The sequence below is a fragment of the Mauremys mutica genome, chromosome 1 (genome assembly GCF_020497125.1).
Source record: "Mauremys mutica isolate MM-2020 ecotype Southern chromosome 1, ASM2049712v1, whole genome shotgun sequence".
Taxonomy (NCBI): Eukaryota; Metazoa; Chordata; order Testudines; family Geoemydidae; genus Mauremys; species Mauremys mutica.
The window spans coordinates 146,474,557-146,546,645 of record NC_059072.1 but is presented as its reverse complement, the minus strand read 5'-3'; the positions used below and the strand labels follow the sequence as shown (position 1 = coordinate 146,546,645).

At 45.9% G+C, this 72,089-nt stretch overlaps 1 protein-coding gene across 1 annotated transcript; it reads right to left on the bottom strand.

The window, feature by feature from the left end:
* Window positions 1-22,437: 22,437 nt before the first annotated feature.
* LOC123355264 (killer cell lectin-like receptor subfamily F member 1) lies at window positions 22,438-68,519 on the bottom strand. Its single transcript, XM_044997551.1, has 7 exons — window positions 68,480-68,519; window positions 39,531-39,602; window positions 36,062-36,151; window positions 30,004-30,138; window positions 26,477-26,631; window positions 25,654-25,772; window positions 22,438-23,251 (listed from the first exon to the last, which is right to left on the bottom strand). Exons 4-7 carry the CDS (start codon window positions 30,107-30,109, stop codon window positions 23,083-23,085), a joined length of 549 nt encoding a protein of 182 aa, XP_044853486.1. The 5' UTR covers window positions 30,110-30,138; window positions 36,062-36,151; window positions 39,531-39,602; window positions 68,480-68,519; the 3' UTR covers window positions 22,438-23,082.
* Between the last annotated feature and the right edge of the window lie 3,570 nt (window positions 68,520-72,089).

Genomic DNA, 72,089 nt, shown 5'->3' with positions numbered 1-72,089 from the left:
CCTCCTCCTCTCTCTCTTCCCACTGGTCACTCTAGAGTTTACACTGCATTCAAATCCACATGAAGTCCTAAAAGGCACTCAGCACAGGGGTTAGATTTTGCTTGAAATTGCAGTCTCTCTCCTCCCTCAGCATTTGCTGCAGTCATTTTGCATGAAAACAAAAAATCTCTTTTCTATTTCATTCTTCCTTATGACTCATTTTCCAACCATGCCCTTGTGAACTGGCAAGTGCAGCATTAACACACCATCCATTGCAAGAGCTCCAGTCTAGAATGGCCCAGAGAATATGCTGCCTCCCCCTGGACACCTGACATTATCATGGAAAGAATTCAATGAGCCCCCTCTAAAAAATTATCATTGGGAGCACAGTGCAAGCTTCACTTATTGGGTATGCGATCTAGCAGTCAGAGCACAATGCAGCTCTGAGTGCCACTGGTAAGGCTGGAACATTAACAATATTACAAAATACTTAATAAAGATACTATGCTCTTAGGAAATGCTTTTCATCTGAGCATCTTTATAAAATGCTTCTCAAAGGGGAAGTGTCATTATACCCACTTTAAAGATAGGTAAATAATTTCCCCCTCTGAGCCTCAGTTTTCCTAAGGTCATCCAATAAGTCAGTGAGAGAAATAGAAATACAGCCCTGACTCCCAGACCCCATCCCCCAAATAATAGAACATACTGTCTATTATAGTATTGGTCAGGGCTGCCCAGAGGATTCAGGGGGCCTGGGGCAAAGCAATTTCGGGGGTCCCTTCCATAAAAAAAATGCAATACTATACAATACTATATTCTTGTGGGGGCCCCTGCGGAGCCCAGTGCAAATTGCCCCACTTGCTCTCCCCTCCCCTCCATGGGCGGCCCTGGGAAAAATAAACCTTCTGCATCTCAGCACAAACTTTTGAGAAGACTTCTTTACAAGGTGTCACTGGTTCTCAGCATCAGCTAGTGCTAAAAGGCACTAAAGTTCATTAAAGGGGTTGGACAAATATTTTCTGTCAAAACTTTTTTTGGATCAAAAACTAGGGGTTTTTAAAAAGCAGAAAAAAATCATGGACAATGTCTGCTTTTCCTTCAAAAATTGTTGTGGCTTTTTTAATTGAAAAGCTGAAATTAGTCTGCCAAAACCTGAATATGGTTTGGGGTTTCAGAAGTGTGTGGCCAAATATTTACTGCTTGCTGTGTTTGATTGTTTAAAGAAACAATAAAACAATTCTGCTTAAAAAAAATCCAAAATTTTGAACCACCTCAGCTTGTGACCAAACGCCTGAGCTCCTCCAGTCAGAGATTTTTCCAGGTTTCTGATACTCTGCTGGCTTCCTTGACTCATATCTGTCTCCATAACTTTGGGTTCATTTAGGTTAGAACATAAGAATGGCCATACTGAGTCAGACCAAAGGTCCATCATTTAGCCCAGTATCCTGTCTACCAACAGTGGCCAATGCCAGCTGCCCCAGAGGGAGTGAACCTAACAGGTAATGATCAAGTGATCTCTCTCCTGCCATCCATCTCCACCCTCTGACAAACAGAGGCTAGGGACACCATTCCTTACCCATCCTGGCTAACAGCCATTAATGGACTTAAGCTCCATGCATTTATCTGTTTCCTAGAGACTGACTCCATGGGGTCCCTCACAAACTGGAGATGGTTACTGTGGGTTTGTCTTTAGTATAGCTTATGTACATACTCCACGAACTGAGCATTTGAGCTTGTTCCAGAATCTGGGATGAACCTATGTTGTGAAAACTGAAATGCTCAAAATAGCACATGCATGTGAATGGACACAGGGTGCTAAAATTAAATTAACCCAGGGGTTCTCAAACTGGGGGTCACGAGGTGATTACTGGGGGTCGCGAGTTGTCAGCCTCCACCTCAAACCCTACTTTGCCCCCAGCATTTATAATAGCGTTAAATATATAAAAAAGTGTTTTTCATTTATAGGGGGGGGGTGTCGCACTCAGAGGTTTGCTATGTGAAAGGGGTCACCAGTATAAAAGTTTGAGAACCACTGAATTAACCCCTCTGAAGCCTCAGGGAATGCAGGGGAGGAGGGATCTCCCTTGGTAGGGTTGGGAAGGAGGTAGGTGGTGTAGGATATTGCTCTTCTCATGTGATCCCTCCCCAGTGGCTAATTTTAAATGAAGCTACCCTCCCCTGACATGAATCTCCCTATGGCACTGAAATTAAATATAGACTATAATTTGGCATTTGAGAAATGAAAGGGATGGTAGCCCTAATGGAAAAGCTAACAGCTTGGCTCTTCTGTAAGCCTCAAACTGCTGAATGAGCTTTAGGGTAGGGAAGGCTGTGCCTCTCAAACAGCCTGGCCCTGCCCCCTATCCAACCCCCACCCACTTCCTGCCCCCTGATTGCCTGCCCCCCCCATAGAATCCCCAACCCATCCTGCTCCTTGTCCCTTCACTGTCCCCCAGAGACCCCCCCACCCCCCCAGGACCCTCCCCACTCCCTGTCCCCTGACTGCCCCGACCCCTATCCACACCCCCGCTGAGTCCTGAATGCCCACAATCCAACCCCCCGATTCCCTGTCCCCTGACTGCCCTCCGATTGCCCCTCCCAACCTCTGCCCCCCTCCCTGTCCCTTCCTGTCCCATGACTGTCCCCGGGACTCCCTGCCCCTTTTCCAATCCCCCAGGCCCCGGCCCCTTACCCCCGGCTCCCCCCTCACCCAGAGCCTCAACAGTGGCACTGTCCCGAGCTCGCAGCCTCACCCCCTTATCACAGGGCTCTGAGCGGGGAGGGGCTCAGGCCCCGCTGGAGCCATGCAGCTGCAGTGCTGTCCAGGGATGCTGCTGGATGCGCTGAGGCTGCGGGTGAGGGGCGGAGACGGGGCTGGGGAGGGAGCCTCAGCCATTCTCGTGGGGGCCCCTGCGGAGCCCGGGGCCTGGGGCAAATTGCCTCACTTGCCCCCCCCCCCCAGGCTGCCCTGGTATTGGTAATACAAAACTACAGTGAAGCTATCTCTGGTGGTTAGAGCAGGGGATTGAGAGTCAGGGCTCTTGGGTTCAATTCTCAGCTCTGACACTTTGTTATGTGTGACCATGGACAAGTCGCTTTACCTCTTTGGTCCAGATTCTGCTCTCATTCATACTGATGTAATCAGGTATTACACCATTCTTGAGTGAGATCAGAATCAGTCCCTCGGTGCTTCACTGCAGTGTGATTATAGTGATACTGACCCAGAAGGACGTAGGGCGAATTAGTGAATGATTGAAATGTGCTTTGAGATCCTCAGATGATTGGTTGAAAAAATAGTGATAGATTGTCCCTCTCCAGCTTCTTCTGCTTATGGATCTCAAAGTGTTCAGTTAACATTATCAAATTTCAGCTGCCCTGTGAGGTAATTAAGTTAGGCAAACACATCCATGGTCAGGTAATTCGTGATTGTCGCTACACTGTGCACCCAGGGTCATTCAGAACTTCATAGAACTCAGATCCTCTTGTTCCAAAAGCACAGGCTTCTGCCACTTGAGTTAAAAGAGGCTCTCTATTAGTTATTAGCAGAGTAGGGGCTATGAAGCACTGTTGAAGAGTTCCGATTGGGGGTAAGGGGCCAGGGCCTGGAAAAGGGGCAGGGAGTCCCGGGGACAGTCATGGGACAGGGAGGGACAGGGAGGGGGGCAGAGGTTGGGAGGGGCAATCGGAGGGCAGTCAGGGGACAGGGAATCGGGGGGTTGGGTCGTGGGCATTCTGGGGGTCTGTCAGGACTCAGCGGGGGTGTGGATAGGAGTACAGAGGAGACACATTACTTCAGAATATCTCTGTAGAGGAGAGAACAGCTGGGGCTTCAATTTACCCATGGGCTCTACTAGGGTTCTTGGGTTTGGTTTCTTCTTGATTGGGGAAAAAATAAGTTGTGGTCTCTCTCCAACATCAAACCCTTGCATCACCAGAATGAGACATCACTCATAGTAAGTTGTGCAGATCTGTCATTCCCTCCTTTCTTCTGTGGGGGATGAAATAGTTTACAGTGACATTTAAATAAACATCTCCAGGCCTCAAAATTAACACCTCGCCATCATGAATGGGGCAATTCACCCCTTCAGAGCTGTTCTTCCAGGTTCTCTGCAGACACAGATGGCTCTGCATCAGTTGCACTTGGTTCTTTTTAGCAGTTATGGTTGTAAAGAAAATCTCTGAGAGTCTTACCTTTTGTTAAAAAATGGAAGCAGAGATTCTGTAGAACAAGACAGTAGCTTCAGAGAGGTGCTGGTATGATTGGTGCAGGGGTGCATACCAACTGTATCTGAGACCTCTCTAGCATCACACACACTGGCAATGTGGATGCTTTAGAGGAAGTTGCAAAGGGCACTAAAATGCACCTGCTCCAATTTGCAATGCTAAAGTGACAGGGAGGGGAATTTCTCCCACAGCTCTTTGAATACCTTAATGAGTAAGGGGGGTTAGTAAAGTTGCTGGTTGAGCTCTAGACCGGGCAGTGAACTTTGCACATGCATGCGCACAACCATTTTGTGTAAGGGGCCTTGGATTCTGCCTGTCTCAACCTGGTCATACTTTGGCTCAGTGCCGGTCTCACATTCTTCACACCATGTGAGGTGGAGGAGAAAATGAGCAGGGGGACCTCAAATAGGCAGGAAATCTGGGTTCTATTCCCAGCTCTTCCACTGATGTGCAGTGTGATCGTGAGCAGACCATGGTCTTGCTTTGTACCTCAGTTTCCCTATTAATGAAATGATGATGATAATAATACTCCCCTCACAAAAGCGACATGGTGATTTATTAACATAAGAACATAAGAACGGCCGTACTGGGTCAGACCAAAGGTCCATCCAGCCCAGTATCCTGTCTACTGACAGTGGCCAATGCCAGGTGCCCCAGAGGGAGTGAACCTAACAGGCAATGATCAAGTGCTCTCTCTCGTGCCATCCATCTCCATCCTCTGACAAACAGAGTCAAGGGACAGCATTCCTTACCTATCCTGGCTAATAGCCATTTATGGACTTAACCACCATGAATTTATCCAGTTCTCTTTTAAACGCTGTTATAGTCCTAGCGTTCACAACCTCCTCAGGCAAGGAGTTCCACAAGTTGACTGTGCACTGCGTGAAGAAGAACTTCCTTTTATTTGTTTTAAACCTGCTGCCTATTAATTTCATCTGGTGACCCCTAGTTCTTGTATTAAGGGAATAAGTAAATAACTTTTTCTTATCCACTTTCTCCACATCACTCATGATTTTATATACCTCTATCGTATCCCCCCTTAGTCTCCTCTTTTCCAAGCTGAAGAGTCCTAGCCTCTTTAATCTTTCCTCATATGGGACCCTCTACAAACCCCTAATCATTTTAGTTGCCCTTTTCTGAACCTTTTCTAGTGCCAGTATATCTTTTTTGAGATGAGGAGACCACATCTGTACACAGTATTTGAGATGTGGGCATACCATTGATTTATATAAGGGCAATAATATATTCTCAATCTTATTTTCTGTCCTCTTTCGAATGATTCCTAACATTCTGTTTCCTTTTTTGACCGCCTCTGCACACTGTGTGGACATCTTCAGAGAACTATCCACGATGACTCCAAGATCTTTTTCCTGACTCGTTGTAGCTAAATTAGCCCCCATCATATTGTATGTATAGTTGGGGTTATTTTTTCCAATGTGCATTACTTTACATTTATCCACATTAAATTTCATTTGCCATTTTGTTGCCCAATCACTTAGTTTTGTGAGATCTTTTTGAAGTTCTTCACAGTCTGCTTTGGTCTTAATTATCTTGAGCAGTTTAGTATCATCTGCAAACTTTGCCACCTCACTGTTTATCCCTTTCTCCAGATCATTTATGAATAAGTTGAATAGGATTGGTCTGAGGACTGACTCTCAGGGAACACCACTAGTTACCCCTCTCCATTCTGAGAATTTACCATTAATTCCTACCTTTTGTTCCCTGTCTTTTAACCAGTTCTCAATCCATGAAAGGACCTTCCCTTTTATCCCATGACAGCTTAATTTACGTAACAGCCTTTGCTGAGGGTCCTTGTCAAAGGCTTTCTGGAAATCTAAGTACACTATGTCCACTGGATCCTCCTTGTCCACATGTTTGCTGGCCCCTTCAAAGAACTCTAATAGATTAGTAAGACACGATTTCCCTTTACAGAAACCATGTTGACTATTGCTCAACAGTTTATGTTTTTCTATGTGTCTGACAATTTTATTCTTAACTATTGTTTCAACTAATTTGCCCGGTACCGACGTTAGACTTACCGGTCTGTAATTGCCGGGATCACCTCTAGAGCCCTTTTTAAATATTGATGTTACATTAGCTAACTTCCAGTCATTGGGTACCGAAGCCGATTTAAAGGACAGGTTACAAACCTTAGTTAATAGTTCCGCAACTTCACATTTGAGTTCTTTCAGAACTTTTGGGTGAATGCCATCTGGTTCCGGTGACTTGTTAATGTTGATTTTATCAATTAATTCCAAAACCTCCTCTAGTGACACTTCAATCTGTGACAGTTCCTCAGATATGTCACCTACAAAAGCCGGCTCAGGTTTGGGAATCTTTCTAACATACTCAGCCATGAAGACTGAAGCAAAGAATCCATTTAGTTTCTCCGCAATGACTTTATCGTCTTTAAGCTCTCCTTTTTTATCTCAATCATCAAGGGGCCCCACTGGTTGTTTAGCAGGCTTCCTGCTTCTGATGTACTTAAAAAACATTTTGTTATTACCGTTGGAGTTTTTGGCTAGCTGTTCTTCAAACTCCTCTTTGGTTTTTCTTGTTACACTCTTGCACGTAATTTGGCAGTGTTTATGCTCCTTTCTATTTGCCTCACTAACACTAGGATTTGACTTCCACTTTTTAAAGGAAGTCTTTTTTTCTCTTACTGCTTCTTTTACATGGTTATTAAGCCACAGTGGCTCTTTTTTAGTTCTTTTACTGTGTTTCTTAATTTGGGGTATACATTGAAGTTGGGCCTCTATTATGGTGTCTTTAAAAAGCACCCATGCAGCTTGCAGGGATTTTCACTTCTGTTTAACTAACCCCCTCATTTTTGCATAGTTCCCCCTTTTGAAATTAAATGCCACAGTGTTGGGCTGTTGAGATGTTCTTCCCACCACAGGGATGTTGAATGCTATTGTATTATGGTCACTATTTCCAAGCGGTCCTGCTACAGTTACCTCTTGGACCAGCTCCTGCGCTCCACTCAGGATTAAATCTAGAGTTGCCTCTCCCCTTGTGAGTTCCCATACCAGCTGCTCCATGAAGCAGTCATTTAAAGTATTGAGAAATTTTATCTCTGCATTTCTTCCTGAAGTGAAATGTTCCCAGTCAATATGGGGATAATTGAAATCCCCCACTATTATTAAGTTCTTAATTTTGATAGCCTCTCTAATTTCCCTTAGCATTTCCTCATCACCATCACTGTCCTGGTCAGGTGGTCGATAATAGATCCCTAATGTTATATTTTTATTAGAGCATGAAATTTCTATCCATAGAGATTCTATGGAACATGTGGATTCACTTAAGATTTTTACTTCATTTGATTCTACATTTTCTTTCACATATAGTACCACCCCCCCCGCACGACTTGTTCTGTCCTTCCGATATATTTTGTACCCCGGAATGATAGTGTCCCATTGATTGCTCTCAGTCCACCAGGTTTCTGTGATGCCTATTATATCAATATCCTCTTTTATCACAAGGCACTCTAGTTCACCCCTCTTATTATTTAGACTTCTAGCATTTGTGTACAAGCACTTTAAAAACTTGTCACTGTTTATTTGTCTGCCCTTTTTTGATGTGTCAGATTCTTTTTTATGTGAATGTTTATCATCTGATCTGGCCCTTACATTCAGGGCCGGCTCTAGCTTTTCTGCCGCCCCAGGCAGAAAAGAAGAGCGCCGCCCCCCCCCGAGCGGCGCCGACCGCAGCCCGAGCCCCCGCCCCCCGAGCAGCGCAGCGCCGCCCTAGCCCCCCCCCACAGGGAGGCGGCCCGCAGCTGGCTACCGGTTGGTCTGGAGGGTGGGGGGTGGCCGCTGCCCGCAGGAGAGCAGCGCGAACAAGCTGAGGAGCGGCCCCTCCTCTGCAGCTGGGGCAGGGCTGCGCTACCAGCTCCGCCTGGCGGGGGGGCCTTACTGCGGAAGAGCGGCGGGAGCTGGTAGCGCGGCCCTTCCCCAGCTGCAGAGGAGGGGCCGCTTCTCGGAGTGCACCGGCGGGGACAAGCGGAGGAGAAGCGACCCCTCCTCTGCAGCCCGGGCAGGGCTGTGCTACCGGCTCCCGCCTTTCCGCGGTAAGCAACCCCCTCCCCACCCCACCCCACCCCCGGCGGAGCTGGTAGCGCGGCCCTTCCCCGGCTGCAGAGGAGGGGCCGCTTCTTGGTGTGCACCCGCGGGGACAAGCCGAGGAGCGGCCTGTCCTCTGCAGCGGGGGAAGAGCTCCCGCCGCTCTTCCGGTAAGCGGGCACATACACGCCCGTCATTTCGCCACCCCCTAAATTTCGCCGCCCTAGGCACCTGCTTGTTTAACTGGTGCCTAGAGCTGCCCCTGCTTACATTATCCTCTTCCATCCTCTGCTCCTGACTATAACCTGGAGATTCTCTATCATTAGACTCTCCCCTAAGAGAAGTCTCTGTCCGATCCACATGCTCCTCTGCAGCAGTCGGCTTTCCCCCATCTCCTAGTTAATTAATTATTAATAAATGTCTGTAAAGTGCTGTGAGATCCTCAGACAAAAGGTGTCACAAAGGAGCATCATTAAAAGAACAGAGTGAGACTCCTCATTTATTGTGTGATGTTAATGATTAATCAATATGTTATATTACATATATTACAGGAATACAGTGTTAATCAGAGTTGATTTGTAGGATTATCAAAGTATAAGGTTGATCAGTATTTAGAGGAACTATGTAGTAGACATGAATAAGATAAGCTGAAACACAAAGAACCTGTTGGCTGAGGCCTACAAGCTTAGCTATTTTAAGCCTTGGGGACAAGAAATGATGGTGCAAGTCAATGACCAAGAAATAACTCAAAAGATTATGGGAAAGAGGTATCAACTGGTAATATTACAAAAGTATAGCTGGGAAGATTAGATTTAAATTATAAAATGCTGTAACCAGAAGTATTGTCTCCAACATGTGCCTTAACCGCAAGATAAAGGTGGTACGTCAATGGTAGCAAGACCCTACCCAGCCGGTAGAATTCGGGATCCCTTGTGTTTCCATGGGACACAGACCAATAAGAAAGGGAGGGTTGATACTTTCATGTACATGCACAGAATGTAGGTATAGACAGAATCACAGTATAAAAAGGGGTGCTCAGAGCAGGAAAACTGAGCTTCCTATGGGCAACTCCAGCAGGAACCATTCCCGTACTGATGATCAATCCACGTGAGGGCCAGCAGGCTCTGACACCATCTAGGAGGATGTGAGTATGTCTCTAGGTATAACTGGTACATTATACTTATCTTTAGGAATTGTATATGCTGTGACATTTATAGCTTTGTTGGTAACTTTAATAAAACTACTAGAAGATCGATGCTATTATAACTGTATGTGTTATTTGCCTATGGTTTCATGTGTTTCTATGAACTCTAGCTCCAGAACGAACAGAGAGAACTCTGTTGAGCTTGAGACTGTAGCCACCAGAGCCGAACCCACTGAAGTATGATTCACATTAAATAGAATAAAAGGCTACAGCTGCTCATGCTACTTGGCTCCAATCCAGTGGGTTTTAAGAGGCCACAGGGAGACTTGTTAGAATTTAAATGGACTGAATATGTCTTTGAGCCTCCAGAATAATGAGTTTTTCCCTTTCTTTACCATTTTGGATCCAGATGAAATGCTGTTCAGTCAGATACAAAAAATGGTACCCAAATTTCATAAAAGCTACATTCTATTGACATATCAAGCTCTCAAGGGCTGTACCTAATTTCTATTTGCCCCTGTGTGCCAGGGAACTCTGGGATGCAGTATGTCTTCTTGATCTCTCCCTCAGCTGCACCATCCCCAACATAGGTCAGCTAGGTGCAACCTACCTCACAGCTGTTAGTGTGTTCTTGGACAAAGGCCCAGGAGCCAGACATTTGAATCCAATCTCTGCCACGGACCCCTTCTGGGGTAGGGGTGTCTATCTGTGGCAGGAGGAAAATGTGTATTTGATTAGGGATCAGAAATGTTCTCCCTGAGCCTGATTAAATGGAGTGTTTCAGTCCGGCTTGTTGCTATGAGAGGGTCAGAGCTGGCCAGGGGCCGAGTCAGGGATGGGGCAGGAGCCGGGTTGGGCACAGGCATTGCTAGCCAGGGGCTGGGGGTCACAGTTACTTCTGTCTGCGAGAGCCAGCCAGCTGCAAAAATAGGGTGTGGGGGGCAGAGGGGCTGCCTCCCCGCAGTACCGTGCGACTCAGTGCCCGCTTCCCAGGCATGTGCTGTTAAAGGTGTCCGAGTGCCTAGGCGAGGCAGTTCTTCCCTGTCCCATGGGATGTTCTGAGGGATGTAAAGGAGACTCAGTTCAGTGGAATAGTTTACATTCACCACCACAAATTATCATTGTCACCCCTGCCTTAGTGTTTAAGAGAATCTCTCTCCTTTTTTATGTCTGCATACAGCCTTGTAGTTATCCACACTTTTGTCATAGCTGCTGCTGTTCTCATTGCCTGCCTTGGGCTACCTTTTTCTTGTAATTCACTGTCAATGTGGTTTCACTCCTGTAAATTTATTTATTTTTGTTATTCTTAGCACTTCGTCATGTACCTTTGTTAACATTGTGCAACTGGATGGCTTGCTGGATTTTTCATTGCAAATAATCACAGAAAATATTGATAGTTGCTAGTAGCTTCAGCAACCACATCTCACAGTGTTTCTAGTGTGGCACTTCCTGTTTGTATTTGCAACACTGCTATGTACACTCTTGCTAGTTCAATGAGAGCTAGTGTGAATATGTATCCATGAATAAGGGAATCCCAACCCTAGCGTGTAGTGCAGAGCTTTCATTTGAACTGGCTTCATCTGAAACATGGTTCAGGACCAAGTGTGGACTTGGCCCAACTTTCTAGTTCGCAGAGTAAGCAGAAGATTGATCTCCTCTGCGCCATGTACCATATACATAGGATGTCTCATTAGGAAGTCACCCAATGACCTCAAACTTTGGATAAAAATGGATCAGGATTCAATCATCTTGGCTTGAACATCTCTCTGTGTATCACTAAGCATTAGGCAGGAAGAAGCAAGAGGTAAGTTTAAATTAGCTGTCAGGAATGCATTTAGAGCCATTTAAAAGGTGCAGGAGGAAGAACCTGGAGCTCTGCACTCACCAGACCCTATCTGTAGAGTTTTGTGACAAGAAGTGTTAATCTTTACATTGCTGCTCACACTTCTGTCGTCTCTTTGGCTCCGCACACAGTGAAGGACACATTTTGCACTCACAGAAGATGTCACCTGCAGGCACTAGTCCTGTGTCCTGTGTGACCAGTTGGAGCAGGTCAATATGGTAAAGCAGGAGAACTGTTAGCTGACAGCTCACATGTAACTGTAAAAACAACAAGGAGTCCTTGTGGCACCTTAGAGACTAACAAATTTATTTGGGCATAAGCTTTCGTAGGCTAGAGCCCACTTCATCAGATGCATGAAGTGAAAAAATACAGGAGCAGGTATAAATACATGAAAGGATGGGGGTTGCACTGTCCCTTTGTCCCAGAGCTATAGAGAATTTTAATGCTGGCCTAAGAAATTGTTTTTACATGGAGAGTGGCACCTTTTATTTTAATTATGTCATTTCTCTTTTGGTGAACAGTGCAGAAACATATAAAATTGGGATGAAATCCTGGCCCCTTTGGAACTCCCATTAACTTCAGTGGGGCCAAAATTTTAAACTTGGTGCTTTGTGGGTCAAGGGGTCATTTGTGAAGTCTCCAGTCTCTGTTCTCTCAGGCTGTTTCATTAACAATTTATGTGATTGAGAGATGGAGCTTCCTGTAAAGCCAGTGAACACTGCTCCTGGTGGCCAGGGGCAGGGGCGGCTCTAGGCACCAGCAAAGCAAGCACCTGCTTGGGGCAGCCCATTTGCAGGGGCGGCATGGGAGCTGAGAACCAACAGGGGGCTCTGGGAGCTGTAGTTCCTTGGTTAGCTTCCTGCCTATAGAGCCAGCCTTGGAGCAGGGAAAGAACTACATTTCCCAGCATTCCCTTGGCCGCTACCAACTGGAAAGGAAGGAGGGGGACCTCATGCGGCAGCGTGTTGTGAATGGTAAGGATACCATATTTTAATATTCAAAAAACAGGACACTCCACGGGGAGGGAAGCCCCATCCTGCCACCATCCACTCCCTCCGCCTGCCCCCCACAGAAACCCCAAACCATCCAACCCCCCCCCGCTCCCTGTCCTCTGATCACCCCCTCCCAGGACCCCACACCCTATCTAAGCGCAATTGGTCCTTGTCCCCTGATTGCCCCCTCCTGGGACCTCTGCCTCTAACTACCCACAGGACCCCACCCCATATCTAAGCCTCCCTTCTCCTTGTCCCCAACTGCCCTCTCCTGAGACCCCCCCCAACTTCCCCCCAGGACCCCACCCCCTGCCTGTCCCCTGACAAACCCCTGGGACTCCCATGCCTATCCAACTGCTGCCTGTCCCCTGACTGCCCCCCCGGACCTCTGCCCCATCCAACGCCCCCTGCTCCCTGTCCCTTGACTGCCCCCCCCGAACCTCCTACCCCTTCTCCAATTGCCCAGCCTCGTTACCGTGACACTCAGACCAGCGTGTCTGGCTCTATGCAGCTCCAGACGCGCTGCTGCATACATGCTGCCGTGCTCCCCCGCGGAGCCCACAGGCCCCCCTCCCCACACACACACCCAGCACCTGCCTTCCAGATTTGAACACCTCAAATTCATGAGTGCTCAGGCTCAGTTTGGGCAGTTATTACTTCATTTCTCTCAAATCAAATATACTGATCCACTGTAACTTGCTGTAGAAAAAGTAGGATAAACTTGAGCAAGAAATGCTTCCCAGTGGTTATTAGGACTGGAATTGCTATTTTCAACAGCCATTGCCTTTTTGTTTGTTTGTTTAAAAGGAAGACAGTGATATTGCATTGGCAAATTCCCCATAGAAAGAAAGAGTGGAACAAAAGAATAATAAAGGCACCTCAACTTTTCCTCATTTATGGAGGACAGTCTTATAATATGCATCCAGATATCCTCCAATCACACAAGCTGAAAATTGTTCCACTTTACTGCAGCTCTGTAACCATATGGGAACCAATCCTGTCTGTGTTTTGTGCACATCCAAAATTCCTGCTGAATGACCCGCCCTGGGAGCAAGTTACCAGTGACCCAGGGCTGCGGCGGAAGGAGGGTGCAGATGGGAGGGTGGGAGAGCCCAAGGCTGGGGTGGCAGGAGGTGTGGGGGGCACTGGTGGGGGGGGAAGCCCAGCGCTGGGGCGGCAGGGGGTGTGGGTGGGGGGGGAAGAGCCCAGGGCTGGGGCAGCAGGAGGGCACGGGGGGGGAGCCCAGGGCTGGGATGGGGGGCTGTAGTGAGGCGGCCTGGGTCCCAGCTGTGCCTGAGAGGGCCGAGCCAGAACGGACGCCACAGTGGGCGGAGCCACCGCTGCCTGTTCCCGCCCTGCGGAAGTCAAGGGGCGGGACAGGAAGTATAAAGGCCCAGCCCCAGCGCTCAGTTGACCACTGGCTGCCAGAGAGGACGGATACTAGTGCTCTAGCTCCCGCTGGGCCGGGCCTGCCCTGGGCTCGCTACCCGGAGGAGGACTGGCCGAGCCTGCCCTGGGCTCGCTGCCCAGAGGCGCTGCCTGAGCTTCCCCTTGCCCAGTATCCTGAGGAGCAGCCCAGCTTACCCAGCGCTCAGTACCCGGAGGAGCCCATGGTGTGGGACACTACGCCGGGGATACCCAGGTACCAATGGAGGGGGAGATTGGAAGTGGCCCGGGGGTAGCCGACCCTAGTCTGGCTGCAGCAGACCCCGAGCCAATGTCAGTGTGTTGCGGCCAGGATCCCCACTGACACAGCAGCTGACTGACTGCTGCTGTTAGGGCCCCGGGCCGGGATGCAGTGGAGTGGGTGGGCCTATGTCCCCCCTGCCACCCCATTCCCGGGTGGCAGTCTCCCCCTCACCCCAACACTCAGGTGTAGGAGCCTGGACTTACCTTAGTCAACTACTTGCTGCCCTGCCCTGCTCAAGGGCCTGGGCTTATGTACTGTACTGTTTGTTTGCTCTGCCCCGGCCTGAGGGTCTGAGCCCCTGAGCTACTGTTTGTTTGCTCTGCCCCTGCCTGAGGGTCTGAGCTTTAAACTGCTGATTGCCCTGTCCTGGCCCAGGGCCGGGACTTATAAACTGTTTGTTCGCTCAATGCCCTGCTGAAGGGTCTGGACCCTGACCTACTGCTGTCTGTAGTGAGGCGCTCTGGGTCCCAGCTGCGCCTGAGAGGGCCGAGCCCCGACACCGGACGTCCACAGGGGCAGCCACAATTTTTTTTTGCTTTTGGTGGCAAAAAACCTAGAGCCGGCCCTAGCCAGGGGGACTGATTCTGCAAGGCACTTCCTCCCAACCTGGTATGTTTGTGAGCATTTCCCTTCAAGGAATCAGTGATGGCCACTGTCATTATTTTTATGTGGTGTTCTTCAGAGATGTGGGGGGGAATGGATGGGGGTGGAGAAGAATGTGCTTTTCAGCAAGGTGGCAACTAGAGAGCAAAGACTTCCAGACCAGGGGTGGTCAAAATCATCTGACCATTTTTCTATTGGATAATGTGGTTTTATGAAAACCCAGTTTTTCCACAGGCAACTTTTGAAATCAACATTTTTCCATTTTCAAACTAGAAAATTAAAAAAAACAAAAATTCATTTCAAATTGACATTTCAAAACAAAATGAACACTTTCATTTTAACTTAAATGTTGTGCTGTTGGAGTATTTTAGTTCTGGAAAACAAAAAATATGTTTCATTCCCCCCCTCAACCCCCCACTTTTTTTTTTAAACCACTCTCCCTATACTGGAAAATGTTAAGGAAGTGTGTGAAAGGGGTTGTGGTTTCCAAACATTAAACCAGGGGTAGGCAACCTATGGCATGGGTGCCGAAGGCAGCACATGAGCTCGTTTTCAGTGGCACTCACACTGCCCGGGTCTTGGCCACCAGTCCGGGGGGCTCTGCATTTTAATTTAATTTTAACTGAAGCTTCTTAAACATTTTAAAAGCCTTATTTACTTTACATACAGCAATAATTTAGTCTATATTATAGACTTATAGAAAGAGACCTTCTAAAAATGTATTACTGGCACGTGAAACCTTAAATTAGAGTGAATAAATGAAGATTCGGCACACCACTTCTGAAAGGTTGCCGACCCCTGCATCAAACCATTTAAAGTGGAAAGGAAATGAGAAAAATCATTTGTTTTTTAAATGTATTGTTGTTTTAAAAATCCCAGCAGAGAATCTAACATTTTTCAGTTGAAAAACTTCAAAAGGGAATATGGGTTTTCTGGTCAACTCAATTCCTGAGTTAGATTGCAATGACTCATTTACAGATAGAGGTGGAAAGTAATACTGGGAGAATTAAAAATGTTAAGGATTATTGTAGACTAGACAGATGGAAAAGAGAACAGAAAGATCCATAGTTAGAGGCAGACTGGGCTAAAACAATCTGGGGCCCTTGGTTTCCTATGACATGGGCCCTTATGGCTCCGCCCCAATGACCCTGATTCTGTGCTGTGGTCCCACCCATTTGGAGTGTGTGGAGGGGTGGCTCAATCCCTTGTGGAGACACAGAGGCAGCAGCATGAGGTCCCCTTCACCTCCTAGGCACAGCAGTAGAGACCCTATCCTGGATGACCAGCAGGGAACCTGTCTTCTGCCTAAGGATGCATGGGCAGCAGCAGGAGGCCCGCAGTGTACGTGCCCGGGTTTGTGGCTGAGTCCATTGCACAATTCTTCTCCTGCACAAGTCCTCTGCAGGGATGGTGTTGACAGGATTTCCTGGAATAGTGAGTCTTGTAATTAACACCCCACAGATCTGCATGATGTGATTCACAACAGGCTGGATGTAGATTCAAGCAGATGTCCCTCCATAAGCTACACTCAGGTCACATTTTCAACATTTTCTTCACAACAAAGCGGGCTAGAAATTTTTTTTAATGAAAGCTGAGATTTTGATGTTATCACATCACTTCAGGACCCCCGGCCCTGGGTACCGGCCTCTTGTGCCTGTATGCTGATCTGTCCCTGACTAAGCAGTGAGGAAACATTTTGTTGGGATGTGAGTAACAACGAGAGATGAGGAGGATAGTCATCATGAACAATGTTCTGGGCTGCCATAGTTATATCCCCTTTCCAATTGTGAAAATTTTTTTTCAAAGAGAATACAACCTTCTAAGTGACTTTACAGAAATAAGGCCAGATACCAAACCTGTACCTAATTTTGTAAAACATCTCATTAAGTATTAAATTAAACAAGAACTTGTTAAGAGATAGGAAAGATCACAACAATATTTTTTGATCACACAACTATTAAGTGTGTCAATAACAAACTGGGCATGCAGCCAGGGCCGCCCAGAGGATTCCGGGGGCCCGGGGTCTTTGGCGGCGGGGGGCCCCTTCCGTTCCGGGACCCGCCGCCGAAGTGCCCCGAAGACCCGCAGCGGGAGCCCCCCGCCGCCAAATTACCGCCGAAGTGGGACCCGCCGCTGAAGTGCAGCCCGGTCTTCGGCGGTAATTCGGCGGGGGGGGGTCCCCGCCGCGGGTCTTCGGGGCACTTCGGCGGCAGGTCCCGGAATGGAAGGGCCCCCCGCCGCCGAAGACCGGACTGCGCTTCGGTGGCGGGTCCCGCTTCCCCCCCGCCCCGGCCCCAGCCTCTTACCCCCGGCTCCCTCCTCACCCGGAGTCTCAGCGCCTCGCCGGAACAGCCGCAGCGTGTGGCCGGCGGGGCCTGAGCTCCGTCCCGCTCAGAGCCGCATGGTGAGGGGGCGGGGCTGGGAGCTCCACGCCGAGCGGAGGCAGCCGAGCTCAGCCCGGAGCTCCCAGCCCCGCCCCCTGACGACGCGGCTCTGGGCGGGGCTCAGGGGCCCCGGCGGAGACTCGGCGCTTGATGCGCTGAGGCTCCAGGAGAGGGGCAGAGGCAGGAGCCTCCGCTGTTCTCTTGGGGGCCCCTGCGGAGCCCGGGGCACGGGGCAAATTGCCCCCTTTGCCCCCCCCTCTGGGCGGCCCTGCATGCAGCTAAAACAACTACATACTTATACTCTTAAATATAAGGAGCAGATTGAGTGTTGGCAGAGGGTTTGTTTTTTGCTGTACTCTGTGGGGGCCTTTTAGGTAGTTAAGCCTGGTCTACACTATGCGTTTAAACCGGTTTTAGGAGCGTAAAACCGATTTAACGCCACACCCGTCCACACTAAGAGGCCCTTTATATCGGTATAAAGGGCTCTTTAAACCGGTTTCTGTACTCCTCCCTAACGAGAGGAGTAGCGCTAATATTGGTATTACCATATCGGATTGGGGTTAGTGTGGCCGCAGATCGACGGTATTGGCCTCCGGGCGGTATCCCACAGTGCACCACTGACTGCTCTGGACAGCAATCTGAACTCGGATGCAGTGGCCAGATAGACAGGAAAAGCCCCGCGAACTTTTGAATATTTCCTGTTTGCCCAGCGTGGAGCTCCGATCAGCACGGGTGGTGATGCAGTTAAAAATCAAAATAAAGAAAGAGCTCCAGCATGGACGATGCAGACGTGATCGCTGTAAGGGCAGGCAAATCTGTTCTATCAGTGCTCCGTTACAGAAGACAAAATTCAAAATCATTTTTTAAATATCTCCAGACAGATGCCATAGCAGGGACTCAGCGCACTGCTGCGTGACAAGCGTAACGGAAAGCCAAAGAATCAAATGGACGCTCATGGACTGGAGGACTCAAGCTATCCCACAGTTCCTGCAGTCTCTCTGAAAAGCATTTGCATTCTTGGCTGAGCTCCAAATGCTTCTAGGGTCAAAAACAGTGTCCGCGGTGGGTCAGGGCATAGCTAGGCAATTTACGCACCCCCCCACCCACCCCCAGAAGTGAAAGGGAAAACAATCCTGTCTTGACTCTTTTACATGTCACCCTATCTTTACTGAATGCTGCAGATAGATGCGATGGTGCAGCACTCAACACCAACATCCTTGCTCCCCACCCCGCCATGGGTGGCTGATGGTACAATAAGACTGAGACCCATCGTCATCATCAGCCTATTGGCACATGGGGCAGTGCAAAAGGACTGGTAACCATGCTGACTAGCATCCGTCAGGTCAATCAAGGGCGCCTGGCCCTAATTTTTCCTGGTAGATGGTACAATATGGCTGATAACCATCATCATCATAGCAACAGGGGGCTGAGCTTCATCAGCCCCCACCCTTCATGTGTAAAGAAAAGATTCAATTGCCCCTGGACTAGCAGCAGGATGCTGGGCTCCTCTCCTCCACACTCCTTAATGTCCTATGTGGACTATCATAGCAACTGGAGGCTGCCTTCCACTCATTTCTCACTAACAAGTATTCCTGCATTCTTTATTACTTCATCACACAAGTGGGGGGACAATGCTATGGTAGCCCAGGAAGGCTGGGGAAGAATGGAATGAACAGGTGGGGTTGTTGCAGGAGCACCCCCTGTGAATAGCATACAGCTCATAATCTATGCAGGATCTGACACAGAGAAGCTGTGCTCTCTGGTTCTCTGATACAGTGGTTCTCTAGTACACTTGCCCATATTCTAGGCAGGACTGATTCTATTTTTAGATACCAAAAAGGAGGGATTGACTCAGGGAGTCATTCCCAATTTTGGCTTTTGCACCCCTGGCTAAGAGCAGCCAGGGGCACTTATGACAGCAGCAAATGGAACAGTGCAAAAGGACTGGTAGCCACGATCATCTTATTACCAATTTATGGTATGGTAGATGGTACAATATGGCTGATAACCACCTCTGCTATCATGCAAAAGCAAAAGCATGCTGCTGTGTAGCGCTGCTGAATCGCCTCTGTGAGCGGCACCTAGTACACATACGGTGACAGTCACAAAATGCGAAACAGGCTCCATGATTGCCATGCTATGGCATCTGCCAGGGCAATCCAGGGAAAAAAGGCATGAAATGCTTGTCTGCCGTTGCTTTCCCAGCGGAAGGAGTGACTGACGACATTTACCCAGAACCACCCGCGACAATGATTTTTGCCGCATCAGGCACTGGGATCTCAACCCGGAAATGCCAAGGGGCGGGGGAGGCTGCGGGAACTATGGGATAGCTACGGAATAGCTACCCACAGTGCAATGCTCCAGAAATCGACGCTAGCCTCGGACCGTGGACGCACACCACCGATTTAATGTGTTTAGTGTGGCCGCGGACACTCGATTTTATACAATCTGTTTTGTTAAACCGGTTTATGTAAATTCGGAATAATCCCGTAGTGTAGACGTACCCTTAGATGGGAGCTTAGTAACTCCAGGTGTAAAAAGGAACTTTAATATTTATATAGGTTCGTTTGACAAGAAAAAACAGCAACTTCTCTCTCATTTGTCATCAAAGTTACACAAGTGAGTTGGGTGAGTCATCCTTAGTGCCTAACTCTGAACATTCTGGATGCATCTACTTCAACACTAGCAAACTTTGAAACTATAATTAGACATTGGTGCAGTTCCACTAGGTAGCAACAATGGAAGCTGTTGTGTAACTGGGGCTCAGGTGTTTTTACCACCATGTCACCTCGCCTTTGGAAAAACATTGTCTACTACAGCCTCCACTTGCACTACCACTGGTGGATTTGTACTGGTAGCACAGCTATGAAGTCTATTAGTATGGGTATAGCCCTGGTTAAACATCAGGGAGGCTGCAAAATCCTTCAATCAAAGTCCTGATAAAAGGTCATTCTGACAATCTATAACGAGGGATAGTAGCACTGCAGCCCTGAAAACAGTAGGAATTAATTCTGTTATTTATTAAAAGCAACAATGTCTTTCTCCTTTTTAGCTAATCTGGAAAATACATCGGGAAAGCATGTATTGAAAACACTGTTTTTCACAGTTTAACACCATTCATCTCAGGAGCACAGAGGTTATTCTACCTCTGTATTTGGCACTGGTGCAACCACTGTTAGAATACTATGTCCAGTTTTGGTGCTCACAATTCAAGACGCATGTTGATAAATTGGAGAGGGTTCAGAGAAGAGCCATGAGAATAAATAAAGGATTAGAAAACATGCCTTATAGTGATAGGCTCAAGGAGCTCAATGAAATTAGCTTAACAAAGAGAAGGTTAAGGGGTGACTTGATTACAGTCTAAAAGTACCTACATGGGGAATAAATATTTACTAATAGGCTCTTCAATCTATCAGAACCAGGTATAACACGACCCAATGGCTGGAAGTTGAAGCTAGACAAATTCTGCCTGTACATTTTTAACGGTGAGAGTAATTAACCATTGGAACAATTTCCCGAGGGTCATGGTGGATTCTCCATCACTGAATTTTTAAATCAAGCGTAGATGTGTTTCTAAAAGCTCTGCTCTAGGAATTCTTTTTGGGAAGTTCTATGTCCTGAGTTATACAGGAGGTCAGACTAGATGATCACAATGGTCCCTTCTGGCCTTGGAATATATGAATCTTCCTCAACAAAAAACAGAAACATAATAGTTCTGTGAAAAACAGACCTGGCAGAAACCATAACCCTTAATTGGGATTTGGCTTCAACAGTGGCAGCAGCTTTATTGGGGTGATGGCAGGTAAAGGGGTTTCTACTTTGAGGCTTGGATTTTCAAAGGGTCTAATGAAGTTGGGTGCCTATCTACTATTGACTGTCAGTGAGAATTGGGAGAACTATCAATGAGCAAAATGCTGAGCTGCAATAGTGAAAAGGTGGGAGGAGCCTTCAGCCACATGAATCTCAGTGCCTGGTTTGTATGATAGCTGTGAGGTTCAGCCCAGTAGGTACTATTCTAATAACTGGTACACACAGGTTGGAAGCTTGCAGATGGGGCTGAGCCAGGACATGGAATCCAAGTGACTTTCAATTAGCCTTATTCTCCTAAGTGCTCAAACTCACTTTTAACAATTTGGGAGCCAAAATCCCATTTTTATCTCCACTTCCATACACTGCCACTCTGAGGAGCAAATGAAAGCTTCTCACAGAGATTGCCTCAGAACTTGATATTAAATATAAAGACAGATACAGAGCTTGGGATGAGTAAACTTTTTTATATTTTTTTCTAGGTGCTTTGCCATGTGTTGGCTCATTGCAGGCTCATTGCAGATGGGATGTGCACAAGGGATCTGGGAGCCCAGGCACTGGCAGGAGGAATTCAGAGGTCTCCATACCCGAGAGCATTATTAGTAGAAGAGAAAAATCTTGCACAAAGCAGAACTGCTAAGCTGCAATAGTGAGAAGGTGAGGAGGGAGCCTTTGGCCAGTGAGTCCCAGTACCTGGTTTGAATGTGATACTGCTCACCAATAACACTGTTGGAAGCATGAAGATGTGCTTCAGGCAGGCATGAAGTCCAACAGTGATCTTCTACTAACAGCAAGCAGCATCATAGAATCATAGAATATCAGGTTTGGAAGGGACCTCAGGAGGTCATCTAGTCCAACCCCCTGCTCAAAGCAGGACCAATCCCCAACTAAATCATCCCAGCCAGGGCTTTGTCAAGCCTGACCTTAAAAACCTCGAAGAAAGGAGATTCCACCACCTCCCTAGGTAACCCATTCCAGTGCTTCACCACTCTCCTAGTGAAATAGTGATTCCTAATATCCAACCTAAATCTCCCCCACTGCAACTTGTGACCATCGCTCCTTGTTCATTCATATGGTACCACTGATAGATTGGTTTCCTATGACATGGGCCCTTATGGCTCCACCCCAATGACCCTGATTCTGCACTGTGGTCTCACCCATTTGGAGTGTGTGGAGGGGTGGCTCAATCCCTTGTAGAGACACAGAGGCAGCAGCATGAGGTCCCCTTCACCTCCCAGGTACAGCAGCAGAGGCCCTATCCTGGATGACCAGCAGGGAACCTGTCTTCTGCCTAGGGATGCATGGGCTGCAGCAGGAACCCTGCAGAGGTTTAGGATGGACATTAGGAAAAACTAACTTACTGTCGGGTAGCTAAGCACAGGAGTAGTTTACCTAAGGAGGTTATGGAATGTCTATTATTGGAGGCTTTCAAGAAGAGGTTAAACAAACACCTGTCAAGAATGGTCTAGTTCAGGGGTCGGCAATCTTCAGCATGTGGCCCATCAGGGTAATTCGCTGGCAGGCCGCGAGACATTTTGTTTACATTGACTGTCCGCAGGCACAGTCTGTCGCAGCAACCAGTGGCTGCGGTTCGCTTCCCGCAACTCCCATTTACCAACCCCTGGTCTAGTTATTCCTTAGTCCTGCCTTGAGTACAGGGGACAGGAGTAGATGGCCTATTGAGGTCGCTTCCAGTCCTACACTTCTATGATCTGGGCCAAAGTGCCTTAGTTCCCCATGTGTTAGAATAGTATTTTTCCTGTCCAGTTAATTAATATTGACATTTACTCACAATGTACACATAAGTCATCTTTGGGCACGGCTGGTCAGAGGAATCAAAATGGTTCCCACTAATGCAGCTAAACCAAGGGGCAGGAAATAACCTTCCATTGCATAAGAGTTTCTACTTGAAAATCTTAATAATACAAAAGTTGAAAGTAAGCAAAAAAAGAGGGGCCATTTCTTAATACAGAGCAGATATTCACAGGCATTTCCGTATTTATGTACATGTCATTTGGCATTAAATCTTAAGAGAAATGGATTGGCCTAAAACAAAAAGCATTTGGAATGTGAATAAGTGAATAAAATGGGGTGAGGTTGCTCTAGCTGAAAGGGGGGAAAGGCACTGCCCTAGATCGAATGTGCTATTAGTTTATTTATCGTGCATCAATTATTATAATCAGTTTTGCTAAACATCGTCTATCCTTGGACACCAGGAGCTACAGGGGATTACAATACAAACCTATCTCTAATGCAGCCAGTGAACAATTGACACAGGATTGCTGAATGCTATGGTTGCGGTGCAATGCTCTTACGATTATTTACATTAAAATATCACAAAGTACAAAAAAAGCATCATCCTACAAGGGATGGTGTCTCATGTTCTGGGGTGTTCCAGGGAGCCAGTGTGGTTGCATTTTTCTTGCAGATCCATCTGTGTAAATTCGGGCATTTCTCAGGGTGTAACTTCTCCTTGTTGAAAGCAGAACAATTCTTGCCATCTCCAGTTCCATTTACCATCACCCTAAAGAGAAAACAAAAGCTGCTCACTGAGAGGTTAGCTCAGAATTTGGTACTGAATAAAAAGACAGGAACCGAGTTTGGGAGGAGGGAAACAGGGTTTTTTACTTTTGTGTGTGTGTGTATTTTTTTTTCTTATGCGGCTAGACTGGCATATGCAGGCTCATTGCAATCCATTTGATTGGACAAATGGGATTTTCCCAGGGATTCATGAAGAGCAGACACTGGTAGGAGGAATTCAGAGGTCCTCATTTCCATGAACATTACCAACAAGAAGAGGAAAACCATTGCACAAAGGAGAAATGGTGAGTCTTAATAGTGACGGGGCAGAGAGGAGTTTTCAGCTACATGAATCCAAATGTCTGATGTGCATGACAGACCAGAGGGTCAACCCAAGTTGTCCCCCTCTCCAATAACATCTGGTTCATACAGGGTGGGTTTGAGCCATAACCTGGAGTCCAAGTGAGATCTTCTACTAACAGCAGGCAGCATCAGGGTCACTTTCAAGTACTTACAGGCCTCACTTGAAGGACACTAATTGAGGCTGGTGGGACTGTGGTGACCCTGACCACATAATACATTGGTCAAATATGAACACAGAAAATCCCTACGCACTCAGGTCAGTGCCATTGCCAGATGTGGTTGAAAATTCTTTCAAGTTACATATTATTTTTGTACATTTATAAACCATTTGCATAACTGTGCCCCTGTAATGCCCACTGCACTTCGATCTGTGTCAGTGCACCTTATTCCCCCAGCTTGGGTATTCTCGCCTTGCCCAAAGCCACTTGATTTCCAAAGAAGAGAATAAAGGGATCATCAACTTGACTTAGATGCCAAGTAAGGTCCTGTCTAGGGAGGAGGCTGCTTTGTGCAGTTGTAACTACACCCGTTTAGCTGCAGAGAACAAACCTCAGGGGTGAAATCCTGGTTCCACTGAAGTCAATGGGAGTTTTGCATTGCTGTTGATGTCACAGGGGTGAAGATTTCTTCCCACATGGAAGCCCCAAGGTAAACTCCACAAATACAAATCACTTTTCTTTTTCCTCTGGTGCCACATGGTTACACTAGAACTGTGTCTAGACTGAAGTGTTTGGTCCTGTACTTTTGTTTCTATAATTTCTAATCAACAATTAATTAGCTTGATGGTACATGCTGATGTAGATACTCCATAAACACTTTTTCTTAGAGTTCAGTATAGGGGGAACCAAGACCAGAAGGAACAAATGTTTGTATAGTGTCTACACTAACATGTATAGTTGTGTAACTGTCATAAACAGATAGTTAAGAGTTAATGCTCTTTTACCTGTAAAGGGTTAAGAAGTTCACCTAGCCTAGCTGATACCTGACCAGAGGAACTAATGGGGGGGACAGGATGTTTCAAAATAAAGGAGGGAAGTTCCCTTTGTCTTGGTCAGTTTCAGTTTTGGCCAGAGTGGAAAAGATCAAGCAATCAGCCTCTTATCAGAGTAGTAAGTATTAAGGAAGGAAATAAATAGGTTTATGTTTATTTTCTTTTTGTAACTTGTCTTGGCATTAGGGGGATAATCAAATTGGGTATTCTTTTGTGTACTAATGTTTTTGCCCAGGGGAACATCCTCTGTGTTTTGAATCTGTTGTCTGTGAGATCAGCTTGTATGCTATCTCGCAGAGGGTTTTCTTTACCTTTCTTTTCTTTAATTAAAAAGTCTTATTTTTAAGAACCTGATTGATTTTTTTCCTTGTGTCAAGATCCAAGGGGATTGGATCTGGACTCACCAGGAATTGGTGGGGGAAAGGTGGGGGGATGGTTAAATTCTCCTTGGGTTAAGTTCACCAGGAAATTGGTGAAAGAAGTCTCTCAAGACTACCCAGGGAAGAGAGTTAGTACTTGGGAGTGGTGGCAGCAAAACCAGATCTAAGCTGGTAATTCAGCTTAGGGGTTCACATGCAGGTCCTCATATCTGTACTCTAAAGTCCAGAGTGGGGGTGAAACCTATGACAAACTTGAATTCAGTAAATTGGCAATCAATTAACTAAAGTTACAATGTGGCCATAACCTTAGTACAGTCAAGCCCTAGAGGTTTTTCATGGGTCTGCTATACAGACCTAGCAAAACTTATACAAAATAGCCCCAAAACGATCGTATAGACAGGGCCTAAGCAGCAATGGAATGTAGTGATTTGAAATTGAGGATCAGGCCTTCATGCAGCATCACCAGCACCACTGCTTTCTGAAGACTGTGACTATATGTGGAACAGGTCATACTGGAGACTTTGAAATCTAAGCTGGAGCTAAATATGTGCCTTCAATCACAGTACTAGCTCTGTGCTTTGGGAATTCATTAGCTGGGAGCTATGGGGTCAGAACTGTATCTGCATTTATATTAATGTAACTTAACATTTATAGAAAGAAAAATCCACCCACAAGCTCAGCCTGTGCCCTTCTAACTGGGAGTCACCAAGCCACATCCATCTTCCCTCTTTCTCTTGAAAGTTTAATCCAATCCAGAAATATTTCTTTTCTGTTCTGGTTGCTATAAATGCCTGTGGATTAAACAGAAATACATTACACACTGATGGGGCATTTCAGCTCTGCCTCACTCTTCGTGCAATCACATGCTCATTTTGAACTGAGACCGGAATACACATGAAAGACAAGGACTCAGCCACACCAGTAACTAGTTTGATTGGAACAGCCCTAGGGCACATGGCAATCCTTATAGCTGCTTTTTCCAAAAGTCTTGCACTTGGGAGAACATAAGAGTCGCTTAAAACAGCCAGACCCTGAGTGAACTGCCCTCGACAGCATGAAATTCCCATTAACAGCAAGGCAAAGCCTTTCCTGCCTTAGGAGACTGCAAAAAGCCCTTGATCGTGCCCCCCACCACCTCTCAGATCAGAATTTATTTTGCTTTCTACATTTGCACCTGGAGCATCTCCCCATCAGCCTTACACAGACCTAGGGAAGCCCACTGAGTTGGTAGAGGAGCTTTTCAGTAATCGATCAGAGGACTGATGGCAGCCAGAGGGAAGAAAGGCCAGGCCCTGCTCCCTCTTGCTGTCTTCCCAAGTGGGGCTCTTGTTTGTGGGGAAGTAGAGGCCCATTCACAGACAGTTTCTCAGGGAGAGCCTGCCTGGTCAGAGGTTCTGATAAAACTAGGGTATATTTGTGCTTTTCAGTTAAGTGTCTGAATGACATGGAGGGTTTGCTGATTGCTGGGTACTGTGTGGGATGTTCCAAGACTTACCATCTCAGCCTCATCTTCAACAACAAGCAGCTGGGATTTCCTGCCTGAACAATTTCGCATACTGGCATCCCAGATCCCCGACTGCTCTGAGAAATAGTAACATCTCCCGCTGTGCAGCATCCACCCTGTGGGGCAGAGCAGACACTCGGTTCTTCCTGGGGGCAGGGGGGTAAAAGAAGATCATTAACCAGCATCACAAATGGTTTAATTACTCCCATCACATATTTTGGGGAAGCAAATAGCTTCCCAGTTGCTAACAGTACATTTTGGAAAATTAAATATTCTTGGTGCAATGTCACAGCTGTCAGTTGCCCTGCATTTTACAGTGTGCCTTACATTCTTCTAATTATCGTTGAATGAGTTCAGTGCTCTTTTAGGGAACCATTGCTTAGAGCAACGTCACGCTGTGCATGCTCCCGCCTCGACCTGTGAAACTGGTGCTTTTGTTTCCTGTGTGCTGCACGTTTGCCTTTCTAGGAGCCTGAAGGCAGCAGCTGCCATTTTGTTCTCAATTACTGAGATGCAGCCTGTGACTGTTCTTGCTTGTTCGGTTGTTTTCCCTTAACCTGAAATACTGATATATATGTATACTTAGGTGTGTGTGTGTGTGTGTGTGTGTATATACTTGATCATAAGCCAGTTTGTTTTATAATCTCCCAAGATGGATAATTAAAAATGGAATTTTTTTATGACCCATTCATAAGCCGACCCTATAATTCAGGAGTCAGCAAACTTTGGCTCCTGGGCCATCAGGATAAGCCGCTTTGAGCGTCCGCAGGCATGGAGGTAAACTTAAGTAAGCAAAGTGTCCCGGCCCGCCAGCTGCTTACCCTGATGGGCCGGGACAGCAACTGGTGGGGAAATTTTAGGGGGGGGGAAAGCTGGGGGTCAGGGGAGTAACCCCTGTGACCACTCTCCACATCAGCCCACCCCCAGCCTGGTACCCCCACACTCTCCCCATCCCATCCTTTCTCACCTTACCTGGGCGGGCCAGGGGAGTATGTCTCTGGCTTGGCTGGAGCTGCTCCGGCAGGCGGGGCAGCGTGGCCGCAGCCTGCTCCAGCAGGCCAGACTGGGCAGCGCGGCCGCAGTATGCTGCAATGGGCCGGGTCAGGAGGTGCAGCTGCAGCATGCTCTGGCAAGCGGGGCCGGGTGGTGCAGTCGCAGCCTGCCGGCCCCAGAGCTGCAGCTGCTTCAGAGGCTGAGGGGAGAACAGTGTGGCCTCAAGTGGAGAGACTCTGGCCCTGCCTCTTCCATTCTGTCTCTGCTGGCTGTGCTGCCTCTCCTTGCTCCCTCTGTTGGCGGGGGTGAATACCCACTTCATCGGATGACTTGCATCCGATGAAGTGGGTATTCACCCACGAAAGCTCATGCTGCAAAACGTCTGTTAGTCTATAAGGTGCTACAGGATTCTTTGCTGCTTTTACAGATCCAGACTAACACGGCTACCCCTCTGATACAGTAAATCAGTGACCTGAATATTGTTTGCACTTGTGTGTGTGTGTGTGTGTGTGTGTGTGTGTGTGTGTGTGTGTGTGTGTAAAAAAGACAGGATTCTTCTTTTTCTTTGTATCTTAGTAGCTCCTAACGGCTTACGAAAGGGCCCCTCTGAGTTGAAACATCATCCCTGCCATGAAAATCCTACAATCTAATGTGATGAGGGGAGGATGGGGAACAACGAGCTCAAAGCAAGTGACGAAGCAGAGAAGTAGTCTCCTCATTGAAAAAAAGACTAGAAAAGGTAAAAATGTCACTTATGCAAATGCGAATGCAATCAGTTTCCAGTTAAATAAAGGAGAGGGAGAACTTGGATAATCTATTCTGAGAGTAAAACAGGCTTCTTATGCCACTACTATGGAAGAGTGTTACAAGAAAAAAATAGTTTTCCTACCTCTGGTGGGGAAATGACATTCAAAACATGTTTTCCACAGAAACTGGGTGCGTAGTAATGAAGCTGGTGAAGGCCACGGTGGGGCTGTTGTGTTGTGTCAGGCTGCTGGGTTCAAAGCGCTGAACCAGGGCTGCGCAGTGCGCGCACACACTCAGGGAGCTGCATGTGTGTTTGCTGGCTGTTGATGTCTGGCCTGTGAGCCACAGCAGCAGAGCATTAAAGGCAGCCAGGGTGACATGGCAAGAAGTGATACAACTTCTCACTGGTCTGAATAATTGCACCCCAAATGTCACACCCTCCCTGGGTTAGAGAGACACAGAAAATGTACTTCCTTCTAACACAGCCCTTGTCTAGGCAAAGGGGGAACGTAGACTTTAACTTGACTGGTTCAACGCGTGTTAAGGGCACCGGGCCTTGTCTAGCCTAGACCTCCAGAGTGTGTTGGTTACAAGCATTAGCTTGAACATGGTACCAGCGTACTTTAGATCGTAGTCTACAGAAGGCCACAGCGAACAAGTAACTTTATTAGAATAAGGGAAACAGTATTATCCCTAAAACTACATTCATTCTCTTTCTCCTTCACCATAGGAGCTTCTGTTTAGAACCTTCCCAACACTCCTGCTTGGCTTCCTGCTACAGAATTAAGCAAAATATTTGCATTATAAAAAATATTTAACAAAAAATATTTATCACCAAATTATAGATCCAGGGCAATAAGGCTACATGTGTCATTTGGTAAAGTCCTTCCCTCTCCTTGCAAAAGTCCTTCCCTCTCCTTGCAAAAAATTCTTGGCCTCTGGGGGTTCTTGAAAACACCAGGAAGCGGTAAGGCAGTGGTATTCCTTTGAGACCCCTTTGGAAATTTTGAATGGAGGTGGAGACCCCTTTGAAAATCCCTTTGTAGCTGAATTATGTTCAGTCAGTTTTCAGTCTAAGGGTAGGTTTACACTTACCTTCCGGGTCGACGCGGTGAGTTCGACTTCTCGGAGTTCGAACTATCGCGTCTGATCTAGACACGATAGTTCGAACTCCGGAAGCGCTGCGGTCGACTCCGGTACTCCACCACTGCAAATGGCGGTGGCGAAGTCGACGGGGGAGCCGCGGACTTCGATCCCGCCGCGTCTGGATGGGTGAGTAGGTCGAACTAGGGTACTTCGAATTCAGCTACACTATTCACGTAGCTGAATTTGCGTACCCTAGTTCGACCCCCCTTCTTAGTGTAGACCAGGCCTAAGTCTTTTGCAGACTCCTTAGACATAGTCTGTGGACCCCCAGGGGTCCATGGACCGCAGGTTGAGAATCACTGCTCTAAGGTATCTAATGTCATTTTTAAAAGCAGCCCTGGACATTCCAGTTCTATTCCAAGCACAGGGTATGTATCAATAATTATAATTACTAACTAGGAATTCTAAATATTGGTTCAAATATATCTTCAGGGCCAGATTCTGATACTCTTATTCATCCTGAGTAGCACCATCCTCTGTGAGTCATTCCACTGATTTCAACAGCGACTGCTCATACAGTAAAGAAGCCATATTCTGACCCATAACATTTTCAGGCTGTTATAGAAGAGGGGAGTTAACAAACAGCAGAAGGGAACACACTGCACAGTTACAGAGGGGCTGTAACGCCTCACCCTCTCTATCTTCACACAGATCGTCCATTAATCCACTGATTGCCATCCCTGTGCATGGAGATTCCCCTGAAGATGTAGTGTTTTCAGTGCAGGTTGTCCTGAGCATGGATGGACTCTTACAATTTCCCCTCCAGACTTGAATGCAAAGGAAGACAATATGGTTAACGGGCGCATCAATAATATGCAGTCTTGGTATCTGAGGGTCAGAAAACAGCATTGATTTACAGAGAGCATAGTCAGTGAGGAAGGCAGCTTGCAAAGGGACTAAAAATAGGTTTGTGCCTTTTTTGTTGGGTTATGATATATCAAGAAAGCCTGGTATTTTTTTCTTTGTTTACATTTGATTTGTTTTCCCTGCTTGTTTCCTCCATAAGAAATTCAGGTCTTGCCTACTTTGGTGGAGAATATGTATGGTTATGACACTACATGTACTACAGCTATTTATCTGATTAATTGAAAAGAGAGATCAATTTGATTCTGACTGTCTAGAATGCAGTTTTCTTTTATTAGCCCCCATTTAACCTAAGCACGTGAGAATAAATCTTGTTAACAAAAAGATCTAACATCCCAATCTTTAATTTAAAGGATGAGAAGCTACCTTCCTACATAGCAAAGTCAGCACAGAAATCCTCCAGCAAAAACAAGGAAGTCAAAACTGATAATTCTGATAGTTCTAAGGTAACAAACAAGCAGTAAAAAAGACACTATGAACCCTTTCAGGGCTTATAGTTATTTAAATAGTTTAAAAACATACAACAAATAATATGTAACTTGAAAAATTATTCAACCATATCTGCCAATGGCACCACCTAAGAATGTGATGAGTGCTCAGGGTTTTTCTGTATTCATATCTGACCAATGAATTATGTGCACTGAGTCTCTGCAGTCCCACTGCCCCAATTAGTGTCTATCCAGTGAGCAGGGCTGGCTCCAGGCACCAGTGCAGGAAGCAGGTGCTTGGGGCGGCCAACAGAAAGGGGCAGCATGTCTGGCTCTTCGGCGGCAATTCAGCGGTGGGTCCCTCAGTCTCTCTTGGATCTGTTGCTGAATTGCCACCGAAGAATGAAGCAGCAGCAGTAGAGCTGCTGCCAATCGCAGCTTTTTAATTTATGTTTATTTATTTATTTTTTTGCTGCTTAAGGCGGTGAAAATGCTGGAGCCCGCCCTGCCAGTGAGGCCTGTAATTACTTGAAAGTGACCCTGATGCTACCTGCTGTTAGAAGAAGATCACACTTGGACTCCAGGTTATGGCTCAAACCCACCTGCAAACTTCCAACGTGTGTGAACCAGGTGTAATTGGAGAGTGGGACCACTTAGACCAGAGGGTCAACCCATCATGCTTATTTAAACCTCAAAAAGATGTAAAAAGCAGGACAACTCTTTCCCCCCATTTTGTCTGTCATCTTTAAAGACTTAGTTAGTGGGGATATAGAGTTAAGCTAAAAGGAGTTCTTAGGCCAAATAATATAATAGTCATGCTATCAGAGCATTCAAAATATTGAAGACTAGTGTCAAGAGAAAGAAGGGGTTTAGTTTTTAACCTCATTCCCCGCTATACCCCAAAGCAGAAAGAAACATACCTTTTAAGCTTCACATTCATAGAACTGCTGATTCACCAAAGCACTTAAGCATGTGCTTAACTTTAATCATACAGTAATGTTTCATGGAGGTCAATGGGATTTAAGAATGTGTCTAAAGTTAAGCATGTGCTTAAGTGATTTGCTGAACAAGGATGCTTTGTTGGAGCTATTCAGGTGCAGAGAATGGCTACTAGGATGATCCAAGGAATGGAAAACCTATCTTATGAGAGGAGACTCAAAGAGCTTGGCTTGTTTAGCCTAACTAAGTGAAGGCTGAGGGGAGATATGATTGCTCTCTATAAACACATTGGAGGAATAAATACCAGGGAGGGAGAGGAGAGTTCAGTGCCAGTGTGGAAACAAGAACAAATGGATATAAACTGGCCATCAACAAGTTTAGGCATGAAATTACATGAAGGTTTCCAACCATCAGAGGAGTGAAGTTCTGGAACAGCCTTCCAGGGAGAGCAGTGGGGGCAAAAAAACCTAACTGTCTTCAAGACTGGACTTGATACATTTATGGAGGGGATGGTATGATGGGACTGCCTACAATGGCATGTAGCCGACCTGTGACTGCTAGCAGCAAACATCTCCAATGGTGGGTGATGGGACACTAGATGTGGAGGGCTCTGATCTACTACAATGAATTATTTCCCAGGTGTCTGGCTGGTGAGTCTTGCTCACATGCTCAGGGTGTAACTGACCACCATATTTGGGGTCTGGAAGGAATTTTCCCCCGGGTCAGATTGGCAGAGACCCTGGGGGTTTTCACCTTCTTCTGCAGCATGGGGTCAATTGCAGGTTTAAACTAGTGTAAATGGTGGGTTCTCTGTAACCTGAAATCTTTAAGTCATGATTTGATGACTTCAGTAACTCAGACGGAGGTTAGGGGTCTATTACAGGAGTGGGTGGGTGAGGTTCTGTGGCTTGCAATGTGCAGGACGTCAGATTAGATGATCATAGACTCATAGACTTTAAGGTCAGAAGGGACCATTATGATCATCTAGTCTGACCTCCTGCACAATGCAGGCCACAGAATCTTACCCACCCACTCCTGTAACAAACCCCTAACATATGTTTGAGTCATTGAAGTCCTCAAATTGTGGTTTGAAGACCTCAAGCTGCAGAGAATCTTCCAGAAAGTGACCTGTGCCCCATGCTGCAGAGGAAGGCGAAAAACCTCCAGGGCCTCTGCCAATCTGCCCTGGAGGAAAATTCCTTCCCGACCCCAAATATGGTGATCAGTTAAACCCTGAGCATGTAGGCAAGACTCACCAGCCAGCACCCAGGAAAGAATTCTCTGTAGTAACTCAGATCCCACCCCATCTAATATCCCATCACAGACTACTGGGCATACTTACCTGCTGATAATCAAAGATCAATTGCCAAGTTAATTGCCAAAATTAGGCTATCCCATCATTCCATCCCCTCCATAAATTTATCAAGCTTAGTCTTGAAGCCAGATATGTATTTTGCCCCCACAACTCCCCTTGGAAGACTGTTCTGGAACTTCACTCCTCTAATGGTTAGAAACCTTTGTCTAATTTCAAGTCTAAACTTCCTAGTGTCCAGTTTATATCCATTTGTTCTTGTGTCCACATTGGTACTAAGCTTAAATAATTCCTCTCCCTCCCTAATATTTATCTTTCTGATATATTTATAAAGAGCAATCATATCCCCCCTCAACCTTCTTTTGGTTAGGCTAAACAAGCCAAGCTCTTTGAGTCTCCTTTCCTAAGACAGGTTTTCCGTTCCTCGAATCATCCTAGTAGCCGTCTCTGAACCTGTTCCAGTTTTGAATTCATCCTTCTTAAACATGGGAGACCAGAACTGCACACAATATTCTAGATGAGGTCTCACCAGTGCCTTGTATAACGGTATTAACACCTCCTTATCTTTGCTGGAAATACCTCACCTGATGCATCCTAAAACTGCATTAGCTTTTTTAACGGCCATATCACATTGGTGGCTCATAGTCATCCTGTGATCAACCAATACTCCGAGGTCCTTCTCCTCCTCTGTTACTTCCAACTGATGGGTCCCCAATTTATAACTAAAATTCTTGTTATTAATCCCTAAATGCATGACCTTGCACTTTTCACTATTAAATTTCATCCTATTACTATTACTCCAGTTTACAAGGTCATCCAGATCATCCTGTATGATATCCCGGTCCTTCTATGTGTTAGCAATACCTCCCAGCTTTGTGTCATCCGCAAACTTTATTAGCACATTCCCCACTTTTTGTGCTAAGGTCTGTAATAAAAAGATTAAATAAGATTGGTCCCAAAACTGATCCCTGAGGAACTCCACTAGTAACCTCCTTCCAGCCTGACAGTTCACCTTTCAGTATGACCCGTTGTAGTCTCCCCTTTCAATTTTCATATTGATCCCCATCTTTTCCAATTTAATAATTCCCCATGTGGAACCGTATCAGATACCTTACTGAAATCGAGGTAAATTAGATCCACTGCATTTCCTCTGTTTAAAAAATCTGTTACCATCTCAAAGAAGGAGATCAGGTTGGCTTGGCATGATCTACCTTTTGTAAAACCATGTTGTATTTTGTCCCAATTACCATTGACCTCAATGTCCTTAACTACTTTCTCCTTCAAAATTTTTTCTAAGACCTTACATACTACAGATGTCAAACCAACACACTTTTTCTCTTTCTTAAAAATAGGAACTATGTTAGCAATTCTCCAGTCATGCGGTACAACCCCTGAGTTTACTGATTCATTAAAAATTCTTGCTAATGGGCTTGCAATTTCATGTGCCAGTTCTTTTAATATCCTTGGATGAAGATTATCTGGGCCCTCTGATTTTGTCCCATTAAGGTATTCAAGTTTGGCTTCTACCTTGGATGTGGTAATATCTACCTCCATGTCCTCATTCCCATTTGTCATCCTACCATTATTCCTAAGATCCTCATTAGCCTCATTAAAGACTAAGACAAAGTATTTGTTTAGATATTGGGCCATGCCTAGATTATCCTTAACCTCCATTCCATACTTAGTGTTTAGTGGTGCCACTTCTTCTTTGTTTTCTTCTTATTTATATGGCTATAGAACCTTTTACTATTGGTTTTAATTCCTTTTGCAAGGTCCAACTCTACATGGCTTTTGGCCTTTCTCACTTTATCCTTACATGTTCTGACCTCAATAAGGTAGCTTTCCTTCCTAATCCTTCCCATCTTCCACTCCTTGTAGGCTTTCTGCTTTTTCTTAATCACCTCTCTGAGATGCTTGGTCTATAACTCCTGCCTATGATTTTTTTCCCCCTTTTTTGGGATGCAGGCTTCTGATAGTTTCTGCAACTTTGACTTGAAGTAATTCCAGGCCTCCTCCACCTTTAGAGCCCCAAATTCTTCAGTCCAATCCCCTTCCCTAACTAATTTCCTTAATTCTTAATTTAAGATCTATTTTTGTTTATCCTTCCATCTAGTTTGAACTGAATTAGCTCATGATCACTCGAACCAAGGTTGTCCCCTACAACCATTTCTTCTATGAGGTCCTCACTACTCATCAAAACCAAATCTAAAATCGAATCCCCTCTTGTTGGTTCTTCAACTACTTGGTGAAGAAATCCATCATCTATCACATCCAGAAAAATCTGAGCCCTATTATTATTACTAGCGCTTGTCCTCCAGTCTATATCTGGAAAGTTAAAGTCTCTCATGATCACACAATTCCCATTAGTGTTTACTTCATAAAAAACATTAAAGAGGTCTCTATCCATATCCAAATCAGATCCTGGCAGTCTGTAGCACACCCCAAGCACTATCTCAGGGGAGGCTCTAGTAGCTTTCTTTCCCAATGTGATTTTTGCCCAGACAGACTCTGTCTTATCCATTCCATCACTTCTTATTTCTTTACAGTTAATCTCATCATTGATATACAATGCTACTCCACAACCTTTGCCTTTATTTCTGTCTTTCCTAAACAGCACATAGCCTTCAATAGCTGTACTCCAGTCATGACTACTATTCTACCATGTTTCTGTTATCCTATAATATCCGGTTTCACTTCCTGCACCAGTAATGATGGTCCCTTCTGGTCTTAAAGTCTATGAATCTACACCAGTTAATAATCTGCCCAAGGAAATTAAACAAAGAAAACTACCTTATGGTCCAGTATCACAAAGTCAAGGCTGGCAATTTAATCATATGAATATAGAAATTAAAAAGTTAATTTTCTCATAGGTCACTGAAATCCCCCACAGAGCACATATACAGTATCTCTGATTACTAGATAGTTTGTTAACTATTCACCTTCATAAATATCCTGTGTGTGAAATACTAGTAAATGTCCCTGTGGAAACATTAATATTTGAATTTTCTGATTTGTGTTTAACTTGTTGCCCATAATATTGCATTAATCTCAATTATTTTTTACATGTAATATCCTCTTGGTGAGGTTTAAACATGCACATAGCTGAATGAATGAAGCAAAAGTTGTCATCTGGAAAGTGGCACTCACAAAAAGTGATTAGAACAGCCAGGAAAACCAGTGCGATAAGCCCCAGGACTAGAGCAACATAGAACCAGCTTGAACACTGGGATCCAGGACCTGCAAAAAAGAAAAGAAAAGAGTTGTTCTGGAGGAAATTGCAATTTAAGCCCTCATATTGCTAGCATGTGCAAGCATTGCCACATTGGCTTCAGGTATCGGTCAGTTTCTAACCTGGTGCTGAGATAGAAGTCAATTTCTAAGTGAAAGGAAACATCTTTATTTATAAGCATTTTACACCCACTTTGCACAGAGGGCATGATGGGGAGAATCAGACTCTGGGAGAAGGACCTTGGAGTGAATGTTTCCCAGGATGACTGGGACCCCGAGGAACTCAGTTGCTTTCTATGACAGGATCATAGCATTGGCAGCAGAAGGGAATGCTGTAACTGTCACAGATCATAAAATACTATATGAAAATTCATTCAGCCCATATGATGAGGACCATCCACACATAGCTTTCTTCCATGTAGTGGGAAGGGGAAGGGATCAGTTGTTTCTGTGGCACTGGGGTTCCACTGTGAATTTTGGCAAGTTGGATGCAGGGCTGGGGGATACATTATTCACATACCAGTGCCAAACAGATTACCTGAAAAAGGTAACACACCCCCAGGTTGAACCACCCTTCCTATTGCCCGCTCTGGAAAGAATCGCTGCTCTTTTAGGCAAGTCCTAGTAATGAAGTGCCAATGGAACCACACATCCAGAGAACTAGGGAATGGTGTACAGGAGGGACAAGGACCACAACACCCTGAACCTCTGCTTCAGAGAGAGATCCTGAGATATGCAACGAGTAGTGGGCTCTGAGGAATGAATTCTCTTCTTTTTCCCTTAGAGGGGTAAACTTGCCATCCCACCAATAGGACACCTCAGAAAAATCTCCATGACGAGTTGCTGTGGAGTTTTCCTCCCCTAATATCTAGCCCTCGTTTCTTCAGAAGGATGTGCTGTGGGGTCACTTTCATTTGGACTGAAAACTGGTTCATATGACTATATAGAAAGGATAATGGTCCCACCCCAAAGTCTTTGTTAAAGTGAAGTTGAGGTTGAAGGTTCATATCAGAGCATTGAGAGTCCTACACTTAGGACAGAAGAATCCCATGCACTGCTACAGATTAGGGACCAAGTGGCTAGGCAGCAGTTCTGCAGAAAAGTACATTGGGGTTACAGTGGACGAGAAGCTGGATATGAGTCAACAGTGTGCCCTTGTTGCCAAGAAGTCTAACAGCATTTTGGGCTGTATAAGTAGCAGCATTGTCAGCAGAATGAGGGATGTGATCATTCCCCTCTATTCGACATTGATGAGGCCTCAGCTGGAGAACTGTGTCCAGTTTTGGGCCCCGCACTACAAGAAAGATGTGGAAAAATTGGAAAGAGTCCAGCAGAGGGCAACAAAACTGATTAGTGTGGAGCACATGATTTATGAGACGAGGCTGAGGGAACTGGGATTATTTAGTCTGTAGAAGAGAAGAATGAGGGGGGATTTGATAGCTGCTTTCAAGTACCTGAAAGGGGGTTCCAAAGAGGATGGATCTAGACTGTTCTCAGTGTTAGCAGATGACAGAACAAGGAGTCATGGTCTCATGTTGAAGTGGTGGAGGTTTAGGTTGGATATTAGGAAAAACTTTTTCACTAGGAGGGTGTTGAAGCACTGGAATGGGTTACCTAGGGAGGTGGTGGAATCTCCTTCTTTAGGGGTTTTTGAGGTCAGGCTTGACAAAGCCCTAACTGGGATGATTTAGTTGGGGATTGGTCCTGCTTTGAGCAGGGGGGTTGGACTAGATGACCTCCTGAGGTTTCTTCCAACCCTGATATTTTATGATTCCATGATTCTAAAGGAGCACTCACCTCTGAGCAGCTTGGTGTGGAACCATGGGCTTTTCTCACCCCTGGGGCTCCCTATAGGCTGCAGGAAAACCTTGATGGGTTTTCAGTGGTTTGGCCCTCTGGCCAAGTCACAAAATTGAAATGAACCCTTGTGGGGTATTAAAGAGTCCAGTAAACAAACAGGCAATTTGCCCTCACTAGGATTTTCAACCTGGCTCCGGGCCCTTTACATCGTTGAGGCTTGCAACTAAGCCCTGCCCACTTCTTGGGGCTTACACTACTTTACCTGTGGTTGGTGGAGGAACCCAGGCCACCCACTGCTCTGGTTTCCAGCCCAGGGATCCTACAACCAGCAGCCACATATCGCTCCCCTCAGTCCTTCACTGCTGTTTCCTTGGGCCTCTTCCCACCTGGCCCTTTTATCTCCAGCCCTATCTCAGGTCCAATGTCCCCAGGTCCTTCTCCCTCTGTGATCCTAGCTATGCAAATTCAGCCCAGCATGAATGCTGTCTGATTGCTGGGCTACTCCAGCCAGGTACAAACCCACTCCTTCCCTCCTCCACTTCCAACCAGGAGCTAAACTGCTAAACCCAGGCAGCCCTTTTTATTTGGGCCAGCATGCCCCCTGATTGGCTATTGCTAGCCTCTTTTGCCCTTGGAGGACCAGGTCTCTGTTGTTTCCAAAATGGCTGCTCCAGAGAGTCCTCTCTAGGCAACCTTGTAGGAGTCACCTTCACTGCTGTTCTTCTCCCAGCTCGCTACTTCTTGGGGCAGGGGTAGGAGGACCCAGCAGGGAGCCACAATGACTGAATACACCCTGTCACAATACGTCCACCTTACAAGAGTGTTCTAGTTATAACAAAAACCCAAAGATTAAAAACCCAGGAAATTCAGGGTTGAGGTTGCATTTCCACAACAAGCCACAGAGTCACACTCAGATAACCACCAAGTTTCTAACCCTGCCTTCATACAGTGTCACAATGTAGTATTCTTATAATGTTCACTCTGTAGTTCAGTTTAATGTATTCCGTGGGCCATCTGACCTGCATTCAGTGCTGTTCAGGACAAGGAGGTGGGGTAAAGATGGCTTACAATACATATAGTAGGTGAAACTCTGCGTATAAGATGGTCTCACCAGGGTAACTGTGGCCAATCAGGCACTGGGAGTGTTGCTGCTATGGAGCAAATGAATTATGACTTTGAAAAGGTTGCATAATAAACAAAGTGCTTAGATGCCTAGAGTCTGAACAGCAGTAAACCAAACCCCAGTCCAATACATTATATTGATTAATTTGTGAATGTTCTAATTAAAAATCTGTTTTATATTAAGGCACTTCCCTTCTCCCATTTCTCAGAAACAGAGCACAAAAGAATTTCAGAAAATCAGAAAATGCCAATTTAAAATACTTTTAAAACTGTGTTCACTACAGAGCTGTTCCAGGGCTCATTAAGCCAATGAATAGACATGTCTCCATGTAAAATGTTGAAATAATTTCTATACATGATTTATAATTTAGAGATTCTCAGTAATATTGTTTTTACAGTTTTCTAACAGAATAAAGAATACATTTCTAATAACTAAAAATGCCACCCCAACAAATACCCACAATACCAGAAGGGGAAGTCTCAGATCTGCTGGTCCTTTCAGATTTACGATGCACACGCAGTTCAGCATATGTGATCCCTGTAAGGAGCAAGAAAATGCTGACAATGTTGGATATGTGAACCATTAAACAAAGACATCATTATAAGAATCAAGTCTATCCGCAAAGTGCACATGTTCCCTATGGTGCTGGCTCAGCTTCATTACTGCTAGAAACAATGGGCTAGATGATACCTGAGACTACACATCTATGCAGAGGAGTAATGGGGGAGTAAGAATCTGCCTTACACCCCTGTATGAACTACCTGAATCTTGGAACAGGTGGATAAGCAGTGTGTGTGTGTGGAGGGCGGGGAGAATGGGTGGATCCTTGGCTCTGCCCACAACAAACTAGCTGACACAGTTGAGTCAACTCAGGGGGAGTCACAAATTGTGCTGGTATACGCCAGCATAACATTACCACCACCTTGGAGTAAGGGGGAAGCAGAGAGGGAATTGTGCCTCAGAGAAATGTCTGGTTTCAGAGTAGCAGCCATGTTAGTCTGTATCTGCAAAAAGAACAGGAGTACTTGTGGCACCTTAGAGACTAACACATTTATTTGAGCATAAGCTTTTGTGGGCTACAGCCCACTTCATCAGATGCATGCAGTGGAAAATACAGTAGGAAGATATATATGTATATATACACAGAGAACATGAAACAATGGGTGTTATCATACACACTCTGACGAGAGTGATCAGTTAAGGTGAGCTATTACCAGCAGGAGAGAAAAACCTTTTTGTAGTGGTAATCAAAATGGTCCATTTGCAGCAGTTGACAGGAAGTTGTGAGGAAAAGTGTGTGTGTGGGGGGGGGGAGGGGAAATAAACATGGGGAAATAGTTTTACTTTGTGTAATGACCCATCCACGCCCAGTCTTTATTTAAGCCTAATTTAATGGTGTCCATTTTGCAAATTAATTCCAATTCAGCAGTCACTCGTTGGAGTCTGTTTTTGAAGTTTTTTTGTTGTAATATTGTGACTTTTAGGTCTGTAATCGAGTGACCAGGGAGACTGAATTGTTCTCCGACTGGTTTTTTAATGTTATAATTCTTGACGTTTGACTTGTGTCCATTTATTCTTTTACATAGAGATTGTCCGGTTTGGCCAATGTACATGTACATAGTGTTTTTGTTGTGTGGTCTGTGGTTGCTGGTGAGAATGTGCTTCAGGTTGGGGGGCTGTCTGTAAGCAAGGACTGGCTTGTCTCCCAAGATCTGTGAGAGTGATGGATCGTCCTTCAGGATAGGTTGTAGATGCTTGATGATGTGCTGGAGAGGTTTTAGTTGGGGGCTGAAGGTGACGGCTAGTGGCATTCTGTTACTTTCTTTGTTGGGTCTGTCCTGTAGTAGGTGACTTCTGGGTGCTCTTCTGGCTCTGTCAATCTGTTTCTTCACTTCAGCAGGTGGTACTGTAGTTGTAAGAATGTTTGATAGAGATCTTGTAGGTGTTTGTCTCTGTCTGAGGGGTTGGAGAAAATGCGGTTGTATCGTAGAGCTTGGCTGTAGACAATGGATCGTGTGGTGTGGTCTGGATGAAAGCTGGAGGCATGTAGGTAAGTATAGCGGTCAGTAGGTTTTCAGTATAGGGTGGTGTTTATGTGACCATCATTTATTAGCACTGTAGTGTCCAGGAAGTGGATCTTTTGTGTGGACTGGTCCAGGCTGAGGTTGATGGTGGAGTGAAAATTGTTGAAATCATGGTGGAATTCCTCAAGGGCTTCTTTTCCATGTGAGACATCATAGCTCCCCGGGCTACTCCTGGTAGTTTGTGCACCAACCTTTGTGCAGGGCTATGTCACTAGTGGGTATTAGACACTGAATATTACACTAATCCAATGTCAGGGACTGGATAGATTAGGTAGAGGCGGTCAAACATTGATTGTCAAAACATTTTTCAGTGAGAAATGGGTTTCTGAAATTTCAGTTTTTGTCAAAAGATTTCAAGTTTCCATTAAAAAATGAACCTCACAAAACTAAATATTTTTCTTTTTTTGCCAACAAACACCTTCCCCCTCCCCCCCTGCCAAAATTGCAAAACATTTTGACAAAAAGTTTTGTTTTCTTTGAAATCTTTTGTGGAAACAAAATACATTTTTTTAACTAGGTCTAATATTATGTCCTGTCCAGGAAAATTCAATACCAAAAAAATCCACGTGATTAGCCCATGATATCATAAATAATGAGTTTAAATTTGATACTTCTTTAATCCAGTTTTCAGATAGTATATCTAAAGCATTTGCTTCCAATCCATGTAGACCGAGAGATATCAAATCTTATCATGGGTGATCTCGGTACCTTTTTGCTTTGCTCCTTGTCCCAGCTCCCCGCCCTCTCCCTACACTCCAATTCAGACCTGGATTTGGTGGCAACTATCTCGAAAAGAACCAATAAATATGTACACTTACAGCTTGAAACTGTAACTATAAAATATTATGGAGTATCAAACCCTAACTGTAGAGTCGCCTGAGATATTAGCTGCTGAAACTTAAGCAGGAGATTAAAATGGTAGCCAAAATAACTCAACTTTAAAGCATGCATGTACCTCAGTTATTAATTGTTATTTCAACATTTTGCTGGGTCACCAGATGTTACCTTGGTAAAACATCTTACTAGTTTTACAGAAGACAATATTTGCATCTTTGCCTCACTCAGGAAAGGGTGAGATATAAGATGAGGCTTGTGTTGCTGCTGTCATGGGTAGTTCATGTTTTTTATAAGAATACTGTGAATTTAAAGTGTGATTACACTTCTGAATAAAAAATGCTGGTTGATGACAAAATGAATTCTTCTTGTTTTTTTTGCAGAGCAAACACAATTCAGAGGGAGGTCCTGCTGTTTATTCCTTTCTGTGTAACATCAAGAGAATAGTTAACTAATTCCAATTAATTACACATGTGAAAACTGTTGACTATTATGTGAGTGCACAAGTGTTGCTGAGGGCAGAATTTGATCAGCAGAACTGGTAATGATGCATGAAAAGGAAAGGTAATGATGCATGACCTTCAGATAAGCAGTCTAACAGTTAGAAAAAACATCCAAGCACATTTGATCTGTAGAGTGTTTAATCTGAACTATTCAGACTTTTTACAAAGGTAAATATCACAAGAAAAATATTGGGAAAATGGTTAATAAATAAGGCACATCTACGCTATTAGGTCCCCTGTTCTGTGACTCAGTGGGTGTACAGACATTTTGCTGTTTGTTTTATTCTTAATTGATTAGTCCAATAGAATGTAGAAAATATGCACATTTATATTTATTATATATAACTGTAATAAAATATTTTTTCTAAAAAAAAAGTGCAGTTAAGGGTGTTTTTCAAATGCTATTGGTCCCAGAAGAATTATACGATATAATTATTGTACAGAAGAGGTAACTCTGATAGTGTTTGCAGGAAGACATTGTTCAAATATATATTTTACTTAAAATCTGAATATTGTTTTATGGTAAAGAAATAATGGAGGCTTGTAAATTTTAAAATTCAGTTGCTGTATAAATAGGAAAACTCATTTAACTATATTAACTTAGGAAAGCTGTAAATATTAAAAAAAAATCCCTCCATCCCCAAATAAATACACATTACTTTTTTAAAATATTAAACACAACTTATCTGGCTGTATGAAAAAAGTGACTCTGTATCATGGAAACAGAATTTTTCCCAAATAAGTTCATTGCCTGTATTTAAAGAAATCTACATAAAAGAACACTGAAGTTAGAATGCGAAGCCCGCAGAAATCAGCAGGTGGCAAAGTGCAGGTTACCCCTGCAACCTGAATTCTACCAGCTACAAACATATCCTTATGTGGCATATAAAAGAGCCCTATCTCACCAGATACAGATCTTCACAGATAATATGCCACATATTAAAAGTGAAATTCCACTCAACTTTGTTATACATGCATATGCAAATCCAATGGAGTACTGCGATATTTTTTTCTATTAAATAGAAATTTCCAGTCAGTGTATATACAGAAACATGTGGAGTGTCAATGCAACTTTGGCAGATCCTTAGTTTTGTAGATTCATAGATTTTTAGACCAGAAGGTAGCATTATGATCATCTAGGCTCATCTCCTATATAACAGTGGCCATATAATTTCACATATTAATTTCTGTATCGAAGCCCATATCTTGTAGTTGAGCTAGCATATTTTTAGAAAGACATCCAATCTTGATCTAGAGACTTTAAGTGATGGAAAATCCACCACAGCTCTTGGTAAATTGTTTCAATGGTTAACACCCTCACTGTTTAAAATCTGCACCTTATTTCTGGTCTCAATTTAACCAGCTTAAACTTTAAGCCACTGGATCTTGTTACGCCTTTGTCAGCTAGAATAAGGGCCATCTATTGTCAGAAATCTTCTTCCCATGTACTTGTATACCATGATCAAGTCATGCTTTGCCTTTTCTTCCATAAACTAAGTAGACTGAACTTTCTAAGTGTTTCACTGTAAGGCAAGTTTTCTAGAACTCAGATTATTCTTGTAGTTCTTTTCTTAACACTTTCCAATTTTTCAGCATTCTTCTTAAAATGTGGACATCAGAATTGGACACTGTATTCCAGTAATGGTCTTGCCAATGCTGTAAAAAGAGATAATATTGCTTCCCAACTTCTACTCAACATTCCCCTGCTTACACATCCAAGAATAGTATTGGTCCTCTTAGCCACAGCATCTCACTGGGTGCTCATGTTCAGCTGGTTATCTACCATTACCCGTATAAGTCTTTCTCAGAGTCACTGCTTTCCATAAGTTTGTTAGTCTCTAAGGTGCCACAAGCACTTCTCGTTGTTTTTGCTGATACAGACTAACACTGTATCACTCTGAAACCTGTCATTCTGAAGGGTGAACTACGTTATTTGTTCCTAAATGTATGACTTTGTATTTGACTGTATTAAACACATGAGCCCAGATAAAGGTATTTAGGTGCCTAATTCCCACAGATTTCAATGGGAATTAGAAACACCTAAATATCTTTTAGGCTATTGGCCACATTGCTCGAATGCATCAAGCTTATCAAGTGATCCAGATCAGTTTTTAATTATGAGGACAGTTATTATTCACCACTCCACAAATGTGTGTCACTTGCAACCTTTACCAAGAATGATTTTATGTTTTCTCCCAGATCATTGACAAATATATTGAATAGCACTGTGCCAAGAACAGATCTTTGGGGCACCTCACTAGAACCCTCCCCCACTTTGGATTATCATATAGCAAAAAACACTGTGCATGCAGAATACATTTTTTAAAACCCTCATAACTTGGCCAAACCAAAACCAATTTTCATCAAACAACTATGTCCCTTCCAAATTTCAGGTTTCCTCCATCTTCTAATGAGTCACAAGAGGTGTTTAAAAAATTTGTTTGCAGAAAATCTCCATTTTCTTCCACCTTTTTGCACTTAAAAATGACTCACCTCTTTTCTTTTTTTTTTTTGAAACTTTCAGAAAAATTTCCTTCTTGACTGAGAGCTTGTGTACCAAATGTTAGCCAAAATATTAAAACTTTAGGGTAGGGATAATCGAATTTAGTAGCACACATTCCGATTCAAATATTAGCATATAGTCAATGGATATAGAATTGGCTAACAGAAAGAGCTCTAAAAGTATTTGTAAATGGGGAATGACCATCGAATGGAAGTGTTCTGCAAGACTGGTACTAGGCCTGACACTATTCAATATTTTTATCAATGACTTAGAAGTAAAATTGAGGGAATGGTAAATAATGATGAAGCAGTCATACAGAGTGATCTGGATTGCTTAGTAAAATAGACCCATGCAAATAAAATGTGGTTTAGTACACTGAAATGCAAGTTCATAAATCTAGGAACAAAGAATATAGGTCAGACCCACTCAGCAATTCTGAAAAAGATTTAGGGGTCAGTAGACAAGCAACTCAACATGAGCTCCCAGTGCAATGCAGTGGGGGGAAGGACTAATACTATCCTTGCATGTATAAACTGGGGAGTATTGAGTAGGAATAAGGAGGTGACTTTACCTCTGAGTACAGGGTTGGGAAGATCACCATTGGAATACTGCATCTAGTTCTGGTGTCCACATTATAAAAAGGATATCGAAAAATTGTAGAGGATGCAGAGAAGAGTCACAAAAATGATACAAGGGCTGGAGAAAATGCCTTACAATTAGAAACTTAAAGAGCTCTATCTGTTCTTCTTCTCACAAAGAAGACTGAGAGGTGACTTGATTACAATGTATAAGAACCTTTATAGGAAGAAAATATTAAAGGGCTCTTTAATTTAGCAAAGAAAGGCATAACAGTTACCAATGGCTGGAAGGTGAAGCCAGAAGAAGTTAAATTAGAAATAAGGCCCAATTTTTTGTAACAGTGAGGGTAAATAATCACTAGAACAAGCTACTAATGGAAGTGGTGGATTCTCCAGCTTTTTCTTCATTTGAAAACTGGATGCCTTTTGGTAGACAAGGAGTTATTCAGCTCCATAGAGGAGTAACTGGTTGAAATTCTATGGCTTATGTTATATAAGAAGTCAGACTAATAATAATAACCTAGCCCTGTAGCATATATTATTGCTTTTCTAATTGTACATGCAATTAAGATAAATAAATGAAATGAAATTTAAATTATGAGAAATAGTTTTTGTAAATATATATCAAAATATTGTTTCTACCATTCAGTTACATTAAATCAGAGCTCAACAATCAAGAATCAAACTAGATAGTAAATATATTATTTATTCTAATAATACAGACTGTAAAATGATTACATCATTGATTGCTAATATAATTAATTAATAGCTATTGTACCCTGAAAACATTATGAAATAACCAACTTACTCTGAACATTATGTATTTCATATTTACTTTTAATCATTGTAACATATGTTAGTGGCAGTCCATAATTTTCACAAAATGTACTAAAGAATGAATTCATCAATTGTTTTCAAGTGCTGGGAATATTATTCACAAAGAAATATTGTCAAAGTCAGCTCTTTCCCCCTAATATTCACTTAAACTTTTGTCTTTTATGATAAGCGTATGATAAGATTTGATGGTTTGGTTATGGGAAAGTCATTATTTAAAAAACAAATATAAAAGAACTGTGGTCAAATGGGGTCCATTTGTTGTCTTCCTTGCAGCAGCAGTGGCTGAACTTTCAACCATCTTTTGTGATTTTGGGGGGATTATATGCAACCATTTTGCCAGAATTAGCACATTGCAGACATGGTCAAATGCAATAATTGGCCTTTCAGGCTAGCTAATTGTTCAGATCATGGCTTACTTAAGCCATAGTAACCCTCTGATCAGACTACGACATTTGAAAAATAAACTATTGTTCTGCCAATTTATAATTTAGCAACAAGTATATTTTATTCTGTTATTAGAAACTCTGGGCCAGATCCTCAGCGGGGGTAAATGAGCACAACAACGCTGATTTCAATAAAGCTTTGCTGATTGATATCTTCCAAGGATCAGGCACACTGTGTGTGCAATTTTGTCCTCATATACATTGGCTTCACTGACAAAATGTCATCACAATTATTTAAAGCTTTTTGAAATGGCATTTTTTAAAGAAAAGACAACATGAAAATATGAATCTGATATGTATTAAGAATATTTTACCTGGATTTGAAGTCGGAGGAGCAATACATGCTCTTTCCCTGGGTAAAATCTTTACATCTGTGTATGTGACCTGGTTTGCCATTGGTGATAAAAGTCTGTCTGAGTGTTGGAAACAGCTGCTTAACAGAGTGGTTATATCCTGCATTAGTCTCACCTGCCTACACACACACACACACACACACACACACAGCATGATGGGTCTAGGGAAGATTTAAAAAAAAGTTATTTCTGTTAAATGTGGCTTCATGGCTTCCTCTCATTGGGCACTTTTCAGCCATCATTCTGCCTCTTGCAATGTGAGATCATGCCTTTAGGATAAAACATAAATGACTAAAAGTAGGAAAGGTTTTGGGCGGGGCGGGGGGGTTAGTCTTGGGGAAACACTTTTTTTGTCACAATGTAATAAATTGTCTGAGGGCTTGTCTACACAAGAAAGGACTCGTCTACACACAAAAGTAGTACCACTTTAATTATATTATATACATAATACAAGTAATAAGTACAACACCCCAAGGATACATGCAGTTATATAGGTATAAAGGTGTTCTATATTGGTATAGATATTCCCATTCAGGAACGGGGGGACTGCAAGCAGAAGGCCTGGGGAGGAATCCCAACTTGCTCTGGCCCAGGCCCCCACAAAAGCTTAATCTGCCTCTGCTTGTATCTGTTCCTACTCAATTTAAATGATCCCAAATAAACAATTAAACTGAACTAAGAGTGTCCACACAGTATTTTGCACTAGTTTAATTAAATTAGTTTAAAATCAAATCTTTCTTTAAACCAGTGCAGTACTACACATCAACAAGTCCTAAGATTCTGTAGAATTTCAACCTTTTGTGTTACAGAAACCCAGTATTGTATGATGAAATACTGGGAAATAATCTGGACCTATATTATCATAGACTCGTAGACTTTAAGGTCAGAAGGGACCATTATGATCATCTAGTCTGACCTCCTGCACAATGCAGGCCACAGAATCTCACCCACCCACTTCTATAACAAACCTGTGTCTGAGCCATTGAAGTCCTCAAATCATGGATTAGACAGGCGAGGTATTTCTAGTAGAGATAAGGAGGTGCTAGTCCCGTTATATAAGGCGTTGGTGAGACCTCATTTGGAGTATTGTGTGCAGTTTTCGTCTCCCATGTTTAAGAAGGATGAATTCAAACTGGAACGGGTACAAAGAAGGGCCACTAGAATGATCCGAGGAATGGAAAGCCTGTCGTATGAAAGGAGACTTGAGGAGCTCGGTTTGTTTTCCTTAACCAAAAGAAGGATAAGAGGAGATATGATTGCACCCTTTAAATATATCAGAGGGATAAATACCAGGGAAGGAGAGGAATTATTTCAGCTCAGTGCTAATGTGGACACGAGGACAAATGGATATAAATTGTCAGTCAGGAAATTTAGGCTTGAAGTTAGATGAAGCTTTCTAACCATCAGAGTGCAATTCTGGAACAGCCTACCGAGGGAAACAGTGGGGGTGAAGGACCTCCATGACTTTAAGATTAAGCTAGATAAGTTTATGGAGGGGATGGTATGATAGGATAATGGGTTTAGTCATTAGGTCAATAACATGCCACAATGGTAATTAGTACAAAGGGTCAATGATAGGATATTGTTAGCCTTTTTCCAGAGGGTCTGGCTGGAGAGTCTTGCCCGCATGCTCGGGGTTCAGCTGATCGCCATATTTGGGGTCGGGAAGGAATTTTCCTCCAGGGTAGATTGGCAGTGGCCCTGAAGGTTTTTCGCCTTCCTCCGAAGCATGGGGCAGGGGTCGCTGGCTGATGGATTATCTGCTACTAGAAGTCTTTAAATCATGATTTGGAGCATTCAACAAGAAAATTCGAGTGATTGCTCATATGAGCAACACTGCTGGGCGCCCCCTGGAGTGGCGCCGCTATGGCACAGGATATATACCCCAGCCGACCCATCCGCTCCTCAGTTCCTTCTTACCGCCCGTGTCGGTCGTTCGAACAGTGGAGCGCGGCTTAGCTGACCTCCACTTCCCTAGCTACTCGTAGTTTCTCTCGTTAATTCTTGTATAGATAGTTTACTTTATTCGTTTGTAGTATAGTTTGTGTATATAGTCACAGGGGTTTGGGGCTTATTCCCTTCCCCGCACCCAGTGCCGGGTACTATGCCTGGTTCACAGGATTTCAAACCATGCTCGGCCGGCCATAAGCTGATGCCGACAAGAGATCTTCTCCTAAGTGCCTCGAGGAGTCTCACCTGACAGATAAGTGCCGCATTTGTAAGGCCTTTAAGCCGAGAACAATAGGGGAGCGAGACTTTCGTCTCAAGTAGCTCCAGAGGGAGGCAGCTCTTACGCCTCCGCTCTCGGCACCGAGCACTGGTAAGTCTTCAAGAAGCGCTCCCTCGGCACCGGATCACCGGTACCACCAAGGCCTCCCGGCATCGGCCGTCGCCAGCACCGACGTCCACTCGGCACGGATCCCTCTCCTGGAGGATGAAGAGGCACAGGACTCCTGCTGTGTCCGAGCCGCCTGCTCCGCAGCCCAAGCACTATACTAAGTCGGACTGCCCGGCACGGATATCTGCCGTGGCACCGACAATAGCGGCACCGTCGATTCCGGCCACGCAAGAGCCGTTGAGTCCGCTGCCTGAAAGCTCCCCGGTGCGAGCCGTGGTCGAGCTCACTATTAAGCTGTGTCAGAGCCGCCTGCTCCGCAGCCCGAGCGCTATATACTAAGTCAGACCGCCCGGCTCCGATACCTGCCGTGGCACCGACAATACCGGCACCATCGACCCCGGCCACGCAAGAGCCGTCAAGTCCGGTGCCTGAAAGCTACCCAGTGCGAGCTGTGGTCGAGCTCACTATTCCCTCCACGCCAGAGACAGTTTCCACGGCGAGGGAGCTGATTGCAATGACAGCGTCTGCGCTGCCTCAACCCCCGGCACCGCTGGTGTGGGTTATATAGTCGATCGGCAAACCTGCCTTGATCAGACCACCCTCCGTCGGCACCACAGAGCGGCACCATTCACGATCGTGGTCCCGCAGACATTCTCGGTCCCGTCACCAATCGAGGTCCCGACGCCGTTCACAGTCCCGGCATCGTTCTCCATTTCGGTACCGGTTGTACTCGCGGCACCGGTCAGCGTCCTGTTCGCCGGCCCGGTGCACTCAGCACTGATCCAGCTCCCGGCACCGCTCCAGGCATCGGGACTCCCGTAGCCACTCCCGAACATCGAGCCTCGCGATCTCGGTCGACCGCCCGGCACCGCTCCGGTGGCAGGTCCCGTTCTCGGTACCGGTATGTCTCCCGGTACCGATCCCCGGTGCCACGTCGAGCGACGTCAGTTAGAGAGGGAGACTCTACCAAGGGCTTTTCAGCTCCTCCAGGGCCATCCAGCCACGCATCAGTGTCGTCCCGTGCGGACACTTTATATGCGCAGTACTCTGTTTTCCGATGTGCCCTTCAGAGTCTTCCAGGAGACCTATCAGTGGTCATTCTAGTCACCTTGGGCGTACTACCACGCCAGAGGCGTACCGGTGATCCCATCTCGCTCCGTTCCGTCGGAGCTCTGGGTGCCAGAGGCGACAATTTACCGTCCCCCTCCCACCGGTACAGAGCAAGCCCCGGTTCAGCCACTGGGCTCCCAGATCCCACCGGATCATGAGGTCGTCCAGGAGCGCAAGCCCACACAGGACCCGCTTGTCCCTGGCTTTTCTTCTTCCTCCTCCCCAGATGAGGCGGGGGCAGGAACATCCTCCTCAGGCCCTCCTCTAATCGAAACGCAAGTACATGGTATCCTCCAGGGGGTACGAGTACCTATATGTACATCTCCCCCCCCCCCCGCTCCCTTGTTGTCCAGTCCCTCAATGGGACGGAACGCCATGGCCAGCAGGCACCAGCCCCTAAATCCAAGGAGGCTAGGCGAATGGTCTTACTGGGCCGTAAGATGTACTCAGCGGGGGCCCTGCAACTTCATGTAGCAAACTAGCAAGCCCTGCTTAGCCGCTACTATGGGTGGCGGTGGGCAAATTTACAGAGTCGGTTCTTCAGAACTCCCATCAAGAGTTCGATGCTCTCCTGGAACAAAGAAAGAAGCTGGCGAGAGCTTCCCTCCAGGCCTCGTTGGATGCAGCTGACTCCGCTGCCACGACTCTGGCCTCGGGTGTTGCCAAGAGGCGCATTTCATGGCTCCAGTTATCAAGCCTTCCCTCTCAGCTGCTGCACACTATACAGGACTTGCCCTTCAATGGCAAAGGCCTGTTCTCTGAAAAGAAAAAAAAAAAAAAAAGAAAAAAACTGGCCCTAAGCTGCAAAGCCTAAAGGGCAGCAGGGTCACTGCGCTCTCTCTCGGCATGCACACGCCGGTGCTTCAGCGCCGACCTTTCCGTCCCCGGCCTCATCGCTCTTACCCTGCGCCTAGACAAAGACAGGACTTTGCCAGCAGGCGTGGCTTACGCGGTCGTAGGCGTCAATCAGGACCCCAAATAAGCTGAAATTAGGGTCCTTCTAACCACCAATGGGGCAAAAGCCTACCCATCCTCGTCCCCCTTAGGGACCCCTCTCACGAGCGATTCCTCTTGCAAGAGGTGCGGACGCTCCTCTTCATCGGAGCTATACAGGAGGTACCTAAGGACGAAAGGGCCAAAGGGTTCTACTCCCACTAATTCTTAATCCCCTAGGCGAAGGGAGGTCTCAGACCTATCCTAGACCTGCGGGAACTCAACAAGTTCACGATACAGCTAAGTTCCGCATGGTACCCATGGGGACCGTCATCCCATCCTTGGATCCCGGAGACTGGTAGGCCACCCATCGCCATTTCTCCTCCACACAGAAGGTACCCCCGGTTTGGGGCCTACCGTCGTCATTTCCAGTATACGGCCCTCCCGGTTGGCCTCTATACAGCCCAAGTGTATTCAAAATGCATGGCTGTAGTCACCGCCTCTCTTCGCCGCCATCGGATACACGTTCTACCTTACAGCATGGCTGCTGCGTGGCTAAACCGATCCGAGTTACGTTGTTCTGCCTCGGTTCTACAGGATTCTCCTGGGTGGTAGGAAATCTTCCACTCAGTTAACGTATCTGGCCAAGTGGAAGCGTTTATCCTGCTGCTTCGAAACACGCAATGTTTCTCCCGCCGAGGTCCCGATCCATTCCATCTTGGACTATCTCTGGTCTCTTAAACAGTAGCGCCTGGCGCGATCATCATTAAGGGTACACTTGGCAGCCATCTCTACCTTCCACCCAGCGGAGAGTGGCCGCTCCGTATTCTTATACCTTGTGGTTTCTAGGTTCCTCAAGGGCTTGGAGCGTTTATACCCCCCGCCCCAGTTGGCCCCCGCCAAAACCTGGGTCTTCAACCTGGTTCTAACCAGTTTTATGACTGCCCCATTCAAGCCACTGACAACATGCTCGTTGATATACCTGTCCTGGAAGACAATTTTCCTTTTAGCCTTTCCATCGGCCAGACGAGTCTCGGACCTCAGGCTCTCACAATGGACCCACGGTATACTGTGTTCCTCAAGGACAAGGGCAGTTGTTACCACGTCTGACCTTCCTCCCTAAGGTGGTGTCGGCCTCTCATATCAACCAGGATATCTTCCTTCCGGTCTTCTTTCCGAAGCCACACTCATCGCAAGGAGAGCAACAATTGCCCTCCCTAGACGTCCGTAGGGCGTCTGCAATCTATATCGAGCGCCCCCAAACCTTCGTCGTACCGGCATACCGGACGAAGGGCATACCTGTCTCCTCCTAGAGGATTTCATCTTCAATGACGTTGTGCATCCGCACCTCCTGTGTTTTGGCCCATGTTCCATAGAACCACCTTACTGCACATTCCACCAGGGCTCAGGCTTCTCTGCTGCCTTCCTGGCTCACATACCCTTTCAGGGGATGTGTCGTGCAACTACCTGGCCCTCGGTCCACACCTTTGCCTCATTGGTCCAAGAGTCCAGAGATGATGCAGCCTTTGGCTCAGCAGTTTTGCATTCTGCAACATCTAACTCCGACCCCACCGCCTACGTAAGGCTTGGGAATCACCTAACTGGAATGCATATGAGCAATCACTCGAAGAAGAAAAGACGGTTACTCACCGTTGTAACTGTTGTTCTTCGAGATGTGTTGCTCATATCCATTCCAGACCCGCCCTCCTTCCCCACTGTCGGAGTAGCCGGCAAGAAGGAACTGAGGAGCGGATGGATCGGCTGGGGTATATATCCTGTGCCATAGCGGCACCACTCCAGGGGGCGCCCAGCTGACCCACCGAGTGTTGCTAGGGTAAAAATCTTCCGACGAACGTGCACGCGGCGCGCACACACCTAACTGGAATGGATATGAGCAACACATCTCGAAGAACAACAGTTACAACGGTGAGTAACCGTCTTTTCCTGACCCCGAATATGGCAATCAGCTAAACCCTGAGCATGTGGGCAAGACTCACCAGCCAGCACCCAGGAAAGAATTCTCTGTAGTAACTCAGATCCCACCTCATCTAACATCCCATCACAAGCCATAGGGCATATTTACCACTAATAGTCATAGACCAATTAATTGCCAAAATTAGGTTATCCCATCATACCATCCCCTCCATAAATTTATCAAGCTTAGTCTTGAAGCCAGATACGTCTTTTGCCCCCGCTGCTCCCCTTGGAACGCTGTTCCAGAACTTCACTCCTCTAATGGTTAGAAACCTTTGTCTAATTTCAAGTCTAAACTTCCTGATGGCCAATTTATACCCATTTGTTCTTGTGTCCACATTGGTACTAAGCTTAAATAATTCCTCTCTCTCCCTAATATTAATCCCTCTGATATATTTATAAAGAGCAATCATATCCCCCCTCAACCTTCTTTTGGTTAGGCTAAACAAGCCAAGCTCTTTGAGTCTCCTTTCCTAAGACAGGTTTTCCGTTCCTCGAATCATCCTAGTAGCCGTCTCTGAACCTGTTCCAGTTTGAATTCATCCTTCTTAAACATGGGAGACCAGAACTGCACACAATATTCCAGATGAGGTCTCACCAGTGCCTTATATAACGATACTAACATCTCTTTATCTTTGCTGGAAATACCTCACCTGATGCATCCTAAAACTGCATTAGCTTTTTTAACGGCCATATCACATTGGTGGCTCATAGTCATCCCGTGATCAACCAATACTCCAAGGTCTTTCTCCTCCTCTGTTACTTCCAACTGATGTGTCCCCAATTTATAACTAAAATTCTTGTTATTAATCCCTAAATGCATGACCTTGCACTTTTCACTATTAAATTTCATCCTATTACTATTACTCCAGTTTACAAGGTCATCCAGATCTCCCAGTATGATATCCTGGTCCTTCTATGTGTTAGCAATACCTCCCAGCTTTGTGTCATCTGCAAACTTTATTAGCACATTCCCGCTTTTTGTGCCAAGGTCAGTAATAAAAAGGTTAAATAAGGGCTGGTCCACACTAGCACTTTAAATCGAATTTAGCAGCGTTAAATCGAATTAAGCGTGCACCCGTCCACACCAGGAAGCCATTTAATTCGACATAGAGGGCTCTTTAGTTCGACTTCGGTACTCCACCTCGACAAGGGGAGTAGCGCTAAATTCGACATGGCTATGTCGAATTAGGCTAGGTGTGGATGCGAATCGATCTTAGTAGCTCCGGGAGCTATCCCAGAGTGCAACACTCTGCTGACGCTCTGGACGCCAGTCCGAGCTTGGATGCTCTGACCAGCCACACAGTCAATGCCCCTGGAAAATTTGAATTCCTTTTCCTGTCTGGACAGTTTGAATCCCATGTCCTGGTTGCTCATCGGGGCGAGCTCAGCAGCACCGGCAACGATGCAGAGTTCTCCACCAGAGGAGTCCAGGCAATCTCACACTACAAAGAGGTCCCCAGCATGGACTGACCAGGAAGTCTTGGATCTGATTGCTGTGTGGGGCAATGAGTCTGTGCTTTCGGAGCTGCGCTCCAGCAAACGGAATGCAAAGACCTTTGAGAAGGTCTCCAAAGCCATGAGAGACAGAGGATACAGCCGGGATACAACGCAGTGCCGCGTGAAAGTCAAGGAGCTGAGAGAAGGCTACCAGAAACTCAGAGTGGCAAACGGACGCTCCGGAGCCCAGCCCCAGACATGCCGCTTCTACGAGGCACTGCATGCCATTCTCGGTGGGTCTGCCACCACTGCCCCACCAGTGACCGTGGACTGAGAGGATGGGATACTGTCGACGGACTGTTCCTCGGAGATGTTCGCGTATGGGAAAGTTGAAGAGGACGAGGCAGTCGACAGCGCTTACAACACAGATTTCCCCGACACCCAGGATCTCTTCGTTACCGTCAATGAGATCCCCTACCAACACTCCCCACCCGTTACCACGGACCCTGAATGAGGAGAAGGATCAATCGGTAACTGCTTCAAACATGTTAACATTTATTTTTTAAATAAACTGGGAAAACAACTAGGCGAACACAAGGTTTATGTACAGGTGGATGGAACAGTCATCTTCCTCTGACATCTCCAGGAAGCTCTCCAGGAGGTAATCGCCAAGCCTCTGCATGAGGTTCCTGGGCAGGGCTTGCTTATTGGGTGCCCCGAGGAAGCACACTTTTCCACGCAACGCTCTCAGCTGGAACTCGGGGACCAGCGCCTTCATGAGCATGGCAGCATAGGCCCCAGGGTTGTGTTGGCTTTCCTCCAGCATGCGCGCTCTCTCTCTCCGTGACACTCTCCTCAGTGTGATGTCGCGCGCAGACTCCTGCATGTAATTAGAGTAATTTGTGTACCATTAGTAATGGTTGTGCTTAACTGTTCCTTTGCATAACGTATAGGAGGCTGCAGAGTGGGAGAATACAGGGATCTCTAACAGGGAACGGCCGCGAGGGGCTGCAACAGGGGCACCGATTCTGCTTTCATGTTTGCCTGCAGCAGGAGGACAGTGCTGTAGATGCAACTTAAAGCTGCAAAAAAACCTAGGCTTACCATGCCTGGCTGCTCCATGGATTCTTCTTTCCTGCCCCGCTTCTCTGGTCTGCAGTGCAATACCACAGGCAATGAAAGCGAACCCAGAGAAATCGAACTTTCCCCGAGTGAGTGCTCATGAGAGAGGTGCTGTGCTTGCTCTTGTTCACACATACTGAGTAGACTTTGTTTCTTTTTTGACCAAAAATATCTCTCTATGGAATTCACTCACTTTTTCCCATCACACAGGTGCAACTGTATCCCTACCTGATCCAGGCACCTTGTCGATGTTCTGCAGCACCGCAGGAAGGAGGACGGAGCTCCCCTTCACTGCATCTGCGACCGCCGCCCCCCGCCGCAAAGTCCAATCCCCCCATCACCCAAAATGACAAGAGGAAGGGGCACCAGGGGCCGTGAAAAATGTTAATGCACCACAGCAGAGTGCTAAACTTACAAAACGCTCTCAGTACCTTACTTTTGAGAAGTCCTTCCCTTAATGTGCTGTTCAGTATAAAAAGTTTTTATTTTTTGGTAATTTCGTTTCCCGTCAGGTTTCTTTGCAGAATACTTTCTGTGAAGGGGGGAGAATGGTTTGGGAATTGCATAGGACTTTCACCGTTAATAGTGGTACAGATATGGGGGCAAGATCAACAGCTGGTCACTCACAGAGTGCAGCCTCTAGTCACCCTGGTCAGTCTGTGGGGTGATTTTCATGTTCTGCTCATAGGCAGAAGGTGCCCTGCGCCAGGTATATTTGCAGGTGGGTCTCTCCACCGGCCATGCCTGGATCGTGCCCTGTCCCACGCGGGTCTCCCCCAGCCCCGTCAATTCCCTGCCTGGAGCAGGTACCAGCCCCCACCTGCCACCCCTCCCCCGGCGTGTCGTCTCACCCCCCCCCCCCGCCGCGCCGCGTCCCTGTCTCACAGTAGAGAGGCTACCCACAGAAATGCTGTCTGCTGCCCCAGGGTCATTGAGCATGCCATCCACAAGTGGCAAGGCAGGTTGCCCTCACCCTGCCCTTCTATCGTAGCCCTGAGCCTCTACAATGCATCAAACCATCAGCCCCCCAGCCCGCAACCCCCTATACCTCCTCCCCATTATCACACACCACTCACACCTTCCTACACCCCCAACCCCCAGCCCAGAGCCTGCACCCAAACTCCATCGCAAAGCCTGCACCCCTCACCCATTCCTGCACACGCACCTGTACCAGTCCTCACCACAGAGACCGCTGTACGAGCAGGAGCCTATCAGTCCTATAGTCTAGAAGCGGTCTCTACATCACTGCACACCCAACCCACCACAGTCAGCATCCCTGTGTCAACCCTTTCACGCGAAGTCAGTAGTCCAGAGAAGGTTGTTGCTGAACAATGCGCTATTAACTTTATTTGTACATGTGTGTTGGAAGGGGGCAAACGGGGTGAACAGGATATGAAACTGTAGAGGAGAGTCAACAGAAACTGGGTAAAGAAACAGGGGCAGGTTCCGCTTCTCTATACACAAAGTTAATAGTCACAGGTTACCCTGCTCGCTGAGGAACCTGGCTTTCAAAGCCTCCCTGATGCACACGGCTTCCTGCTGTGCTCTTCTAATCGCACGGGTGTCTGGCTGAGCGTAATCAGCAGCCAGACGATGTGCCTCAAGCTCCCATCCCGCCATAAACGTCTCCCCCTTGCTCTCACACAGATTGTGGAGCACACAGCAAGCTGCAATGACAATGGGGATATTGTTTTCGCTGAGATCCGAGCGAGTCAGTAAGCTCCTCCATCTCCCCTTCAGACGTCCGAAAGCACACTCCACCACCATTCTGCACTTGCTCAGCCGGTAGTTGAAGAGTTCCTTGTCAGTGTCCAAGGCGCCTGTATAGGGCTTCATGAGCCAGGGCATTAGCGGGTAGGCTGGGTCCCCGAGGATCACTGTAGGCATCTGCACATCCCCAACATTTATTTTGTAGTCTGGGAAGAAACTACCTTCCTGCAGGCGTCTAAACAGACCAGAGTTCTTGAACACATGCGCGTCATGAACCTTGCGCGGCCACCCGACGTTGATGTTGGTAAACCGTCCCCTATGGTCCACGAGTGCTTGCAGCACCATGGAAAAGTAGCCCTTGCGGTTTATATACTGGCTGGCCTGGTGGGCCGGTCCCAGGATAGGAATGTGAGTCCCATCTATAGCCCCACCGCAGTTTGGGAATCCCATTGCGGCGAAGCCAGCTATGACAACCTGTACGTTTCCCAGGGTCACCACCTTCGAGAGCAGGAGATCAACGATTGCGTTGGCTACTTGCATCACAGCAAGCCCCACGATAGATTTGCCCATGCCGAAATGGTTCGCTACTGAGCGGTAGCTGTCTGGTGTTGCAAGTTTCCAGAGGGCTATGGCCACTCGCTTCTGCACAGTCAGGGCTGCTCGCATCCGGGTGTCCTTGCGCGTCAGAGCAGGGGACAGCAAGTCACACAGTTCAAGGAAAGTGCCCTTACGCATCCTGAAGTTTCGCAGCCACTGTGATTCATCCCAGACCTGCAGCACTATGCGGTCCCACCAGTCCGTGCTTGTTTCCCGGACCCAGAATCGACGTCCCATAGCATGAACATGACCCATTGCCACCATGATCTCCACGGCGCGGCGTACCGTGCTTTCTGAGAGGTCTGTGCCACTCTGAGACTTCATGTCCTCACCACGCTGCCGTTGCCTTCTCGACTGAGTTCTCAGCATCTCACTGTGGAAGAGGTGTTCGATAAGGTGCGAGGAGTTGACAACAGCCATAAGTGCAGCGATGATCGCAGCGGGCTCCATGGTCGCAGTGGAGTGCTGTGGCGTCCGCGCTGTCACTTATAGCAGGAAAAGTGCGCGAACTGATTTCCCGCCGGCGGGAGTGACGGTTGAATGATGACAGTTACCCAAAACCACCTTCGACACAGTTTCCCCCCCACAGCATGCATTGGTGGGAAATCCCAGCATTCCGATGGGCGGCGGGGAGTGCGGGAACTGTGGGATAGCTTCCCACAGTGCACCGCTTCAAAAGTCGATGCTTCGCCCGTTACTGTGGACTCACACAGTCGAATTACTGTATTTATTGTGGATACACAACTTTGACTACATTAGGTTGATTCCAGAAATTCGAATTAAGATGAATCGAAATAGTCTTGTAGTGTAGACGTACCCTAAGATTGGTCCCAAAACTGATCTCTTAGGAACTCCACTAGTAACCTCCTTCTAGCCTGACAGTTCACCTTTCAGTACGACCCATTGTAGTCTCCCCTTTAACCAGTTCCTTATCCACCTTTCAATTTTCATATTGATTCCCATCTTTTCCAATTTAACTAATAATTCCCCATGTGGAACCATATCAAATGCCTTACTGAAATCGAGGTAAATTAGATCCACTGCATTTCCTTTGTCTAAAAGTCTGTTATCTTCTCAAAGAAGGAGATCAGATTGGTTTGGCACGATCTACCTTTTGTAAAACCATGTTGTATTTTGTCCCAATTACCATTGACCTCAATGTCCTTAATTACTTTCTCCTTCAAAATTTTTTCCAAGACCTTACATATTACAGATGTAAAACTAACAGTCCTATAGTTACTTGGATCACTTTTTTCCCCTTTCTTAAAAATAGGAACTATGTTAGCAATTCTCCAGTCGTACGGTACAACCCCTGAGTTTACAGATTCATTAAAAATTCTTGTTAACGGGCTTGCAATTTCATGTGCCAGTTCCTTTAATATTCTTGGATGAAGATTATCTGGGCCCTCCAATTTTGTCCAATTAAGCTGTTCGAGTTTGGCTTCTACGTCATATGTGGTAATATCTACCTCCATATCCTCATTCCCATTTGTCATCCTTCCATTATCCCTAAGCTCCTCATTAGCCTTATTCAAGACTGAGGCAAAGTATTTATTTAGATATTGGGCCATGCTTAGATTATCTTTAACCTCCACTCCATCCTCAGTGTTTAGCGGTCCCACTTCTTCTTTCTTTGTTTTCTTCTTATTTATATGGCTATAGAACCTTTTACTATTGGTTTTAATTCCCTTTGCAAGGTCCAACTCTACATGGCTTTTAGCCTTTCTCACTTCATCTCTACATGTTCTGACCTCAATAAGGTAGCTTTCCTTGCTAATCCCGCCCATCTTCCACTCCTTGTAGGCTTTCTGCTTTTTCTTAATCACCTCTCTGAGATGCTTGCTCATCCAGCTTGGTCTACAACTCCTGCCTATGATTTTTTCCCCTTTCTTGGGATGCAGGCTTCTGATAGTTTCTGCAACTTTGACTTGAAGTAATTCCAGGCCTCCTCCACCTTTAGATCCACAAGTTCTTCAGTCCAATCCACTTCCCTAACTAATTTCCTTAATTTTTTAAAGTTAGCCCTTTTGAAATAAAAAACCCTAGTCCCAGATCTATTTTTGTTTATCCTTCCATTTAGTTTGAACTGAATTAGCTCATGATCACTCGAACCAAGGTTGTCCCCTACAACCATTTCTTCTATGAGGTCCTCACTACTCATCAAAACCTAATCTAAAATGGCATCCCCTCTTGTTGGTTCTTCAACTACTTGGTGAAGAAATCCATCAGCTATCACATCCAGAAAAATCTGAGCCCTATTATTATTACTAGCATTTGTCCTCCAGTCTATATCTGGGAAGTTAAAGTCTCCCATGATCACACAATTCCCATTAGTGTTTACTTCATTAAAAACATTAAAGAGGTCTCTATCCATATCCAGATCAGATCCCGGCGGTCTGTAGCACACCCCAAGCACTATCTCAGGGGAGGCTCTAGTAGTTTTCTTTCCCAATGTGATTTTTGCCCAGACAGACTCTGTCTTATCCATTTGATCACTTCTTATTTCTTTACAGTTAATCTCATCATTGATAAACAATGCTACTCCACAACCTTTGCCTTTATTTCTGTCTTTCCTAAACAGCACATAGCCTTCAATAGCTGTACTCTAGTCATGACTACTATTCCACCATGTTTCTGTTATCCTATAATATCCGGTTTCACTTCCTGCACCAGTACTCTAGTTCCTCCATTTTGTTACCTAGGCTCCTTGCATTAGTGCACAGACGTCTTAATTTTTGCCGTTTGGCTTCACTGACATTCTTTACCAGGTTAGGCACAGACATTCTACCACCAGTATCACCTATTAGACTGATATCTACACTACCCTTCCTCCTTATGTCCATTCTTCTGCCCACGGCTGTATCCTCTCTTACTTTGTTTTCTTCCCTCTCAATGTTAAATTCCGGTGTGGAGATTACCTGGACATCTCCCAACCATCTCCCCCAAATTCCTAGTTTAAAGCTCTCTTAATCAGTTGTGCCAGCCTCCATCCTAGAAGTCTATTTCCCTCCTTACTCAGGTGAAGTCCATCCCGAGAGAACAGTCCTCTGTCCATGAATGCTTCCCAGTGGCCGTACATCCCAAAGCCCTCCTTATAGCACTGAGCCATCTGTTGATCACCATAATCTTGTCACACCTTTGTTGCCCTTCTCTAGGAACAGGCAGAATCCCACTGAAGATCACCTGAGCCTCGATTGCCTTAAGCATCTTCCCCAGTCTGGCATAGTCTCCCTTGATATATTCCAGCGAGAATCTAGCCATATCATTCGTTCCCACATGAAGGACAATCAACGGATTCTTTCCCGCTCCCGTTAGGATCCTTTTCAGCCTCAGGTCCACATCCCGTATCTTAGCACCCAGCAGACAGCACACCCTTCTGTTCTCCGGATCAGCTCTAGTTACAGACTTGTCTATTCTTCTCAGTAAGGAGTCCCCAATCATGTAGACCTGCCTTTTCCTGGTGACAGTGTGATTCTCCGGTCTATCCCCTGCTCCCACTGGCTGCAAATCCTCTCGATTCCTATTCATCCTTGCAATCCTCTGCAACCCATCCTGAATCCTCCTGGGGCTCATATTTGGTGTTGTCTCCATTGACTCTTCCCCTCTTCCTATAAGACTAGCTGCTCTTCTCTTCTTCCTTTTTCTCTCACCTTCAGCGACCACCTGCTGTGTCCCTTCTTCATTTTCCAACTCTGCAAACCTGTTCCTGAGCTCTATTACTCCTTCACTGGCCCATCTTTTCCTCTGCCTGGTTCTCTTAGTCACATGTTTCCACCGTCCACTTTCCTCACCCAGCAGTTTCCCCTCAGAATTCTTTGGTCCTGCTTCCATCTGCAAGTCTGAGCTTATCCTTTCAGCCTCCTCATGTCTTTGCTCCATCATCTGCTTGAACTCCCTTCTAAACTCAACCAGAGTTTCCACCTGCATCTCCAGTCCTCGGATCTTTTCTTCCATCAGCTCTATCAGGCGGCACTTCATGCAGACAAAACTCTTTTCAGGTACCCCCTCCAGGATCATGTACATGCTGTAGCTTCCACATCCAGTCATCCTCATTGTGTTTTTCACTGCTGCCTCTGTATCGGTCATAGCCTTCCCACCTAAAATCTGTTAGTTCAAGAAACACAAACCAAAACAAACCCCCAACAGGCACCAGAACACTGGCAGACCACCACCCACTCTCTTCACTAGCCTGTCAGTTCCTCTGCCTAGGTCTCTAAGTCTCCCCAGGAAACTCCCCCTTTAAACTCCCACTGAAACTCCTGTTTACAGCTCTGTTTGCTGGCTGCTGTGCTGCTGCAGCTGTCTATTGTGCCTCCTGTCTGGAATGCCAATTACATGGGCCCCGACCACGCTAAAGGGCACCTTTGGTACCTTTGCCGATTATTGAAGTCCCCTTTAAGCGAATAGCTATGGACCTAGTAGGGCCGCTAGAGAAATCAGCTTGAGGCCATCAGCACATACTGGTGGTGCTAGATTATGCCACCCAATAGCCCAAGGCCGTTCCCCTATGGAACACTACGTCCAAGACCATAGCTAAAGAATTAATCCAAATTTTTGCTAGAGTGGGAATACCCAAAGAGATCCTGACGGATCAAGAAACCCCCTTTGTATCTAAATTAATGAAGGATTTGTGTGCAATGCTCCACATACGGACCATAAGGACATTAGTCTATCATCCACAGACCGATGGCCTCGTTGAACATTTTAATAGAACATTAAAGAATATGATAAGAAAGGTGGTGAGTCAGGATGGGAAGAACTGGGACACCCTCCTACCGTACCTAATGTTCGCTATAAGGGAGGTGCCTCAGACTTCAACTGGGTTTTCCCCATTCGAACTGTTATATGGTCGCCACCCCCGTGGCATACTGAACATTGCCAAAGAGGGTTGGGAAGAACAGCCGAACCCAGGGAGAAACCTCATTGAGCATGTGTTGCAGATGAAAGATAGGATAGCCCAAGTCACCCCCATAGTGCGGGAACAGATGGAGAGGGCACAAGGGGCCCAACAGACATACTACAATCACCAAGCAACAATCTGAAAATTCCAGGTGGGAGATCGGGTAATGGTGCTCATACCCACAGCAGAGAGCAAGCTCCTGGCTAGATGACAGGGGCCATATGAGATAATAGAAGCCATTGGAGAGGTCGATTACAAGGTCCGACAGCCTGGTCACCGGAAGCTGGAACAAATCTATCATATAAACCTGTTGAAACCTTGGCAAGACAGAGGAGCTCATGTGGTCACTCTAGGGTCACCTCCCCCCGAAAGCAACCCACCTGGCCAATATATTCCCAGAATTGACCCCTGACCAACGAACTGAAGTGATCAACATGATCAAACGCAACCAGGACATGTTCTCAGAAAAGCCAGGCAGGACTACTGAAGTTCACCATCACATCCTCACAGAGCCTGGAGTGAAGGTGAATGTCAAGCCATACCAGATCCTGGAGGTGAAAAGAGAAGAGATCAAGACAGAAGTCAGGAAAATGTTGAAGTTAGGAGTCATTGAAGAGTCTCATAGCCAATGGTCAAGCCCAGTGGTCCTAGTACCTAAGCTGGATGGCAGTATGAAGTTCTGCAATGACTTCTGGAAACTGAATGAAGTGTCCCAATTTGATGCATACCCTATACCCCAGATAGACGAGTTAATTGACCGACTGGGAAAAGCACAATTTTTGTCCACCCTTGACCTGACCAAGGGTTATTGGCAAATTCCCTTGGCCAAGGCCGACAAAGAGAAGATGGCCTTTTCAACACCAGAGGGACTGTATCAATACACTGTCCTCCCTTTTGGTTTACATGGGCTCCTGCAACTTTCCAACGGCTCATGGACAAACTGTTGCGTCCACATGGCAAGTATGCAGCCGCCTAGCCCAGATTGGGAGATGTACTTGGGGAAGGTGGAAGCAGTCCTGGACACCTAAGGAAGGCGGGGCTGACTGCAAATCCTTCCAAATGCACAATTGGGCTAGCAGAAGCCAAATACCTCGGGTATATAGTGGGGAGGGGCGTGGTGAAGCCCCAACTCAACAAGTTAGAGGCAATACAGAATTGGCCTCGACCAGTCCGGAAGAAACAGGTCAGAGCATTCCTGGGGCTGGTTGGGTACTACAGGCGGTTCATCCCCCACTTCGCCACCATGGCATGCCCGCTAACCGAAAGCCCGTGGCCCAGACGTAGTAAGATGGTCTAGCATGGCTGAGGAGGCTTTTGCAGATCTGCAGACCGCCCTCTGCACTGACTCAGTGCTGGTAACTCCCGACTGGGAGAAAGAGTTTATCTTGCCAATGGATGCCTCTGAAGTTGGATTGGGAGCGGTTCTTTCACAAATGGTTGGAGCAGAAAAACACCCAGTCCTGTTCCTCAGTAGGAAACTCCTGCTCAGGGAATGTAAATATGCTGTAGTAGAGAAGGAATGCCCGGCAATAAAGTGGGCCGTAGAAAGCCTTTGCTACTACCTACTCGGGTGGAGGTTTACCCTCATCACGGACCATGCCCCTCTGAAGTGGATGCACCAAAACAAAGAAAAAAATGCGAGAGTGACAAGGTGGTTCCTGTTGCTACAACCCTTTCACTTCAGAGTACAACATAGGTCCGGAATCCAGCATGGCAACGTGGATGGCCTTTCAAGGGTACACTGTTTGCCGACCCAAGTAGCCCAACCCCGTAGTGTTGAGCAGCGGGGTGGGGATATGTGATAAACTCAGGACAGACAGCTGCATGGGAGGGGTAGGAATCAGTCCCAGAGCGTTAAAAGGCCCTCATTCCTATCAACTGGGGGGTAACTACAGGTCAATCAGGTTCAGCTGAGAAGAGGCTATCAAAGTATCAATTAGAATCAGCTGAGGTTAATTAGGACTAAGGGCTGCCTGAGACCTTTTTAAACCCTCCCCTGGGGGGAAAGAAAAGGGGAAGAGAAAAGAGAGAAGGAGCCCTGCTGCCAGGAGGTTAGGAGCAGCAAGACAGCGAGCCTCACCAGGAGGAGATGCAGTATTCTCTCCCACAAGGGAGAAAATATGCTAAAAAAGACTGGTGGAGAGAAGGAACAGACTTTCCCTGTGTCCCAAGGGGGACCATATTACCCAAGCCTGTCTCGCCAGGGCTAAAAGCAGCGGAGGCTGGGGAGGCCGAGAGGGTGCCTTGCCACACTCTTTAATTGGTATTAAAGTGGAGTTGATGTTTTATAAGTCCTTAGAAATCAGATGGCTTTGGGCAAGGTGGGCATTCCATGTAGACCCGTGATGGAGGACTTTATCCTGGGATGCAGTGACTCTGAAAGAGATTTGGAGGTAATGATGAATAATCAGATGAACATGAGCTCCCAGTGTGATGGTGTGGCCCAACGGGCTAATGGAATGCATAAACAGGGGCATTTGGATCTATAAATAAAGGAATCTCAAGTAGCAGTAGAGAGATTATTTTACCTCTGTATTTGGCACTGGTGCGATCACTGCTGGAATACTGTGTCCAATTCTAGAAGGATGTTGATAAATTGGAGAAGGTTCAGAGAAGAGCCATGAGAATGGTTCAAGACTTAGAAAACATGCTATATACTGATAGATTGAGTTTCTTGAGTCTATTTAGCTTAACAAAGATAATATTAAGGGGTGACTTGACCACAGTCTGTAAATACCTACATGGGGAGCAAATATTTAATCATGGGCTTTTCAATCTAGCAGAGACAGATATAATATAATCTAATGGCTGGAAGTTGAAATTAAACAAATTCAGACTGGAAATAAGGTATAAATTAACAACTGGAGCAACTTACCAAGGGATGTGGTGAATTCTTCATCACTGACAATTATAAAATCAGGATTGGATGTTTTTCTAACAGATCTGCTCTAGGAATTATTTAAGGGAAGTTCTATGGCCTGTGTTATACAGGAGGTCAGACTAGACGACCACCGTGGTCCCCTTTGGCCTTAGATCTATGAATTTCTGAAAAGAATAAGCAACAGAGAGAGAAATGCAGCAGTGTATTGGTGGGCTGAATAATAATATTCATTTTGTTAAATTCTTCAGCCCACTCCATTGGTGGATCTATACAATGCTAGCGGTTGAGACTTAGTCTCTGTTAACATATGGCCAATGAAATATGGTTGTTCAGAGCCACCACATGCATACCAGCCCTACTTGGTGTCCATCAGGCCAAAGTTAAAATTACTTTATAATGGCCCTGATTCCACCTGCTATTAGTAGAGGAGACCACTTTAATTCATAGTCATGGACCAACCTCCTCTGCTCATCTCCAATATCACCATTGTATTTGGCATTTTTTGAAAGAAGGACATATCTTCTCAGGGAGGGCTAGGTCAGTGGTTTGAGTATTGGCCTGTTAAACCCAGGATGGTGAGTTCAATCCTTTAGGGGGCCATTTAGGGAACTGGGGTAAAAATCTGCAGATTAGTCCTGCTTTGAGCAGGCGGTTGGACTAGATGATCTCCTGAGATCCCTTCCAATTCTATGATCTGGATGGAACCTCATGCCTATTGTGCAAACCAGGCATTGGAATTGATGTGGCTGAACACTTGCTCCCTACCTTTTCACTATTGAGGCTCAAAATTTCCTTCTTCACATAAGTTATTTCTCCTCTTTCGAATGATGATCCATATGGGTATAGAAATTACTGTATTTCTCTTCCAAGTACCCTGGGCTCCCAGATCCCTTGTGCACATACCAACCATCCATTTAAATAGAATGGAAAGTGCCTGCACCTGCCCAACCACCTGAATAAAAAACAAAAAACCAACTGGTTCACTCATCCCCAACTCATCTTATGTTTTTATTTAATACCAAGTTCTAAACTATTTTTTCTCCTCAGGTTGGTATTAAAAGGAAATGCAGATGGCAAGAACTGTTCTGCTTTCCAAAGGTCCTCCATGATAGCTGCCATTTTAAACAGATGGATCTGCAAGAAACAATGTAATCCTGCTGGCTGGCTGAGACCCTACAGGATACTAGACAACGTGTTTTATAGAATGATATCTCTTCTTGCACTTTGAGATATTTGGTTATAAATAATAATGGGTTTTATCCATAGCCCAGTGAAGTAGATGAAAAGACCACCCTCCCTAAAATAGACTTTGGATTAAGCCTTATAAGAAGATTCCACAGAAGCTAAAATACTCAGCAGTGATGTGTATCACTGACTGTATTAGGGGCAGTTGGGCATTGTAATACTTGAACTCTCTTGCTGTTAGATGTTTAAACCACAGTATATTTGACCAAACAAAGCATTATTTGATGCAGCATAAAAAGGGAGCAGAAAGTGTGGCTGGGATTTAGTGTGACTACATCTCAGCACATATGGCTATGGGGGGATGTCACTGGGTGGCTCAGCCTCACTGTCTGACCAGTTCAGATGGTTTCACAGTCACAGACACATCAGGCTGTTTATTTTTCACCAAGGTGTGTATTTATTCCCCTCTTACATAGTAATACCATGCAATACAGTCTTACAGCAAGGATAGGCTTCCCTGCAGTCCCCACTCCCCAGCAACCCCCCTGAGCTTCCTTTCAAGCCTCCTTCTGAGCTTCCCCCTGCCTCCTGTTTCCTCCCCTTATATTCTCCCCAATGACCTTGTTAGCTCAGTGATTGTCACCCAGGTGCTCACACCTCAACTGAAAAGGTGTATAAGTGCCCTCAGCTCGGCCTGCAACTTTCCTCAGACTGCAGCAATATCAGTGGTCAGGATGCTGCTGATAGCGCCCTGTCACACACCTCCCCCTTTATTTCAGTTGAGGCCCTTTCTTGCCTCCAGATGAGGCCTTACCCTCATTATGGGGTTGGGATTCCACTGGGGGTTCCTGTGCTATTTGGGGATGGCTCTCATTGGACCACAGGTGAGGGTCTCCTGCCTTCCACCCATAGAAGTATGCTTTGAGGGTGGAGGGTGCCCCCACAGCTCAGCCGTGGCCCATAGGTCATCACACGCATCACATCCCACTGGTCTTCCTCCCAGTTTACTTGGCTCTGGGCTTATATCTACCCATGTGCACTGTCTCTCTGGGGCTACAATTTCAAGACCTCTTTCTTCCCCTGATTTACCTTGCCCTTGGTCTGGGACCGTTGGAGTGGGTTCGCCCAGCAAAGCTTCCATGTCAGGACCCCATCTCTCTCTTCAGCTTGTTTATTACCCTGTGTCTGGTGCAGGGCTTATTCCTGCTGGACGTCTGCTGAGCCTCCACCCTCCTTGTCTTCTAGGTATCCCTGTTCTGTCATTCCCTGCTTCATTACCCCCATCTTGGATTTTTCTCCTCCCCACAAGTCCTCCAGTGTGCCACCTCTTTCTGAGCTTGTTTCCTTATGCATAGGGTCATCACACACTGAACTTTGAGGACCCCCTGGAGGATCTACACTTCTGGGCTTCTCATGTGGACCCACCAGTTGGGGTCCATTCCCCCACTGACTACCCTTTTTACCTAAGGGAAATGGGGTCCTGTCAGTCCCTAGCATTACTGAGTAAGGTAATGACTTTACCACCCCTACTCACTGCCATCAAAAATTCCCTTCTACTTCTAAGGGGTTGATGGTCACAGGATAAGTGCTCTTTTCTCCATGTATACAACAGACTGTTAGTGTTGCCCCCTCCTATTGCCACCTGGGCATTCCACATGAGGGAAAACGCTGCTGCTGAATCCACAATGCTCCTCATTGTTCTTTGGCCTACATTGACTGGAATCATTCTTATCCCTGGTCCTTCTTTTACGCCTGTCCACAGAACTCCATGAACCTGGAGTCCATGTAAGGGCAGTCTCTCTTTATGTGTCCTTTGCCCCGCACTGGTAGCAGACTACTGGTACCTCTTTTGCCCCTGCATCTCCTTTCCGGGCTTCGCTGCGTGGGGTTCTTCAACCTTCCTTCTCCTGCTCTCAGTCATCAGGGTACGGAGCTCTTTTAATGGAAAGTCCATCTCCACATACCCCTCTGTTAATTTCACTGCTGCCTCTAGTGATTGTGGCTCGTGCTTCTGAACCCAGACCCTTGTAGTCTCAGAGATGCTCTGTATAATCTGCTCCAGATTAATGGAGTTCATTAGGACTTCAGTGTCCCATCAATCTGGCTCCAACCCCATCGAGTGGCCCAGTCTGAAATTTTCTACTCAGAGCTCCTGGGGCCTGCCGTCTCACATGGCTGCCCTGAACTTTTGGTGGTATTTCTCAGCTGACAGGCCAGCTCTGTCCAAAATAGTGTCCTTCAGTGTATCATAGTCTTTCAACAGGTGTTTGCTCAGGGCCATATAGCCTGCCTGAGCCTTGCTGGCCAGATAAGGGACCAGCTGAAGTGCCCATGCAACCTTGTCCCATATGGTGCTGCTCAAACATTAATAAATGTCATCCCTTGGGGCCATCCTATATAGTCCCAGGTCCACTATTTGATTCCCAGTCCCCTCCCTGACACTAACCAGCCTTTGCAGGAGCTGTTGCTGTAACTGGGCCTGCTCTTTGATGAATTCTTGCAACGTTTATTGTTGCACTGCCTGCCAATTCAGGAGTGCTTGCCTCTCAACCTGGTGGGTCTGCTGCATCTCCTTTTGTTGTTCCACTAGCCAGGACAGCATCTCGTCCATGGTGCCCACATCTCCTGCCGTCACACAGGTGTCCCCATATGTATTCTTCATCAGCTGAGGGACTTACTCACCCACACATGTCACAGGGCAGCTCCCTTGCTACTTCATCAACCACACTGCCTGGCCAGTTCAGATGGTTTCCCAGTCACACAGGCCTGACTGTTTATCTTTCACCATGGTGTGTATTTATAGTAATACTGTACAATACAGGCTGACAGCAAGAGTAGGCTTCCCTGCAGCTCCCACTCCCTGGCTCTGGCTGACCCTATCACAGGGGGAATTGAATGTCTCCTTCAGATAAAAACTCCTGGATGCAGGACAAAGTGGGGGAGGCATTAAGTGGTGGTTCCAGCCCACACAGAACTCAATGCTGCTTGTAGGTAGCTTTCAGTTCCACCAATCTAATAGGTCCTTAACAGACCCTGCACCAGTGGAGGATTGCTATGGTGGAACAGAGGATGTCGGGGCAGAGACCCATGGCCTGGTTGCACATACACCAGATGGCAGTTTTTCTATGCCAGCGGAATTGTCTGCTGGGCATTTATGGTTGAATTAAGGCTATTTTGTGTCTCCCGAGTGGTACAAAAGAGTCAGTACCCATTAAGAATCTAGCCCCTTGTCTGCAGAAAAGGGGAGGGCAAAGGGAGAAACTCAGGTGACTGATTTTTGATGTTGTGTGAGAGAAAGGGATCTTTGGGAGACTAAAAGGTGTATTGGAATCCAAAGGCCATATACATGAGGTAGGATGAATAAGCCTTATAAGAAGTGAAATAAAATATGTAATTTTTTGCACATCTTTTATTGAGTTACTACATAGTCAAACTGTCACATGCCTTGCAACCTAACAGATTCTCACATATCTTGAGAAAGTGACTGTTTCACACTATCTGCCACACTTATTTCATAAAGCAAACTTGCAAGACTGTCAGGAATATTTAGCAGCCCAGGTGTAAAATCTACTCACTTTGCACTTACAGTTATGACAGATAATGGAAAACAGACAATGTTACTCACCTCAGGGTAAGAGGCGAATATGATTTTTGCAACGCTCTTGTATTGTGCTTGATGCATTGCACAACGAAAAAGTGGATTCCTGTTATGTTTACAACAGTCTTGTACTGCTGCAGATTTTTCCATGCAATAAATATTTCCCTTGAGATTTAATTATTTCTGCCTTCATGATTCTCCTCATACTTTTCAACCCCTTCATGGTCAATCCTGGCCTTGTCCTCAATCAGTTTCTGGTCACCAGGTCTGACTCCCTGATCTACCAGCCACAATAGCAAATAGTGCCTTGCCCATGAAATATTCAGTCCAGGGAAATCCCACTCCTATCTACATCTTAGGCAGCCTCCTTCCATAGTGTTAATGTGCTCAGAGTTCAAATACTTCAGCTGAGGTCAGTGCATGACTTTAAAGACTTACCGCTGTATGGTTTTATATATATACACAGAAGTTAAGTCAGACAAGATGTTCATGCCATTTGTCTCAAACTATTCGTTAGTGTTTATTATTACTGTGTGTGTCACGGGGTCAATTTTTGGTTCATTGCTCATGGGAAAAAAGCACTACTCCAGCCTTCTGTGCTCCATGGAGTTCCAGCTGCAGTCCCTGGGACACAGGAAGAGTCTGGGTTGGCCTCCTAAACTTTATGGATTCTCTGGACTCCTACTTCTTCCCCATAACAACAATGTTCCCTGAGGAAAGTCCTAGAGCACAGCCAACCTTTCCATTATTTGGACCACCCAGTTCCTGAATCCAGTATTTTTAAGGCCCAGATCAAATTAATTCAGTGGGAGTGAGGTGCCTAAATACCTTTGAGGCTCTGAGTCTATAAGCCTCAGGGGCCTCAGAACTTTTAGGCACCTATCACCCAGTGGAATCCACAGCTCGTAGTTAGGCATCCAGGCTCCCTTTACAAAGCATGGGGAGAGTTGGTGCCTAAGAATGGGATCCTCCAAAGCACACTGAGCAGGGAGCTGCCTGACCTAGCCAGTAGGAAATGCTATGGGGAGAGGCCAGGCCTAAGACCTCCCCCTCTCAAATGAGTTAAGTGACTAATTCTGCTTGGGATTCACAGCCATGAAC

What these genes read in the sequence shown, in the direction of transcription:
- LOC123355264 (XM_044997551.1), bottom strand. Translation starts at nt 30,109, where the DNA reads ATGCTCAGGACAACCTGCACTGAAAACACTACATCTTCAGGGGAATCT. An exon ending in TCTGTGTGAAGATAGAGAGG is followed by an intron (nt 26,632 to 30,003) that starts GTGAGGCGTTAC and finishes CCCTGCCCCCAG; the next exon opens with GAAGAACCGAGTGTCTGCTC. An exon ending in TTGAAGATGAGGCTGAGATG is followed by an intron (nt 25,773 to 26,476) that starts GTAAGTCTTGGA and finishes TTTAATCCACAG; the next exon opens with GCATTTATAGCAACCAGAAC.